The sequence below is a fragment of the Microcaecilia unicolor genome, chromosome 9 (assembly GCF_901765095.1).
Source record: "Microcaecilia unicolor chromosome 9, aMicUni1.1, whole genome shotgun sequence".
Lineage (NCBI taxonomy): Eukaryota > Metazoa > Chordata > Amphibia > Gymnophiona > Siphonopidae > Microcaecilia > Microcaecilia unicolor.
The window spans coordinates 71,661,296-71,733,384 of record NC_044039.1 but is presented as its reverse complement, the minus strand read 5'-3'; the positions used below and the strand labels follow the sequence as shown (position 1 = coordinate 71,733,384).

At 43.9% G+C, this 72,089-nt stretch overlaps 1 protein-coding gene across 1 annotated transcript; it reads left to right on the top strand.

Annotated features, from left to right (window-relative positions):
- Positions 1-40,990: 40,990 nt before the first annotated feature.
- UPK3A (uroplakin 3A) lies at positions 40,991-68,206 on the top strand. The gene is made up of 7 exons (XM_030214597.1): positions 40,991-41,163; positions 42,326-42,469; positions 46,436-46,712; positions 49,808-49,887; positions 62,371-62,503; positions 66,742-66,888; positions 67,685-68,206. The coding sequence occupies exons 1-6, from the start codon at positions 41,109-41,111 to the stop codon at positions 66,878-66,880; spliced, it is 828 nt and encodes a 275-aa protein (XP_030070457.1). The 5' UTR covers positions 40,991-41,108; the 3' UTR covers positions 66,881-66,888; positions 67,685-68,206.
- The last annotated feature ends 3,883 nt before the right edge of the window (positions 68,207-72,089 follow it).

Here is a 72,089-nt window from a genome sequence, read left to right as displayed (position 1 = left end):
GGGAGAATGGTCTAGGTCAGGAGGTTGCCATTAATGACCTGTGCCATTATGGGTCTCTGACGTTTAATGTGAGTAAGTGCAAGGTGATGCATGTGGGAAAAAAGAACCCGAATTATAGCTACGTCATGCAAGGTTCCATGTTAGGAGTTACGGACCAAGAAAGGGATCGATAATACGCTGAAACCTTCTGCTCAGTGTGCTGCTGCGACTAGGAAAGCGAATAGAATGTTGGGTATTATTAGGAAAGGTATGGAAAACAGGTGTGAGGATGTTATAATGCCGTTGTATCGCTCCATGGTGCGACCGCACCTTGAGTATTGTGTTCAATTCTGGTCGCCGCATCTCAAGAAAGATATAGTAGAATTGGAAAAGGTGCAGCGAAGGGCGACTAAAATGATAGCGGGATTGGGACGACTTCCCTATGAAGAAAGATTAAGGAGGTTAGGGCTATTCAGCTTGGAGAAGAGACGGCTAAGGGGAGACATGATAGAGGTATATAAAATAATGAGTGGAGTGGAACAGGTGGATGTGAAGCGTCTGTTCACGCTTTCCAAAAATACTAGGACTAGGGGGCATGCGATGAAACTACAGTGTAGTAAATTTAAAACAAATCGGAGAAAATTTTTCTTCACCCAACGTATAAACTCTGGAATTCGTTGCCGGAGAAAGTGGTGAAGGTGGTTAGCTTAGCAGAGTTTAAAAAGGGGTTGGACGGTTTCCTAAAGGACAAGTCCATAAACCGCTACTAAATGGACTGGGGAAAAATCCACAATTCCAGGAATAACATGTATAGAATGTTTGTACGTTTGGGAAGCTTGCCAGGAGCCTTTGGCCTGGATTGGCCGCTGTTGTGGACAGGATGCTGGGCTCGATGGACCCTTGGTCTTTTCCCAGTGTGGCATTACTTATGTACTTATGTACTGACCCACATGCAGTGAAGAAACAGTGAGAGTGTGACCATAAACTCAAGAGTAATCTTGAATATGAAACCAATTTATTGCTCAAAGACTCAACACAGTAACTGTGTTTTGGCCACAGGCCTGCTTCAGAAGTTTTTTTATTGGCTGTATTATATGTCTTCAGTTCGGCCATCTGATCATGTACTCCCCTATGGCTATCTATTGCACTCTACAACGGTCTTTTTCAAGGCCATTTTTTGTGCCATCTATTATGTTACTCACAATATTGAAGACACACTGAGTAGATATGCCAGAGCAGTACTACTTGTTTATAAATCTTCACCATTCAACTTACCTGCTGCCAACTGAAAAAACAGCAACGCACGTCCAGTAAGCTGACAGCGACACAATATGGTTTTCCAATAAACTTTGTTTGTGGCTGAACTTGAGCTCTTCTCTGCTCTGGACTCTCTCTGCTTTGTTTTGTTTGCTTATGGTGTTTGTACAGAGAGTTCTGCTTCTGTTTTGGTTGATCCTATAATGTTAGACGTAAGCCATCTACAATAGTGTGTAGCAGCCTGCAGCATTTTCTAAGCTTGAAAGTTGACCAGTACACAGACTTTGGCCACAGACTCACTTTGAACTCAACAGGCTAAGGAAATGAGGTGGTTGGAAAGAAGACATGCTTTGAGATAGTACTAATGAAGTGTGGATGTATATCACCCAAAATATTGGCTCCTATACTGGATCAGACAGCAGTGATTCTGCATATGTCAGTCATGCTTTACCATAGCTATTTGTACATTTCCTAGCTTATCAAAATGTGGACATCCAACATTCAAAGACACACTACTATTGAGGATGCTCACACTAATCTAGAGGAGACCTTTGGACATAGTGTATTGCTGTGACAGGTGATTTGCTGTGTGAACATTATAGCCTGGTAGTTGCTATCTGGAGGGGAACTTCCAGATAACATTAATTTAACCCTTTAGTGTCCAATGTTCCCGTAATATGCCATATGGGAACAGATTGATGGGAAAATTGGACACTAAAGAGGAGTAATTGGAGCTGTAAATGAGTGGATTTCTGGAACACTAATGATTTCTACTACCACAGAAAGATCACCATCTTAATTTAGACCCTTGAAATCAGGGTTAAGTGAATATACTTTCACAGGAACACTGAAATCCACAGTGGGATTTGAACCTAAAACCCTAGGATGTTAAACCTAGTGAGATAGAATTTGACAGGTAGCTAAAACGTATAAAGAAGGAGAAGGGTGAGAGAGATGGTGAAATTCTAGTGAACAGAGAGGTAGAAAGAAAAAAGAGAGGAAAGAGCTAAAAAGGAAAGACCAATACTTTAAAGGCAGGTTTACTTAGGGAATGGAACAAGACAGGAGAGAGGAGAAAAGACAAATGGACAGCTACCGCTTGAAGAAGAATTAGCAGAGGACAGACAAGAAAGCAGAAAAGAGAAACTGGAACCAAGATGATGGAAAAATAAAATGTCCAGACAACAAAGGTAGACAAAAGGATTTTATTGTTAATTTATTAACTGAATTATGCTAGCTTTGGTAAATGCACTAGAAAAGGAAATGTATTTCCCTTTTTATTTCTCCAGTATTACAGTAGATGCTGTTTAACTTCTTGGGGCTCCCAGTTCAATTTTTGTCTGTGTGTTTTTATTTCTAATTTGTGATCCCTTCTTCTGTATTTGGTGAGGGTATGTCAATGGGATAGTACGGGCATGTGGGGAGGTCAGAAAGGAGGCAAGGAGAGGATCCTGGGGGCCCCCTCCTTTATTTTCTGACCTGGGCTTGTTTTTGAAAATGGCTCTAGTTGGTTCTTCCGTGCCTGCATTTTCAAAAACAGCCCTACCATTTAGACCCTGAAGCAGTGGCACGAAACGCTGGCCATCGTCGGCTAGTGGCGAGGGGGAGAAGGAACTAGCTCCAGCAAAAGAAGTTATAAGTGCTGGTAGCAAGTGCGACTGAAAGATAAGTTTTCTTTCAGTTTTGAATTACCAATTTTTTTGTAGTCATAGTTGTTGAAATATCTGATGCAGCAGCATTGAAATTAGAATTGTGTAGCAATAGAGGCTATAGCAGCAACTAGCGACTAGACATCAAGATCAAAGGTTTTTGGGGGGGCTGATGATGAACAGAGGATTATTTAACATCCGTTTTAGCTCTATTAGATTGTGTTGATCTAGGAGCTCTGTGAGGCCTTTTTTCCTTTGTTAGATGCACTAACTTATATTAGAGTGGATTTAGTTGCATTTTCGTAACATGGAATCAATTTTTAGTTTAGATCCACAAGCATCACCAGCTGAGGACCTCCTCCAAAGATGGCCAGAACTATTTTCTACCAAGCTCTGCAGTTGGCAGCAGCATCTTTAGGCCATTATCAACTAAGCATGTGTGAGGTGCTGCCATCAATGGCGCATGGATATTTCTGCTGTCTGCCAAGCTTGATAAAAGGAAGTTCTGGCCACCTTCAGAGGAAGTCTTCAGCTGACAGACATTGGGGATCCTCATTAGTTCAAGTATATCTTGAGTTGGGAGGTGCCAGAGAAGGGGGTGGAGAGTGGGGGGGAGGTGGAGGCTGACAGAAAATTTTGCACCCACCCAGTTGAGCTCAGCCCCACCCAAAATTGACTGTCTAGCTATGACATGCCACCAGATGGATAACAATATAAAAGTACCATCACATATGACAGATATGTTTTCTGAAGAAAGTGGGAGGACCAGTGGTGTAGCTACGTGGGGCCTGAGGGGGCCTGGGCCCCCTCAGATTTGGCCCTGGACCCCTCCCCCAGTGTTGCCAACCCTCCGCCGTCGCCATCGCCGTTGCCATCGCCGTCAAGTACCTGTGCTGGCGGGGGTCCCCAATCCCCACCAGCCGAAGTTCTGTGTCTTCAGCCCATCTCTGGGCCAGCGCGTTGCTGCAGCCAACGCGCTGGTCCAGAGATGGGCTGAAGACACAGAACTTCGGCTGGCAAGGATTGGGGACCCCCGCCAGCACAGGTACTCGACAGCGATGGTGATGGCGACGGGGGAGGGTTGGCGACGCAGGGGGAGGAGTCAAAGATGGCGTCGGCAGGGGGGTCAAAAATGGTGGCGCGTGCGGGGGGGGGTCGGCGGGGGGGCATGTGCCCCCTCACCTTGGGCTCTGGCCCCCCTCCCGCCGAAGTCTGGGTACACCCCTGGGGAGGACAACCAAGGATGCCAAAGACTGAGAAGATGTATAATATAGAAAAGTTTATTAAAGTGAAGAGACTCGACACAACGCTGTGTTTCGGCCATTAGGCCTGCATCAGGAGTCTTATCTGTAGACTTCTGAACAAGTTGCTAGTTCACAGAAAAAGTTATTCCACATTATGAAACGCTTGACAACTACGACTAGTGAAAATAGAGAATCTCCTGCTCTTGATTCCGAAACTCTGGCAAAGTTTTTCAGCACTAAAATTGAGAATCTAAGAGCTCAATTCTCAAAGGTATCAGGGATCAGTCATATTGACAACTCCTCAAATTCACAACTAACTGTACCCTGGCAAGACTTTGAACTCCCATCTGTGGAATCACTGCACACTTTAGTTGCAGGTCTTTCACCCACTTACAGTTCCTTGGATCCCATACCATCAGCATGGTTGAAAAACCACACGCTAGAAATCCAACAGTTTATGTATTTAATCATCGTACGGAGTCTTTCTGAAGGGGTAGTCCCTGCTACTCTAAAAGAGGCGCTAGTAAAGCCTATTCTGAAGAAGCCCTCATTAGATCCTATAACACCCAACAATTATAGACCAGTTTCTAATCTTCCGTTCCTATCCAAAGTGATAGAGACAATAGTGTTTAGACAATTGCAAACTTATGTGGATTCCAAAAATTTGCTACATCCTAGACAATCGGGCTTTAGGAAAGGCCATAGCACAGAGACTATCCTGACTTCGATGTTAAGTGAGATTCATGCAAAACTAGAGCATGGCTATATTGCCTTGGTTGTTTCACTTGATCTATCTGCAGCTTTTGATTTAATTAATCATAAACTACTTCTTGATAGATTAGGTGAGATTGGTCTTTCAGGGACAATTATGAAATGGTTTATATCTTTTCTTACCGAACGTTCATTTAAAGTAGTTCAGCAGCAATCGTCTTCTACAGAATACAATCTACCATGTGGGGTTCCACAGGGATCGGTCCTGTCCCCATTACTGTTTAATCTATATGTCAGTCCCTTGGCACTTCTCATTCAAACAATGGGTATTAGTTTTTATTCTTATGCGGACGATTTTCTTCTTATTCATTATGTTAAACCATCTAATATGGATCTTACACCACTACAAATTTGTCTGGATAAAGTGGCAGATTGGCTCACAACATATCAATTAGTATTAAATCCAGATAAGACTATAACATCTTGGATAGTAGGACAGGGCACATGTCAAGCAGTGGTACCTATGCTATTTGGCAAGAACATCCCTACAGTTAAATCTTTTAGATACCTTGGGGTTATAATTGATTCTGCTCTGACTTTCGAGGAACAAATATCTGACGTAGTGAAAAAATCTTTTTTCCATCTTAGGAGACTTCGGTCAGTTAGGAATTCAATTAGTAAGGATTCCCTTAAAACGCTGACATCTGCTTATATTACCTCACGCTTAGACTATTGTAATATCATATATTCAGGGATCACTCAAGCTAGCTTGAAGCGACTACAAAGAATACAGAATACTGCAGCACGTATGATTTGTAGGGCCCGGAGGGATGACAGAGTAACACCTTTGCTACATCAACTGCACTGGCTTCCGGTTGAAGCAAGAGTTAAGTTTAAAGCTTTAGTTTTGACCCATAAGGCTTTTTATACACTAAATCCTGACTATCTGTCAAATCTAACTATTCCTTACACTGCCACACGAACCCTTAGATCCCTGACAGACAACAGGTTAGTGATTCCTCCTCTCACTAGGGCTAGATGGGAATCTACACGGAATTCGGCTTTTTTCTATTTGTCTCCCTCTCTTTGGAATGGCCTTCCAAAAGAGATCAGACTTGAGAAATCTTACTTTCATTTTCGGAAACTTTTGAAAACCTTCTACTTTATCGAGTATGTAGATCAGAATTTAGAATAATGGAAGAAAGGTTATAAATTGGGCATCTGTAATATATACTAAGTCAAAACTGTATTATCTGTCTGTGTAGATTATATTATGTATTTAATTTTGTATTTGCGGTGTTCTCCTGTGTACTAATCATGAGTTATATTGTTCTCATCTTATGTAGCTAGTTTGTGGGTTTGCTGTGCTTTCCTGTAATGATTGGAGTTCTAATGTTTGTCCAATTTGTACTTATTGTATTGCTTCTTTTTATAAATTGTAAACCGTTCTGTCTTGCAGTAGCAATAAGATACGGTATATAAATTGACGTAAATAAATAAATAAATAAATAAGTAATGATAGCAAAATATTTTGCTTTGAGTGTGCAGTACGAGATACACGAGCAAGCCTACTCCTACAACGGTCTTTTTAAAGACCATTTTTTCCTGAAGATTTTGCCATCATTAGTCATTCAGAAGTCTGCAGAAGACTCCTGATGCAGGCCTAATGGCCGAAACACAACATTGTGTCGAGTCTCTTCACTTTAATAAACTTTTCTATATTATACATCTTCTCAGTCTTTGGCATCCTTGGTCGTCCTCCCACTTTTATTTTATATTGTTGTTTTCCGTGGGGTGTCTTGAGTTCTCCGTGTTTTGGCGGATTTTTTCTTGTTCTGAAGAAAGTGGCAACATTCTCATCCATGCAGCTTTGTACATTCCATAATCCACCCCTAACCCCAAAGATGAGGGTGTTTGCTAATGTATATCATAGCCCCCTATGTAAGCAAGATTCCACATGACTATCTGAGCTGTGTTCACCTTCTATTCTCTGGCTGAAGTGATCCCAGCTCCTCCCCATTAAACAGAATGTGTACTACGCTGAGTTCATGTACTTCTCATTTTCCCTAGAGGGATAAAATGCATATGTGCTATGCCATGCCACCAGATGGATAACAATATAAAAGTACCATCACATATGACAGATATGTTTTCTGAAGAAAGTGGGAGGACCAGTGGCGTAGCTACATGGGGCCAGGCCCCCTCAGATTTGGCCCTGGACCCCTCCCCCAGTGTCGCCAACCCTCCCCCATCGCCATCGCCGTCAAGTACCTGTGCTGGCGGGGGTCCCCAATCCCCGCCAGCCGAAGTTAAGATGTGATCAGTGATATTTCCCTGCCTTACCACTGGTGAATTCCTGCTGTGCAATTTTGACACACCTTTGGACTATCACCTAAGCTGAACCGATATCTCCCCCAGTTAGTAGAAGAGGAATGTTGAACCAATCCATAACTGTTGCTACACTGGTATCCACCCTAGCCTATTCTTCCAAAGATAATTCCTACCTCAATAAACAGAAGTCACCTCACCAACCCAACTAAAACATAGGACAATCAACTACCACAGGTATGGCAATAAACAGATGCTGGGAAATATGCAGCCTATATCTTCTGTAGAGATATTTCATTCATCACTTCTCTGTGGCATGTCCAAACAGTTTACAACCTACAAACAAGACATTTCTTTATCCCTAGCTGACTCACAATCTAACAGCAGGTATGTAGGTCAAAGAAAAGTTCACAGTTATGGTAAGTCAACAGAAATTGCAATGGAACATGAGCCTGAGTGCTCAAGTGAAGGGAAATCTTACATAAGTACATAAGTATTACCATACTGGGACAGACCGAAGGTCCATCAAGCCCAGCATCTTGTTTCCAACAGTGGCCAATCCAGGTCACAAGTACCTGGCAAGATCCCAAAACAGTCAGTGCTTTTTTTGTGCCGGTACGCAGCGGTACGACGTACCGGCACCTTTTTTTGCCCGCCCCGCCCCCCGCGACACTCCGGGCGAGTCCTGCACTTAGGTTTTTTTTTTTAAGACTCAGAACGCGCGAACGATGCAGCCGGCAGCGATTGAAAGAGGCTGTTTGGGCTGGCGTCTGCGTCGGAGCTTCCCTCACCCTCTGCGAGTCCCGCGAAACAGGAAGTTGTAACAACGAAGGCGGGACTCGCAGAGGGTGAGGGAAGCTCTGACGCAGATGCCAGCCCAGACAGCCTCTTTCAATCGCTGCCGGCTGCATCGTTCGCACGTTCTGAGTCTTAAAAAAAAAAACTAAGTGCAGGACTCGCCTGGAGTGTCGCGGGGGGGGGGGGGGGGAAGGATTGGGGAGAGAAAGAGGGAAACCAACAGAGGGAAGGATTGGGGAGAGAGGGAAACCAACAGAGGGAAGGATTGGGGAGAGAGGGAAAGAGGGAAACCAACAGAGGGAAGGATTGGGGAGAGAGAGAAAGAGGGAAACCAACAGAGGGAAGGATTGGGGAGAGAGGGAAAGAGGGAAACCAACAAAGGGAAGGATTGGGGAGAGAGGGAAACCAACAGAGGGAAGGATTGGGGAGAGAGGGAAAGAGGGAAACCAACAGAGGGAAGGATTGGGGAGAGAGGGAAACCAACAGAGGGAAGGATTGGGGAGAGAGGGAAAGAGGGAAAACAACAGAGGGAAGGATTGGGGAGAGAGGGAAAGAGGGAAACCAACAGAGGGAAGGATTGGGGAGAGAGAGAAAGAGGGAAACCAACAGAGGGAAGGATTGGGGAGAGAGGGAAACCAACAGAGTGAAGGATTGGGGAGAGAGGGAAACCAACAGAGGGAAGGATTGGGGAGAGAGAGGGAAACCAACAGAGGGAAGGATTGGGGAGAGAGAGGGAAGAACAGATGGAAGGATTGGGGAGAGAGGGGAAAAACAGATGGAAGGATTGGGGAGAGGGGAAAACAGATGGAAGGATGGGGAGAGAGGGGAAAAACAGATGGAAGGATGGGGAGAGAGAGGGAAAACACAGATGGAAGGATTGGGGAGAGAGGGAAAAACAGATGGAAGGATGGGGAGAGAGAGGGAAAACAGATGGAAGGATGGGGAGAGAGAGGAGAAAACAGATGGAAGGATGGGGAGAGAGAGGGGGAAACAGATGGAAGGATGGGGAGAGAGAGAGGGAAAACGGAAGGATGGGGAGAGGAAGAGGGAAGACGCTGGATGGAAGAATGCAGAAAGAAATAGGGGAGACACTGGAAGGATGGGGAGAGAAAGCAGAGCTGCCGGATGGAAAAGGGGAATAGAGAAAGACTGGAGAATAAGAGGAAGGGGCATGGGGAGAACAAGGGTGAGGAAAAGATGAAAAGCCACAGGTAGATGAAGGAAATTAAAGAATGGATAGTAAGAATGAATTAAATCTGGACAGAGGGAGAGCCTGAAAAATATTGAAGAAAGCAAAGAAAAAGGAGACAAAAATGACAAATGGCACAGAAGAGTTAAGCGAAAACAAAGGAAAGCAGAATCACAGACTGGGACCAATATGGAAAGAAAAACAGTCACCAGACAACAAAGGTAGAAAAAAATCATTTTAGTTTCATTTTAGTGTTTGTAATATGTCCAATTTGAGAATTTACATTGGCTGTCTTATTTTGCACTGGGTATACTGGAGCTGTAAGAGCTTACAGAGATTATTTATCATGAAAAAAAATCACGTTATTTTTTTCTCCTATAGTACTATAATATTTTCAATGATGTCTGTTTATATGCGCCATGGCTGGTATAGGGTGTGTGGTTAATGTGGGTGTGGCTATCATAGGGGTGGAGCCATATGTGGTGACCCCGCCCATAATGAGTACCGGCACCTTTTTTTGTACAAAAAAAGCACTGAAAACAGTACAATACATTTTATGCTGCTTATCCTAGAAATAAGCAGTGGATTTTTTCCTCCAAGTCCATTTTAATAATGGTCTATGGACTTTTCCTTTAGGAAGCCATCCAAACCTTTTATAAACTCTGCTAAGCTAACTGCTTTTACTACATTCTCTGGCAACAAATTCCAGAGCTTCATTTCAAATTGAGTGAAGAAACATTTTCTCTGATTAATTTTAAATTTACTAATTTGTAGCTTCATTTCATGCCCCCTAGTCCTAGTATTTTTGGAAAGAGTAAACAAGCAATTGACATCTACCCGTTCCACTCCATTTGTTATTTTATAGACCTCTATCATATCTCCCCTCAGTCATCTTTTCTTCAAGCTGAAGAGCCCTAGCCGCTTTAGCCTTTCTTCATAGGGAAGTTGTCTCATCCCTTTTATCATTTTCATCTTCCTTCTCTGTACCTTTTTTAATTCCACTATATCTTTTTTTAAGATGAGGTGACCAGAATTTATTTTTTATTTTATTTTTATTGCATTTGTATCCCACATTTTCCCACCTATTTGCGGACTCAGTGTGGCTTACAATACATTGTGAATGACGGAAATACGTGTTACAGTACGATTATGGGTTACATTGTGAGGAGTTATGGGAAGACAAAGTCAAGTCAAAACATCGTTAGGGGCGTAGAAACAATGGAATGTTACAATGGGGAAAAGATAGGGCGATAGAACAATAGCAAGAGAACATTAGGGTATATCAATTTTATATGTGGGTGGAGTTTTAAGTGTGGTGAAAATACGGGGTAAGAGAATTCAGAAGAGAGTGTATTGATGCATTTTTATTGGTGTGTATGGACTTCATGTGTTGTGATCCTTGCAATAAATTTTCTCAAAGAGATAAGTCTTCAATCGTTTGCGGAAGTCAGTTAATTCGTAGATTGTTTTCAGGTTGCGTGGTAGTGTATTCCAGAGTTGCGTGCTCATATAAGAGAAGGTTGATACATGTAGTACTTTGTATTTTATGCCTTTGCAGTTAGGGAAGTGGAGATTGAGGAAAGTTCGGGATGATCTTTTAGCGTTTCTGGGTGGCAGGTCTATTAAATCAGACATGTATGCAGGGGCTTCACCGTGAATGATTTTGTGAACTAAGGTGCATACTTTAAAGGTGATACGTTCCTTGAGTGGGAGCCAGTGTAGTTTCTCACGTAAGGGTTTTGCACTTTCGTATTTTGGTTTTCCGAAGATGAGTCTGGCTGCTGTATTCTGGGCAGTTTGAAGTTTCCTCAGTATTTGTTCTTTGCAGCCTGCGTATAGTGAGTTACAGTAGTCCAGATGACTGAGTACGAGTGATTGTACTAGGCTTCGGAAGACAGATCTTGGAAAGAATGGTCTTATTCTTTTCAGTTTCCACATGGAGTATAACATCTTTTTGGTTGTGTTGTTCGCGTGAGTCTCAAGTGTTAGGTGGCGGTCGATAGTGACTCCAAGGATTTTTAAGGTTTCAGAGATTGGCAGATTTAGTTTAGGTGTGTTAATAGCGGTAAATTTATTTGTGTTGTATTGGGAGGTAAGTATGAGGCATTGAGTTTTTTCTGCATTAAGTTTCAATCGGAATGCATCTGCCCAGGTATTCATAATGTGTAGACTTTGGTTGATTTCGTTGGAGATTTCGTTAATGTCTTGTTTGAAAGGAATATATATCGTTACATCATCTGCATATATGTAAGGGTTAAGGTTACGATTTGATAAAAGTTTTGCCAAGGGGATCATCATTAGGTTGAAAATAGTTGGCAAGAGGGGGGATCCCTGCGGTACTCCACTTTCAGGTGTCCATGCAGCAGACATAGTTGAATTTGATGTGACTTGATATGAGCGCAAGGTTAGGAACCCCTTGAACCAGTTTAGGACATTGCCTCCGATGCCAAAATATTCAAGTATGTGTAATAGGATTCCGTGGTCAACCATGTCAAAGGCACTTGACATGTCAAATTGTAAGAGGAGTATGTTGGTGCCAGTAGCAATCATTTGTTTGAATTTGGTCATTAGGGTACTGTTTCTGTGCTGTGTTTTGACCGGAATCCTGATTGGGCATCATGCAGTATTGAGAACTTGTTGAGATAATTTGTGAGTTGTTTGGTTACTATCCCTTCGGTTATTTTGGTTATTAGTGGAATAGATGCTACTGGTCTGTAGTTAGTTATTTCGCTTGCGTTTTTCTTTGTGTCTTTGGGTATTGGGGTGAGTAAAATTTTTCCTTTTTCCTTTGGGAAAAGTCCGTTTTGTAGCATGAAATTCACGTGGTTCGTTAGGTCTATTATGAATTGTTGAGGAGCTGATTTCATGAGGTTGTTTGGGCAGATATCTAGTTTGCAATGGGATTTGGCGAATCTTTTGAGCGTTTTAGAGATGAGGTCCTCTGACAGTAATTCGAATTTGGTCCAGATCCTGTCTGCTGGGTATATTCCGTCTTCTGGGTCTAGACAGTTTAGGAGTGTGGCGTATTCAATAGGGCTGGTGGGTATTTTAAGTCGTAATTGTATAATTTTTTCCTTGAAGAATTTCGCGAGGTCGTCGACCCCTGGTGTATCATTGCTATTGTTTGTAACTGGTGTGGTGTCTAGCAATTTATTTACAAGGTAGAAGAGTTTGTGTGTGTCTTTGTAGTTTGGTCCAATCATTGTTTTGTAGTGTAGTCTTTTAGTCTGTTTTATGGTATATTTGTATTTCCTCCGAAGTGATTTCCAGGCATTCAGTGTGTGTTCATCTTTCTTTTTTGTTCCATGCGCGTTCTAGCTTTCTGACTTGTGTTTTGAGTTTTTTCAGCTCTTCGGTGAACCATGGAGTTGATTTTTTCCTACGTGATGTTCTGGTTTGGATTGGGGCAATTGTGTCTAATGTTGTTTTGCATATGTCATCCCATTCTTGGAGGAATTGAATGGAGTCTGTATTTGTTGACCATTCATTTTGGTAGACCTGTTGCCAGAATGTTATGGGGTTTATTTTTCCTCTCGTAGTGTATGTTGTTCGTTCATGTATGTTGACTGCGTTTTTGTGTGTTTTTCGCCAGTGGAGGGAGACATATGCTTTATGGTGATCTGTCCATGGTGTGGGTGTCCATCTTGTGTCTGTAAGTAGGAGAGTTGAGTCTGAGTTGAATTTGTGTGTAATGATGTCTAGTGTGTGTCCCTTTATGTGTGTTGGTTGAGTATTAGGTACGTGTAAATCCCAGAGTTTTAAGAATTCTTTGCATTCTTGTGTGCCTGTTGAGGTGTCGTCTTCGAGGTGTAGGTTGATATCTCCTATTATGAGGATGTTTGAGGCAGAGACACATGTGTTCGAGATGAAGTCCATGAGTTGCGTTTGGGAGTCTTTCCATTTTCCTGGTGGTCTGTAGAATAGGATTGCGCTGAGGTGTCCTTGTAGGTTCGGATGAGTGATTCTTGTCGAGGCGATCTCGAGTTGTGGTGAGGTGGATTCGCCAGTTGTTGTGATGGTGAACTCGGATTTGTAAATTATGGCTATTCCGCCACCTCTTTTTCCATTTCTTGTCCAGTGGGTGATTTTGTATTCTGGAGGGCATGTCTCTATGATGGCGGGGTCTGTAGGGCTGTGGAACCATGTTTCCGTGATGAATAAAAGGTCTAGATTCTCTGTGGTGATCCAGTCTAGTATGTCTACTGAGTTGCTTACTGCTGATCTAGCGTTGATGTATGGTTCTGTAGGGAGGTTAGATGTGTTTATTTTTTTTAATTGTCTGTTTCCTCAGCGGTTGAATTTGTCGTTGTTGTTTTTCTTTTTCTCTTTCTGTTGGTGGTGTTCATATGTGGGGGGGTTTTCTTTAGGTTGGTTATTGTATTTTTGGTCTGGTGCGTTGTTAGTAGGTTGTACATAGAGTTGGTGAATTGTGGTTGGGTTGGGTTGTTGTTGATGTTGGGGGTGGTCCATGCATGATAGATTATGGGAATGAGGTATATTATTATCAGTAGCTTATTAGTGTTCATGTTTATAATGCAATGCACTTAGAAACAGTTGTAATCAGGCATTGAAAGCAAATGTCCTCAAGCAGAGCAAGCTAGTTCTGTTTTGCTGCAGCACTAATTAGAACAGCATGAGCGTGCATTAGGCATATAGTAATAATTAGGTCAGTTAGAATATGAGCTGGTCAATAGTTAGATCAATAATATGAACTTTACCTATCATTTAGACCTTACATGGCATTCAGGCAGAGCAAGGATGCAAAACGGCATATAGACGAGAACAAATAAATTGCCTATCATTGTGACCTTACATGGCATTCAGGAAGAGCAAGGATGCAAAACGGCATATAGACGAGAACAAATAAATTGCAAGTGTGCTCTGGGTCGTTGAAGCAGTGCCCTACAAATAAAGCAGTGCCTTACAAATAGAGAGTAGAGCAGCGATATTTAGGTCAATGATTAGATCAATAAAAATATGAACTTTACTTATCATTGTGATCTTACATGGCATTCAGGCAGAGCAAGCATTCAGACAGGCAAATAGACAAGAACAGATAAATTGCAAGTGTGCTCTGGGTCGCTGAAGCAGTGTCCGAGCAGGGTTCCAGCAGTAGTAATCTTCATCGGTAGCCTAGCAGCAATAGTTTCCTTCGGGTCTCCGTGTGACCCTCATCCCAGAGCACCCAGAGTGAGGGATCAGAATGGCATGCATCTTGGCAGCACGCAAGCAGCAAGTTCGCAAGCAGCTCAACAGCAACAAAATTCCCTGGGTACTTGGCTCGAGTTCTCCCGCACTGGAACACTGTGTTCGGGTGGTCCCCTGGTAGTTCCCGTTTGCCTAGGGCTTGCGATCCTGTGCGTGGCCGATCATGCAGCACTCCTTCCACTTCGGATTGATTTGGTGTCTCCTCACGTCGTGCACCTCCCGGGCGCGTGCGAATCTCTGAGGGCTTTCCTCAGCACTCCGACACGGACCCGGGTGGTCGGACTCGCAATGGTCTCCCGCGAAGGTCGTCAGCTGGCAAGGTCGGCCAATCCCGGCACGGCTAGGCCTCGTCCAGTCAGGGCCTGCCGTATCCACAAGGTAGGCCGACGGCCGCGGCTCTCCCTAGATCGCTCGGGCTGGAGCTTCAGCAAGATCTTCCCGGTCCGCCGGTCCGCTGGTACTTCACCAGTCGGATTCAGCACTTCGACTCGGACCAGGGTGGTCAGACTTGCACCGGTCTCCCGCGAAGGTCGTCGGATGGCGAGGTTGGCCGATCCCTGCACGGCCTGGCCTCGTCCAGTCGGGACCCGCCGTGACCACGAGATAGGCCGACGGCCGCGGTTCGCCCTAGATCGTGTGCTCGGGCTGGAGCTCAGCAATCTTCCCGGTCTGGCGGTGTTTCACCAGTCGGCTCCCCCTCAACTTCGGTCCACTCCGGTTCAGTCATGGGAGGTCTTGGATGGCTCAGACAGGTCTTCTTCCTCAGGGTCTCGGAGCTCGCTCCGGAGCTCCTTACCTGTCGGCCATCTTTTTCAATCTTTTCAATCTTTTTCAATTGAACACAATATTCAAGGTGCGCCATGGAGCAATACAAAGGCATTATAACATCCTCATTTTTGTTTTCCATTACTTTGTCCTAATAATACCTAACATTCTATTTGCTTTCTTAGCCGCCACCGTACATTGAGCAGAGGGTTTCAATGTATCATCAATGATGACGCCTAGTTCCCTTTCCTGGTCGGTGATCCTTAATGTGGAACCTTGCATTATGTAGCTATAATTCAGGTTCCTCATTCCCACATGCATCACTTTGCACTCGACTGAATAGCAGCACTTTCGCTTATTTCCATCCATCTCAAATTTAAAATATGCAGAAGTAGGTAGAAATACATCTCACCTCCGTCACAGTTGGACCATGGAAGTTCATTCTTGCAACTGCCAGGCTGTTTCCGTTACAGCCTACTTCGTATTATCAAGTACTTTTCATTAATGTATCAGTTTTTGGAGGCAGGTTATTACCGTGTAAAAAGCAATCATGCACATTAGTGGTGCACATATAATCAATGTTCTACTGTAGTAAATTTTAAAACTTTACTACCAATATCCAAAGGGGTATTCTGGCCTCAAATAATAGTCCTCCTGGGTAGGCACCTCAATCTCTGGTGGCCTAGTGAGCTCCAAAGCCTGTCCCCATGGTGGCTGCCCAGATCTTCCCCTTTCCCCATCCCTTCTCCTTTCAGCCCCTGAACCATTCCCCTCTTTCTTGTGCTCTGGACCACCACATCTGGAAATGGCAGTGTCCAACCTCTAGTGGTACAAATGTAACATGACACTAGGGCAGTGCTTCTCAACCCTCTCCTGGGAGGCACAACTAGTCAAGACAGGGTTTCAAGATTACCATGAGGAATATGTAAGACATACATTTGCATATAGCAAGGATTCATTATGTAGAAATCTGTCTCATGTATATTCATTGTGGTGATCCTGAAAACCTGGCTGGCTAGATGCGTCTCCAGGAGAAAGTTGAAAAGTACTGCACTAGGGGTCAGCCTGCCAACTAAGGGACAACACCCATTATATAAGGGAGCATTCTCACCGAATCAGGAGATTTTGATGATGTACTTGTGTAAACAGTGTATTTACTTTGCTTCACATTAGAATTTCACAGATATATGCCAGTTCTCAAATACTTCTTAAATTTTCAAGTTACATTTTCAGTATATTTTAAAGTTTATAATAGCAGTGAAGTTTTAAATAATCAGGCACATGTAAGAACGGACCTTTGGAAGGAAGTGCATGAAATATAGGGAAAGACATCAAATAAAGATTGTATAGTCCCATTTAATTATTGCAGACCCCACTTTATTGCTAGCTTTATCTTCACTTTCCCACCACTAAATATCCCATGTGCTTGCACCATGCCTCCTTTTATTATCTAAAATGAAAACACACTTTGTTGGTCTTTTACTAAAGATTAGCATGTTATCTGCTAAGGATCCATTTTATTGCTACGGACCCTGCTAAAGATAACACGCTCTAATATTTAGTATAATGACAGTCAGTGTTACACAGGGACCCTTTTACTAAAGTGTGGTAAGCTTTTGCACTGACCATGTGTTAAGAAAAATTAATGCACAATAAGTGCAAAGCCTGTGTGGTAAATGTAGGGGTTATGCCCAGCATCTGCCCTGCATTTACTGCACAGGGCACAGTCATAATGCACAGCACCATGTTACATGCAGTGTCAGACAGCCTGAGATACCTGGCACCGCAGATATCACGGTGCGGCCCATGCTAAAATACGTAATTAATACCACAGCCAAATACTGCAGTGGTGCTCCTCACACATTCCCCCCATCAGATACCTTTTGTTGCCCCCACCATCCAATCCCATTCTCCCCACCACACACACACACACACACACACATCCAAATCCCCACCCGGCACTCCCCTGATCCAAGTCCCCATACACCTAATCCCCCCCCCCCCCCCCCCGATTACTTTCTATCCCTACCACCCAATTGCATACCCCCTCCGATACCCCTAACCTCCCAAACAGCAAACTCAATAGGCCGCTCCCCTGACCCAAAGCCCCACCCACATATGTCCTTCAAAACTCTCCCTAGCCCTCCTGCCCCCCCCCCCCCCCCATCAGCTCTGGGCCTTACCTATAGGTGATCAATGGTGGTAAAGAGGACGGGGCAAGAGTGGTCTCCCTCTGCTCCTGGCCGTCCTGGGCTCTCAAAACTGCTGCATTGAACCCTATTGGTAGTCTTCCATTACTACCACTATGTGTCAGCCAAGGGTTGTTAAACCTACACTAGTTGCTTAATACAGCTTAGTAAAAGGGCCTCAATGTTTATAGTTATGGCCTCTGATTTTAGGTGTTTGTAAAATATTAATTTTGTTTATTTTTTAGCTCATGGATTTTTCTAATGCTCAAATATTTTCAGAGTTTTCTTGGATTTTTTTGTATTGCTCTAACGTTCATTGGATTGCTTTTTCATTTATTTTGCAAACACTTATTTATTATAAGTCCTTCTTTGGGACTTCCGGTTATGCAGTGAGCGAAGCGGCAGCAGCTGTCTGAAGCTCCGGGAACCCCCGCTCTAAATCGGATAAATAAAAAGTCACATCGCGTACAAAACGCCCTCCATCGTGAACCTAAGTGACTGGCTGCATGGACAAGTTCGTCCATAAATCCCCCACTGAAATGGCGCAGAAAACCGGCACGAAAACGAGGGGAAAGGTTGGAGGTGGAGAAAACAAAATGGCGGACGGCTCCGCGGTCGTGGCGCCGGCATTCACAGAGATGCAACTGGAACAACTAACAGCAGCGGTGGTTCGCGCGATGGATCCGTGCTGGGATGCACTGTCTAAACGCCTGGAGGCCATTCAAACTGGGCTCGATGGACTGGAGACTAGAGCGGGAGACCTTGAGGTGAGAGTGGCGGCGCTCGAAGATGATACACGTGCACAGGGCCCCGATATTGCTCAACTACAACAGCAGCTGGCGGAACATGCCGCTAAGCTGGAAGACCTAGAAAACAGGTCCAGGAGGAACAACATAAGGATAGTGGGGATCCCGGAGCGGATACAGGATAGAAACTTGTCGGACTGGCTGGAGAACTGGCTTTCAAAAGAACTAGCCCTGACTGATTCCACAGGCCACTTGGTTATCGAGAGGGCCCACAGAGTAGGGTGCCGAATGGAAAATTCCCAGCGCCCCAGAGTAGTAGTGGCAAAACTCATGAATTTTCGGCACAAAGTGGAAATACTACAAGGATTCCGCCAGAAAAGAGAGTCTTTACGCTTTGAAGGGCAGAAGATAATGATTTTTCAAGACTTCTCTCAGAAAGTACAAGAACAGAGGCGGGCGTTCCACCCGCTATGTGCGGAATTGGCACAAAAGAATGTAAAATTCGCGTTGATGTATCCCGTGCATTTGAAGATACGACATCAGGACACGTGGAAGCACTTTCAGAACGTGGCAGAGGCTCAGGCCTTTACAACTGACCAAAAACTTGGTAAAAAGTCATGAGCGACATCAATGGAGGGCTGAAGAAAAAGAAGCAGCACCATATGATTGGACAAAAGGTGACTGGTAATAATTTAATTGTTTGGAGGAGAGTGGGGAATCCCTCTGCAAAATCCGGAATACCAGATCCGTAAGTAGCTTGCGGAACAGAAAGGGGTAGAAGAGAGAAGGGAGACCGAAGGAAGGGGTAGGGGATGGGGGAAAGGGGGGGGAATTCGTCCATGTATTGGTATAGTAGAGAGGGGACCTGGTTGTGGGTAAGAAGAAGTAGATGTAAAAGGGGGGCAATACAAAGCGAAAGACTGAGGTGGCATGGTGGGCTTAGGAGAACAGTAAAGACCATGATACTACATAGAATAGCCCAAGTGATAAAAACCCTGGGCAGGGCTGAGAGCAAATTAAAAAGAAAATCCAGAGAAGGTGACAACCCATTTTATATTAAACAAGCAGCATTATGCCGGTCAGATTAGTGTCCTGGAATGTGGGGGGCATTAGTTCCCCCATAAAAAGATCTAAAATATTGACGGAATTAAAGCGACACAAAGCAGACATAGTGTGCCTACAAGAAACCCGACTCACAGAGGTAGAGCATGCTAAATTAAAGAGATCCTGGGTGGGGGAGAGCTTTGCGGCGACTCCACAAGGTAGGAGAGGGGGAGTAGCAGTATTGTTCAGGAAGGGGCTAAATTATAAAGCTCAAATGTTGGCTAAAGGGGTGCAAGGGAACTACATAATGCTGCAAGTGTGGTTACAAGGCATTGAATTCATCTTGGTGGGAATATATGGACCAACGACACATGACCCACAGTTTTATAAAACAATTATAGGTCACTGTTTGGGGAATCACAATAAGCAAATGGTCATAATGGGAGACCTTAACATGGTAGCAGATCCCGAGATTGACTGCACGAACCCCACATCCCAGCATTATGCGGGAAGTAGAGTACAGGAGTTTCGGGCCCTCTCTCAGGCTCTTGACCTCATAGATGTTTGGAGAACATTGCATCCTGGGGAAAAGGATTTTACACATAGGTCCAGAGCTCACGACACATTAGCCCGACTAGACTACATTTTAGTAGAACGCACAATGTTCCCTCAGGTAAGAACTGCAACTATTGGTCCTGAGGTGATTTCTGACCATGCGTTAATATGGATAGACTTGGAAGTATCGGCCAACGGGACGGGAGGGAGGGGATGGCGCTTCCCAGCTCACCTGGCCACGGACTCCCAATTTCAAAAGCATTTAAAAGAAAAATGGGAGGACTATGCAGAGAATAATAAAGTACATGCACATAGCCAACCCACACTGTTTTGGTCTGCCTCGAAGGCAGTACTAAGGGGGGAAATTATCGCCTTTTGTAGCCGTAAGCGGAAGATAAGGGCACAAGCCATACTAAATTTGGAGGAGCAAATGAAAAGAGCCAAACAAAAACATATACAACACCCAACCCGAGTAACGCTAGAAAACTTGAAAGCTGCGCAAGTGGCACTTAATACACTTTTACATGAGAGAGAGAACAAATCTGCACTGTATTACAAATATAAGTTGCAGAGATTCGGGAACCGACCAGGGAGACTATTGGCATGGCTAGTTAAAAACTGGGGGGGACCTAGGTCAGTAGCGGCACTAAAGGACACACGTGGGAACATAATTACAGATAGGAAAGGAATCGGGAAAATGTTCACTGAGTACTTTGCTAAGCTATACTCGGTAGAGCAGGGGCCGGCGAATAAACACCTCTCTGAGTACCTCAAGAATGCAGGACTAGATCAGATACCCCAAGAAGGATTAGATGGGTTAAACAGTCCAATAACATTGTTAGAGATACAGAAGGCAGTGAAATCCCTAAAACGACATTCAGCACCGGGCCCAGATGGGTATTCTGGGGAATACTACAAAATGTTACCCCCAGACGCGCTGGCATCCCTTTTGGAATACCATGAAGAGATAGTAAACACCGGGGAATTTCCCCTACATACAAATACGGCGCTTATCACAATGATCCCCAAACCCGGTAAACCGGCTGATGAAGTGGGCTCTTACAGGCCAATTTCACTGCTAAATTTAGACGTGAAGTTGCTAGCTAAGATTCTGGCTGAGAGATTAGCCCAGTGGCTACCCATGCTTATAGGCCCAGAACAGGTGGGGTTTGTGCGGAGGCGACAGGCAACACATAATGTTAGGAAGTTACTACTTGCAATAGCCTCCTGTCACAACATGGGAGAATCTGCTATGGTGATTAGTTTGGACGCAGAAAAGGCATTTGACCTTGTGAGGTGGGACTTCCTATTCTCAAAAGTATGGGCATACAGGGCTGGTTTGTACAAGCTGTAAAGGCTCTATATTGTAACCCAGGGGCAGTGGCGTAGCTACGTGGGGCCTGAGGGGGCCGGGGCCCCCGCAGATTCACCCCAGGACCCCCCTCCCGGCGAACCCGCCCCCGCCGCCGCCTACCTTTACTTTTGCTGGCGGGGGATCCCACTCCCCGCCAGCCGACGTCTTCTCAGTCCTTCCTGCTCTTCAATTTGTTTGCTGACGTCCTGCACGTAATTGTACGTGCAGGACGTCAGACTCAGAGAACAGTTCTGGCGGGGAGTCGGGATCCCCCGCCAGCAAAAGTAAAGGTAGGCTGCAGCGGCGGCGGGGTCGCGGTGGGAGGGGGGGCGGCAATTTCGGCGGTGGGGGGGGGGCGGCGCCGGGGGGGAGGGCTAAAATGTGCCCCCTCCCCCCGGGCTCTGGACCCCTCACCCACGGAAGGCTGGCTACGCCCCTGCCCAGGGGCGAAGGTGATAGTGAATGGGATCAGTGAAGAGGAGTTTACAATCGAGAAAGGAACACGGCAAGGTTGCCCGTTGTCGCCCTTGCTCTTTATATTGGCGCTGGAACCGCTGTTAAGAGTGGTGAAAGCTGTAAAGAAAATTGAGGGTGTAAAGGTAGCAAATCAGGAGGTGAAGATATTAGCCTATGCAGATGATCTGATGATAACTCTAGCAAATCCAGATCAATCATTGGAAGTGCTGTTGGAAAGCATAGATCAGTATGGCCAGTTATCAGGGTTCAAATTAAACAAAGCTAAGTCCTATGTTCTCACATTAGGCCCAGAAACGCCATCAGTTGTGGGTGGGACCATGCCATTGCAGAGGGCAACAGAAACAATTAAATACTGAGGAGTGCACATTCCCTCAGGCCTCACAAAACTATATGACCAAAACATACGTCGAATGGTCAAAGATACTGAGTTAAGTCTTGCAACTTGGGCTTCATTGCCACTCTCTCTGAGGGGAAGAATCGCATTATATAATATGGTGATTATTCCTAGATGGCTGTATGTATTGCAGACAGTACCAGTATACTTAAGAAGGTCAGATGAGAAAAAATTAAATGCACTGATACAGCGATTCCTGTGGCAGGGAAAGAGGGTGCGCTTTTCAATAGAGTCATTGCAGATCCCGGTGGAACATGGGGGGCTGGGACTGCTTAGTATAAGATATTTCAATGTGGCATGTGGCATGAGACACATAAATGATTGGTTCAGATCTACCCAAGAATATTCCAACACAGAATTGCAATTAATGCCGGGGGTACATTTTAGTAATTACTTGCACGGGACGGGAGCCCGTATTCCAGCCATATTGAGAGAAACTGGTATTGTGCAGACGGCCCGAGCAGCATGGAGATGGGTCTGTCATATGCACAAATTTGCCCCAAAAGCAACCCCATTCCTCCCTATATGTGATAACATGGCATTTATCCCAGGACAGCTGTACTCAGTCTTTCGCAGGTGGGAGAGAAGGGGAATAAAGTATGTATTGCAAGTGGTTACAGAGGAGGGACGCATGAAACCCTTCTCAGTTTTGAAGGAGGAATTTAGATTGCCAGATACAGAGATTTTTTACTATGCTCAGTTAAAACACTATGTGACATCATTACGTTGGAAACATTTGGCAGAGGATGTTCAGGAAGAACTCTCGGCAGCCCTTTCACTGGAGTCACAACAGAAAGTGCCTCTATCCTTTTATCATAAACACATCAGAGATACAATGCCAGAACTAAACTATAAAAAATTGGAGGCTGACTGGCAACAAGACTTGAAAGTTAACATAACGACAGAAACAATTAAGACATTTGTCTTGTCCATTCCCAAACGCTCGGTCTGGGTGGGACACTGGGAACAACAGTATAAATTTGCTTTCCGTCTTTATATACCACCCCGAAGAGCTTTTTATATGGGACTCTTGCCATGGGGAGAATGCCCCAAATGTAGATCAGATGGCGCAACATTGGGCCACATGTTTTGGTCCTGTGAAGGAATCCAAAAATTCTGGAAAAATTTGGTACAGAATATATCCACTTTATGGCGAAAGCAGTGGGAATGTGAACCAATGTTATTATTTGGTCAATTTAAAATTAGACACCCGATTCCAAAAGGATATAAAAACTTCATCAATAAAGCTGTTGTGGTCGCCAGACAAGTCATACTGAAAGAATGGCCGACGCACAAATATCCCACAGTGACACAATGGCGCACGCAGATGATACACTTGATGCGTATGGAACGAATAGGAATCAAGGACATGAACTCGAGTGCAGGCGAAGAATTACAACAGATATGGTCCCCCTTCTGGAACACTTTGTCAGCTCCGGCCAGGAGTTACCTCTTGAACTTATAGAGTCTCAAAACAGAGGACGAGAGGGAGGGAGGGTTAGGGAGGGGGGAAGGGGATGGGGAGGGTTGATATTTGGGGGAGGGAGGGGCTAAAGGGGTAGGTAAGAGAGAAGGTGGGAGGGGGGGTTGGGGAAAGGGGGGAGAGGTTTTTGATAAAGTAAATAGGTAGGCACAAGTCATGTTGTAAAGTTACATTATCTTTATAAGAATAACAACACTGATATGTGGCATAGGGAGGGAGGAAGGGAGGAAATGAAAAAGACAAGAATATCTGCAACTGTGTTTATTTACTGGTATAGTCGTTCGACTGTGTTTGGGTTTTATGCAATGTATTGACAATTGTTCAATTTAAGTCGATGTACATTAATAAAAAAGATTTAAACATAAAACACAATAAAAATATTGGAACTAAAAAAAATAAAAATAATAATAATAAGTCCTTCTTTATTTATTTAGATTTTGCTCATGCCTTTTTCAGTAGTAGCTCAAGGTGAATTACATTCAGGTACTCTGGATATTTCTCTGTCCCAGGAGGAAAATGGAGGGTTAAGTAACTTGCCCTCACCCCCAGCTGTGCTCGAACTCGCAGACATGTTTTTTTTTTCTCACTATCAGTAATACAGGTTGCATGGGCTTCTTTCTCCTTTCAAAAGAAACCAAAAATTGTCAATTTAATTTGATAATGCAAAAGAAATCCTCTCCTCAAAACCCGAATGCCATCCCCGACCTGGCAGTCTGTTTTTGGCGTTAAGGCCAGCGTTAGTTTCTGCACTGTCTGTATATGGAGTGAATAGATAATCACCTGATTTGAATCCATTTCAATGTATTTAAATATAATTTTCACCAGTGGCGTAGCCAGAAGGCAATTTTTGGGTAGGCCAACAACTTGGATGGATGGGCACTAGAGAAACACCTGCCACCTGATATGCCCTGCCCACACCCCTAATCCTACCGCACACCTACCCCACTCCCAATAACTTCAATGGGAGTAGCAGTGCTGGCCTCAGTGGCTGCAGGCCACATTGAGAGCTAGGGGAAATATAAGAGGGTGCACTCTTCATCCTCCACTGAGCTGCGGTCCTCCAACACACATATGCTTTTCCCAAATATGCCCTAAATATTACAGTGGGGCCCTAAAATATCAATACATCTATCAAGAAAACTGAACAAGCCAAAGTACTATAGAATACTACATAGAAAATTGATGCTGACAAAATACTTTGGTCACACACACAGAACACAAATGCCAAATACAGAATAAGTGACCACAAACCATAAACAAATTAAATCAAAATCCCAAGAGGCCAGGCCTTGCATTTAGCATAGCACAGAGAAATACAAAGAGATGTATTTTCTCCTATACTGTGCAAAATGTGATTGTACATGCAAGAGACAGTGTACTGTTAGGGAAGGTACAACTAGGGCAACTGCGTTTGGCCCCCTAGCCAGAAAGAACCCCAGTCCAGCTGGAAGCTGGTGCAGCCTGTTAGTAAGCTTTTGTGTCCCCTCCCAAATTTCTGCCTTGGGCCCCAGCCATATCTAGCAGGATGTACATTTCAAATCTGACATATTCTAGTCACAAAATAGAAAAATAAAATTCTTTTTTCTATCTTTTGTTGTTTGCTCATTTTATTTTTCAAGTCATGTTGGTCCCAGGCTCTGGTTTCTACATGCTTCTGTCTTCTCTTAACTCACTCAACAAGGTCTCATGTCCATTTGATATTTCTACTCTCTCTCCATGTCCACTATCCATCTTCTTCCATCTCTGTACCTCTATCTTCCTCCATGTTTAGTATCTCCCTTTCTCTGTGTCCCTATATTTCATGGTCCAGCTTCTCCCCTCTCTTCGTCCCCATGGCTAATATATCTCTGCCCTTGCATATATCCTTGCATTCACGTGAATGCAAGGATTTCCTCCAACTATGGGACCTACCTGGCCCAATATGCAAGCAACCCACGTCAAAGGCCACACACTTGACCTCATCACACACAAACTGTCCTCAGAATCAAACCTAATACTAACAGACACAAAATGGACAGACATACCATGGTCAGACCACCACAAACTAAACCTAGCACTACAATGGCGAAAAAAAAAGCTTACACCACAAGCAAGAACGCACAACCTACACCACGAGAGGCCAAATTGACCCCGAAACATTCTGGCAACAGATCTACAAGAATGAATGGATAGCACAAACAGACTCCAAACACTATCTCCTAAATTGGGACAACAGATGCAGGAGCATAGTAGACAAAATAGCACCACTAGAAACAAGAACCTCCTAAAGACACAACTCGATACCTTGGTTTAACGAAGAACTGAAAAAATTAAAAACACAAGTCAGATGACTCAAACGAGCATGGAAAAAAATGAAAGATGAATACACACTTAACGCATGGAAACAAATGCAAAGAAAATACAAATATACAATAAGACAAACCAAGAGGTCATTCTACAAAACTAAAATAGGGCCAGACTACAAAGACATGCACAAACGTTTCCAACTTGTGAACAAACTACTAGACACCACATCGGTCACTACAACCAACACAGACACCCCATCAGCAGATAACCTTGCTAACTACTTCAATGAAAAAATCATAAAACTACGAATCACATTACCACCTAATACCACCGATCACGAAATATTCATGGACTGTCTGGACCCATCCTCCGATGAATACCCAGCAGACCGAATTTGGACAAACTTCGATTTACTGACCGACGAAACCATCACCCAATCAACAGATTTGCTAAATCCCACTGCAAACTGGACATCTGTCCCAACAACCTAATAAAATCCGCCCCTCAACGCTTCATAACAGACCTCAAGTCACACCTAGACTACATGTTACAACAGGGATCCTTCCCTAAGGATAAAGGAAATATACTACTCACCCCAATACCTAAAGACCCAAAGAAAAAAGCAAATGACATAACTAACTACCGCCCAGTAGCATCCATCCCACTGGCAGTCAAACTAATGGAAAGTATGGTAATCAAACAACTTACCAACTACTTAAATAAATTCTCAATATTACATGAATCACAATCAGGATTTCGATCCAACCACAGCACCGAAACAGTATTAATCACTCTCCTTACCAAATTCAAACAAACAATTGCAACTGGCAATAGTGTACTTCTCCTACAATTTGACATGTCCAGCGCATTTGACATGGTCAGCCACAAAATACTATTGAGCATCCTAGAATACTTCGGTATTGGAGGAAATGTACTTAGATGGATCAACGGCTTCCTAACCGCAAGAACATACCAAGTAATATCAAATTCGAACAAATCATCACCATGGAAGCCTGAATGCTCTCACCAACCCTTTTTAACCTAATGATGACACCCCTAGCCAAATCATTATCCAATCAAGGCCTCAATCCTTACATCTACACAGACGATGCCATGATCTACATCCAGTTCAAACTTGATCTAACAGAAATCACAACTGAAATCAAACACAGCCTCCAAATAATGAATTCATGGGCAGATGCATTCCAACTAAAGCTCAACGCAGAAAAAACACGATGTCTCATCCTCTCTTCACAATATAACATGAACAAACCTACCACTATAAACACCCCAGAATACACCCTTCCTGTTTTGGACAGCCTGAAAATTCTCTGAGTTACAATCAACTGAAATCTCACACTAGACACTCATGCGAAAAATACAACAAAGAAAATGTTCCACTCAATCTGGAAACTTAAAAGAGTAAAACCTTTCTTCCCAAGGGAAATATTCAGCAGCCTAGTACAATCAATAGTGCTAAGCCACCTAGATTATTGCAATTCCATCTTCACCGGATGCAAAGAACAAATCATTAAGAAACTCCAAACGGCCCAAAACACAGCAGCCAGACTCATATTTGGAAAATAGAAATATGAAAGCACCAAACACCTAAGAGAAAAAGTACACTGGCTCCCACTAAAAGAACGTATTGCGTTCAAAGTCTGCACCTTGGTCCACAAAATTGTTCACGGTGAAGCCCCGATCTACATGTCAGACCTTGTAGATTTGCCAACCAGGAACACAAAAAGGTCAGCACGCACATTTATGAACCTCCATTACCCTAGTAGCAAAGGACTCAAATATAAATCAATCTATGCATCCAGTTTCTCCTACATAAGCGCACAACTATGAAACGCACTGCCTAATGTAATAAAAACAATGCACGACCTAACGATCTTCCGAAAACTACTGAAAACTAACCTGTTCAAAAAGGCATACCACAATGATTTATCCTAAATACCAAACAACGAAATATCAACAAAACTAAACAAAGCCGAACTCCCTACACCAGACTACCTCACTTATTCGGACACGCGTAACGGAAATGAACTTTCTATATTTGACTGTCTAACTACCCTTTAATTTACTCTATCATCTATGAACTTTAATGCAATACCACCTTGTAATTAATTCTATCATCTATGAATAACAATGCTATACCACTTTGTATTTCTCAGATCCGGAAATGGTGACCGCCATTACATCATAATGTAAATTACTCTATCATCAATGAACATTAATGCAATACCACTTTGTAATATACCCTATAATGACAGAAACAAAAAAAAGGCAAAGATCTGCCACAGAAATGGCAAATCAAAAGAAAAAAAGCAGATCAAAAAAGACAAAAAAATAGAACAGGAGGGTAACAGAAGAAGTGGTTTATTACAAGTTACCCGATGGCCACGTCGGGTAACTTGTAATAAACCACTTCTTCTGTTATCCTCCTGTTCTATTTTTTTGTCTTTTTTGATCTGCTTTTTTTCTTTTGATATACCCTATAATGTACATGCTATACCACTTTGTATTTCTCAGATCCGGAAGTGGCGACTGTCACTACGGCATTATGTAAGCCAAATTAAGCCTGCAAATAGGTGGGAAAAAGTGGGATACAAATGCAACAAATAAATAAATACTCTTTCTGACCCTACCCTATCCAGCTTCTCTCCCTCTCACTCCCTCCCCTTTCCAGCATCTGGTTTGGTTGCTTGATTCCCTGCCTGCCCACCGACCCCGCCCTCCCTCCCTCACGCTGTAGGTTTAGTATTTGTTCCCTTTTCCTTCAGCTCCTTGATCTGTTCTCTGTTTCCCTTCCCTCCCTCCTTGTGCTGTACCAGCAGTTTTCTCCCTTCCCTCCACTTCTCCTCCCCCTCTTCCTCCCACATCCAGCAGCTCTCTCCCTTCCATCCAGATCCCTTCCTCCTCTTCCTCCCATGTCCATCAGCTCTCTCCCTTCCATCCAGATCCCCTCCTCCTTTTCCTCCCACCTCTTATAACTCTCTCTCTTCCATTCAGATCCCCTCCTCCTCTTCCTCCCACATCCAGCAGCTCTCTCCCTTCCCTCCAATCCCCTTCCTCCCACAAGTCCAGCAGCACTATCCCTTCCCTCCAGCCCCTATCCCCCCACGTCCAGCATAGTTCTGCCTTCCTGATCCTGCCCCAACCCAACATCCCTCGCTGTCGCTGCCTTTTCTCCCGTGGCTCCAGGTATGGCCATCCGGGAGAGTTCAGTGTTGCCTGCGTGCCTGAAACTCTTCTCCCCTCTGCCACTCTTTCTATCCAGTGTCTCCCCTTTCCCCTTCCATCCAGCATCTCCCCCCTCTCCCCCTTTGCAGCATCTCCCATCTCCCTCATTCATCACCTTCCATCCAGTGTCTCCCCTTCCCTCTAGCATCTTCCCCTTCTATTGTGTTCCCTTTTCCTTTCAGTGTCTCCCCTCCCCCTTTCATCCAGCATCTTGTCTTCTCTCCCTCTTTACGGCATCTCCCATCACTCTTGTTCATCCCCTTCCATCCAATGTCTCCCCTTTCCTCCAGCATCTTCCCCTCTATCTCCCTGCCATTGCCTCCCTTCTCTCTATCTTCTTCCATTTAATGTCTCTCCCTTCCATCTAGAATCTCCTCTCTCACTCCTCCTTCCTTGCTACAGCCATCCAGGATTTCTTGTCCCCCGCCTCGCCTCTCGCTCACTCTATCCAGCCCATTCCCCACCTCTCACTCATTCTCTCCACTCCATCCCCCCTCATGGGCAGGGGCAAGGACATTGATGCCCAACCCAACCACCACTAGCTTCTCCTCCTGGCCACTGCTGTGGCGGCCTTGAGGAATCGCGAGCTTCCATGCTCTGCTCTGCCCTGCCCTTCCCTGCCTCTCTCTCTCCACCACCCCTGCATCCCACTTCAGCTGCAAAAAAAAAAGCAAAATGAAAAATGTGCGCGGGGCTGTAACCCTGCATGCTACCCTTGGTCCCTGCAGCATTCTTTTCTTCACCCGTCGCCGGCAGCGCTGCCATTCATTCACACAGGCAGCTCTGCTCCCCTTTGCCGCATCCATCCGGCCCTCTCTGATGCACTTCCTGTTTACCTAGGGCCAGATGGACGCGGCAGAGGGGAGCAGAGCTGCCTGTGTGAATGAATGGCAGCGCTGCTGGCGACGGGCAAAGAAAAGAATGATGCAGGGACCGATGCCGAGACCAAGGCAGCGCCGGCTGGGAGGACATGCGAGCCTGCGAGGGAATGTTGGGTGGGTGGGCCTGAAGGGAAAGTGGCTGGGCCTGGGCCCATCCAGGCCCGCCCGTGGCTATGTCCCTGACGGGCTGGAGGATTTTGTGCAAGCTGTGCACATTAACATGCACTCTAAGGTAGCAACAGGGTTATGTTTTGATAATTTGTGCCTAAACTCTTAACAGTTGAATGAGGGGCATTATATTGAATTGTTGAAGTGTCTCCTAAAGAGGTGTTAAAAGTATTTGCATTAGAAACTGATCAGACTGCCCATTCTAGAATATAGCCTAAGGAAAACACTGAAGAAAAGGCCCAAAACAACTGTGTCTATTAACATTTGAGATCCTCTATGTGAGACAGAAGCATAGCATTTAGATTACAATGAAGAGAGACACAACCTTTCACAGTCCTTCCTCCCCCTCCCCCCTCTCCCTGCAGACTGGCTAATTGGCTAATTCCCTTTTCTTGTCCTAGCCCTACCAATCTTGTCCCTCCTTACCATGAGGTTGGTGCAGTAAAGTGTGCAGGGCTAGTGCAATTTTGGCTCACAATTATGTGGGTGCACAGATGCAAAAAAGGGTTTTGGTCCATCCAGGTCTTTATCTGCTGTCATTTAATATGTAAATATATGCAGATAACCTAACCTTGCACAAAGCCTTGCATTAGACATGGTAATGAGGCTATCAGCTATTCTGAGCAGATGCAGAGAACTACCCAGAAAACTGAAGGACTAAGCACAATGGTGAAGCTCAAGTCTGGGGACACTAAAAAAGTTAGCTTGTTTTTCTGTTAGTGAGGATTTCATGCCTGTTTCTTCTCTTTACTGTCAGCATATAAGACCAGCAACCTTTTTTTTTGGGATGTGCAAAGAGCATAGTAAAATAAACAAACCAGAACTGAAGGGGTGTGTCCCAGTTCTTCTGTGGTCATGCAGTTCTGCTTTAACAGCAGCTTAAGCTGTGCACAAGTCTGAGTACAAAAAATATTGTAGCAGCCCCTGGAGTTGTGCATATATCTGTGCATTTGCTGCAATGGGATATTGGTACTGCAAAATTTTATGCACAGAATAACATTCCAGCACAAGCACAGATGTGGACGCATGCAAAAGGTGCAGAGAAGGGCGACGAAAATGATAAAGGGAATGAAACGACTTCCCTATGAGGAAAGGCTGAGAAGGTTAGGGCTCTTCAGCTTGGAGAAAAGGCGGCTGAGGGGTGATATGATAAAAGTCTACAAGATAATGAGCGGAGTAGAGCGGACAGATGTTTACACTTTCAAAGAACAACAAAACCAGGGGACACAAAATGAAGCTAGCATATGGTAGATTTAAAACAAATAGGAGAAAGTTTTTCTTTACTCAGCGTCTAGTTAGACTCTGGAACTCTTTGCTGGAGAATGTAGTGACAGCAGTTAGCCTTATGGAATTTAAAGGGGGTTTGGACAGATTCCTGAGGGAAAAGTCCATTTGGGGGGGGGGGGGGGGGGTTGCCGGGTTCTTGAAGCCTGGATTGGCCGCTGTTGGAGACAGGATGCTGGGCTTGATGGACCCTTGGTCTTTTCCCAGTATGGCGGTGCTTATGTGCTTAACTCCAGGTGCTAATACAATTTTTGTTGTGCTCAGACCTATGTGCAAACTCTAGCTGCAGTTAAGCATACAACCATGAGCGCACACATCCAGTGTACTTTCCCAGGTTAGTGCACAAGTTCTGCACATGTACTATTTGCATACAGTTTGGTGCACAAAAATTTGGCATTCCACTTGCATTAGGAAGCCATCTGCTAAGCTGTCAGTGCACAGTTCTAAAACAAACTTGGAGACGATGCTCAAAACTACCGTGAGCGTAAATGTACAGTTAATGCTGGGTTTGAACACGTGATTGTGTGCCGAATGCTCAAGATGGCCACAAATTGTATTGAAATGTATTTAAATAGATATTAATGAGGCCAGTAAGTAGTCCTTCGCAATGCACAGAAGGAAATGATGGCTTATAATGCTGAAAAGTTTTCACCAGGTCAGGGACAGTGTTGAAGGTTTTGAGGAGAAGATTTCTTGTCAGTTTTTCAGACTGAATTGTTGGTTTTGGCTTCTTCCACAAGTGGAAAGAGGTTCCTATAAGTTTTAAAGGCAGATGGAAAGTAATAAACATGTATGCATGTCCAAACAAAATGAAAATAAAAGCACACGTCCACGCCTGCTCTACTGCACCTAAATATGAGCCTCACAAAAATTCCATGTGCTAATAATATTTGTGAGGCTCATATATAGGTGCCGAAGACAAGCTAAGCAAAGGATAGTGAATTTCCTGGAAGCCAATAAGTTGCAAGATCAGAGACAACATGGTTTTACCAAAGGTAAATCGTGCCAAACGAATCTCACTGAATTCTTTGACTGGGTGACCAGAGAATTGAATCAAGGACGTACTATAGGTGTAATCTATTTAGATTTCAGCAAAGCTTTTGACACGGTTCTGTAGGGTGAAAATAAGTAATTAGGGGAAATATTATAAAGAAACCTTGTGCTGGCACCCTGCCAGTGTTTTGTTCTTCGCCAAAAAAAAAAACCCAAAGCCACGTCACAGATGAGAATTGTTATTATTTATTACAGGTAGAAAAATAGACACTCTGCAATAGCTTATATGCCAAAATATCTCTTACTGATATGCACTAACAAAATATATTGTCTAACTACACTCTGATAATCCTGAGACTACGTACAGTAATGATTAGAACAGTACAAATGATATCCTAATGATCCTTATGAAACTTATCACATCTTATGCAAAATACACATTAGCAGCTGTCCCTGACCAAGAGCTGACATAAACCAGTCGTACTTAGATAAAACCACTGCCTATCCCCAGACCAGGAAATATATCACTGTGATCTTACCACGCTGTCCTGATGACGGCTTCGGATAAGACCAGAGCAGAATCTCCCCAGACGCTATCTTAGCTGTCTGTGTCTTATGTAGTGCAGGTATGTCTCAGAAAACACACAGGTTCCAGTCTCTCCTTTGGTTCTCAGAGCCAATATCTCTGCCACAGGTATTTGCACCAGTTATGCAGGTCACAAGGTTGGTATCATACAGTCTCTAGCTCACCCCGAGCCTTGCTGGATTTCTCAGGTCCTTCCCAGGTACTCCTCCTCTGAGGGTCTCCGACAATTTTCTTCTCTCACTCGCTCCGCGTCTTCAGACCTCTCTCGGTGATAGCCTGGACCAATTCTCTAAATAGAGTACAGTGCATGGGTAAGAAGAGTTCTTTGTTTTGTGACCTTGGAGATGGTAACTTCTGGTGCCATGAGTATGACTCCCTTCCCAGCGTCTCAGAGATGGAAGGGGGATGGTTGGAACACAGAACGTTCTTGGCTTCAGCAAGCCTGTCAGTGATTTTCCACAAGCTGAAGCTGGATCTTGCTGAAACAGAGATGTGCAGCAGCCATCTTATTATACCAAGATGTCATAGGCTTGTATAGGCCAAGACCAGCTTAGGATAGATCACAGGGAAATACCCCTACAGATCCCCACAGGAGGCTCTTAAATAAACTGGACAGGCTGAAGATAGGACCCGAAGTGGTGAACTGGATTAGGAACTGGTTGACGGACAGACGCCAGAGGGTGGTGGTTAATGAAATTCACTCGGCTAAGGGAAAGATGAGTAGTGGAGTGCCTCAGGGATCAGTGCTGGGGACGATTCTGTTCAATATATTTGTGAGTCACATTGCCGAAGGGTTAGAAGGTAAAGTTTGCCTTTTTGCAGATTATACTAAGATTTGTAACAGAGTGGACACCCGGGAGGGAGTGGAAAACATGAAAAAGGATCTGCAGAAGCTAGAAGAATGGTCTAAGGTTTGACAATTAAAATTCAATGCGAAGAAATGCAAAGTGATGCACTTAGGGAATAGAAATCCACGGGAGACGTATGTGTTAGGCGGTGAGAGTCTGATATGTACAGACGGGGAGAGGGATCTTGGAGTGATAGTATCTGAGGATCTGAAGGCAATGAAACAGTGTGACAAGGCGGTGGCCATAGCTAGAAGGTTGATAGGCTGTATAGAGAGAGGTGTGACCAGCAGAAGAAAAGAGGTTTTAAAGTTGTTGGTGAGGCCCCACCTGGAGTATTGTGTTCAGTTTTGGAGGCCATATCTTGCTAAGGATGTAAAAAGAATTCAAGCAGTGCAAAGAAAAGCTACAAGAATGGTATGGGATTTGCATTACAAGACGTACGAGGAGAGACTTGCTGACCTGAACATGTATACCCTGGAGGAAGGAAGAAACAGGGGTGATATGATACAGATGTTCAAATATTTGAAAGGTATTAATCCGCAAACGAACCTTTTCCGTAGATGGGAAGGCGGTAGAACTAGAGGACATTAAATTTTTTTTTTGTTACATTTGTACCCCGCGCTTTCCCACTCATGGCAGGCTCAATGCAGCTTACATGGGGCAATGGAGGGTTAAGTGACTTGCCCAGAGTCACAAGGAGCTGCCTGTACCTGAAGTGGGAATCAAACTCAGTTCTTCAGTTCCCCAGGACCAAAGGCAGACTCAAGAAAAATGTCAGGAAGTATTTTTTCATGGAGTGGTGGTTACTTGGAATGCCCTGCCTTGGGAGGTGGTGGAGATGAAAATGGTAATGGAATTCAAAAATTTGTGGGATAAACATAAAGGAATCCTGTTCAGAAGGAATGGATCCTCAGAAGCTTAGTGGAGATTGGGTGGCAGAGCCGGTGGTGGGAGGCGGGGTGGGGCTAGTAGTTGGGAGGCGGGGCTAGTGCTGGGCAGACTTCTACGGTCTGTGGCCTGAAAATGGCAGATACAAATCAAGGTCAGGTATACACAAAAAGTAGCACATATGAGTTTATCTTGTTGGGCAGACTGGATGGACCGTGCAGGTCTTTCTCTGCCGTCATCTACTATGTTACTATGATACTTCTGTTTTTTGACTGGGCATGTGCACAAGAGGTGCACTTGCCAAAAACTCTTTGTGCACCTGTGCCAGGCACATTCTTCCCTCTGCTTTCTGTTTAATAGCATGATTTAACCACGCATAAAATTTCCATACTATTTGCTTCAGGCATTGATTTGCTATTTTTTTGTGTTACTGTTTTGTTGCTGGCCCATCTACACGTGGCTTTGAGCATTGGACCTTTATTGCATTGATCCCCCATTGTCCTATATCTATTTCTATCTTAGTTGATGGTATCTGTCTGCAAACCACATTTCTGTAGCAACAGACAGTATGGAAAATTTTGCACTGTAAAATATCTATTAATTTAATGTTTTCCAACTAGAGAGTTCAAAGCATAATAAATTAACAGAGCTGCCAAGTTACCCAGTTCCAGAAGGGAGACTTTTGGGCCAGTCCTGGTTTTAAATATATTCCAAAGTTATGTGGTGTTTGTAGTCCCTGATTCTACACATTGAAATCAGAGCTGCAGGTTCAATAATACAACAGGATGATGCTGTCAGAAATCCAGGACTGGAACTGGGTAATTTGGAAGTTCTGAATAAATGGCAAGATCTGCAGGTGCATAGATCATATCTCCGCCCATCAAATTTCCCCTTCTCTCATTTTTCCAGCTGTGCTTTAAGTCATGAGATAACTTGTACATACAATCTATTCTTTCTGCAACATATACTCTGTACTCTGCATTCCTCACAATAACATCAACAATGTTTATTAGTACCTTCATTCCTTCAGGTCATGGCATAGCTACATGGGGCCTGAGGGGGCCTGGGCCTCCATAGATTTGGCCCTGGCCCCCCTGCTGACGATCCCCTTGAACCCCCCTCCTGCCACTAACCCTCCCCCGCCGTTGCCGCCCGCCCCGCCGCCACTACATCTGATACTTTGTTTGCTGACGGGGGTCCCTGAACCCCGCCAGCTGAAGAGAGTCTTCTTCAGCGCCGGAGTAGCGCCTTTGTTCAACGAAGTTCCTGGTGTGATCAGCTGTTTCTGATGCCTTACATCCTGCACGGGGCTACATGCAGGGTGCAGGACATAAGGCGTCAGAAACAGCTGATCACACTTGGAACTTCGTTGAACGAAGGTGCTACTCCGGCGCTGAAGAAAACTCTGTTCAGTTGGCGGGGTTCGGGGACTCCCGCCAGCAAACAAGGTATCTGATGCGGCGGCGGTGGGCGGCAATGGCGAGGGAGGGTTGGTGGCGGGAGGGGGGTTCAAGGGGGTCGTCGGCAGGGGGGTCCAATGTGGCAGCGGCGGCGGCTTGGGGGGGGCGGCTAAACAGTGCCCCCCACCTCGGGCTCTGGCCCCCCCTCCCGGCGAGGTCTGGCTACACCCCTGCTTCAGGTGGTCTCACACCTTGTAAGAACCACCTCCTTCTCACGGCTGGATGCACTAAACTCTAGGGAAGAGCCCTTCCCTTACCAATCCCTTAGCAAATCGGTAAGGGAAGGGCATGCATGAAGGAAATCGCATGCAAATGAGCTGCTCACTGTTAGCTCATTTGCAAGCGATTTCCTTAGAAGCCAGTTGGCCAGCTGGACATGCGCAGAGCAGCCAATCGTTATGCTGGCTGCTCTGCACATGCCAAAGACGGCTTCATGTAACAAAAAAAGGTCGTCTCTGACGAGCACTGGACTTTTTTTTTTCTACAGATTTTTTGATGGGCGTCCTTCTTGGACACATTTTTCTTACGACCACCGCCGGAGAGAATCGGGATGTGTGAGGACGTCCAAATCAAACTATTTGGACGTCCCTTTCGATTATGCCCCTCCTCCATGTCTCTCTCAGCCAATCACAGCACGTTTAGCTGTCACTGGTGTCGGCTAAACGCGCTGTGATTGGCTGAGAGAGACCTGGAGGAGGGGCATAATCGAAAGGGACGTCCAAATAGTTTGATTTGGACGTTCTCGCATGACCCGATCCCCGATTCATTAAAAAGCATTGACAGGCTGATTACTGCTGCTGAGCCCGACCTCCTCCAGCCCTCATTACCGGTTCAGCAAACCCCTCTTCTTTCAACAGCATCAATTTGCTTTTGCAATAAATAGCTTGTCCACACCTGATTGGTCATCTGCCCTGGCACCCATCCCACCAGAATACTAATCAGAGGGAGAGCAGGGGCATCTCCACTGGGCTCTGGCTACTGCACTGTTTGTCAGCAGGCAAAGCGCGTGGAGTAGCCTTGGGGGGGGGGGGCTCACAATGGTCCATTAGCCCTCTCAAGGAGCTTCAGCTGGTGATGACGAAGGGGGACAAATCTAAGCTCCTTCGTTCAACTTTTAAAGCAATGATTATAGCTTGTGCGTAACCATTTTGCATGCCAACAAGCGATCTCTGGGTTTTTCTTTCCCTTCCCACCCCAAAAGAAAATAAGTAGTAGCCCTTCACAAAGCTGCAAATGCGGGCCCGCCTTTTTTGTTAAGTGAAGGACGTCCATGTTAGGCACTTTAGAAGGACGTCCCTGACGAGCACTTGGACGTTTTTTTTTCCAGATTGTCGTCCTTCTCAGAAGTGTTTTGGAGCTCGCTAGGTGTTGTTCAGCCCTGCAAGAATTTTCCGGGGAGGTTTGAGCAGGAAAATAACCAAAAAAAAAAAAAAGAGACAGCTGTAAGGTTTGTACGTTTTCTTTTTTCTTCCGATTCCATCACAGCAGCCCCAACGAGAGGTGTAGACCTCCCATTAGGTTTTCCACGGTAAGGGGATCAGAAAACGGTAGTGCATCGCTTCGCATACACATCCTATATAATAAAAAGCACCTCCAACGTTCTGAAGCTGACTCCGTGGCACTGTGGCAGTGTAGGGTTCGTAAGTCTGTAACTCAGCGTTTCATTGGCTCTCACTGTCCTGCAACGTCACAAGAACGAGGAACCAATTAACGGTCTGTAAAAAAACGCCCAACCCGCCTGCCCGGTCCGTCATTGCCACCCAGTGATTCTCCTCTCTCCCCTGCCCCCCCCCCCCTCCAGGCACCCACTGAGTTTCCGTCGCTCCTTTGAAAGCCCTGCCCGTCTGTAGCCTTCCCTTCCAGTTTGTTCCCTCAGAGTCCTGCCCTCGCAGAGAGAAAATGACGTCAGAAGGCGGGACTCAGAGGGAACGAACTGGAAAGGAAGGCTAAAGACAGCCAGGGCTTTCAAAGGAGCGACGGAGACTCAGTGGGTGCCTGGAGAGGGAGGCAGGGGAGAGAAGAGAATCGTTGGGTGGCTGGAGGGGGGGCAGGGGAGACAGGAGAATCGCTGGGTGGCTGGAGAGGGGGGCAGGGGAGAGGAGAATCGCTGGGTGGCTGGAGGGGGGTAGGGGAGAGAGGATAATCACTGGGTGGCTGGAGGGGGGCAGGGGAGAGAGGAGAATCGCTGGGTGGCTGGATGGGGGGGCAGGGGAGAGAAGAGAATCGCTGGGTGGCTACAGGGGGGGCAGGGGACAGAGGAGAATCGCTGGGTGCCTGGATGGGGAGCAGGGGAGAGAGAAGAATCGCTGAGTGGTTGGAGGGGGCAGGGGACAGAAGAGACAGTCTCACTGTCTCTTTGTCACACACACACACACACACACACACACTCTTGCACATTCACTCTCTCGCTCTCACACAGAGTCACTCTGTCAAACATACACACTCCGAGGAAAACCTTGCTAGTGCCCGTTTCATTTCTGTAAGAAACGGGCCTTTTTTACTAGTTATAATACTAATTTGCTCATTTGCATTCCATTTTCGTTAGCTGCTACCGTGACAGGAAAATGGCTCGGAGAACCCTTTTGTGCATGTCCCGGTTTACTACTTGCGTATTAAACTGGCTAGAACCAGTTTAAAAACCACATTGCTGGCTCATTAAGTTTAGTGCATCTGGCCCTCAGTTGTTTCATTCACCCCATGGAATGATATCCCTTTCCACTTGCAAACTGAACTCTCGCTTCTCAGATTTAAAGCTATTCTCAAAGCTCATCTTTTCATTTACCCCTCCCATAACTCTCTCTCTATCACCCCTCCCAGCGAGATCACCTCCTGCACATTTATGTCTCTTGTTTCTTCTTTTTACTCACTCCTCCCCCAAATCATGTTCTTCCCCATGGACCCCATTCACAAAGCCTACCTGGCCAGCAATGTGATTTTTAGACCATTTCCAGCCAGTTTAGCAAGCACGTTATTCAGCTGGAGATGCACAACGGGGCTCTGCAGGATTTTACCATGTGGGGCAGAGACAACGGGAATCCTATGCTAATCTATTTAAATAAGATGTTAAGCATTCAAATGTTCTGTTTTCCGAGTGATGCACAGAAGCAGCCGCTACCTTTTACAGTGACATTTTTAAGGAAGGTCAGGAGCAGTCATTGCATGACTGGCGAAGCCGTCTGCTGTGTATTTCCAGATGAGGAAGATGTGACTGGTTACAGCCATAATGGAAGTACCAATGTTTTGCAAGTCCCATTCAGATTTTCCCTTCTCACCACAGTGAAAAAATCAATAATTTAAAAAATCCTTAGCACCCTGCCCCCTTCTCCCAAAAGAGTCAGGGGGCATCGCACTCCTCTTACCCAGGCAAGCACAATCTAGAATGTGTGGACAGTGGAAGGTCCTTGTTAGAGCCTGGGATACTCCTCCTCTACCACCCGACAGGACTTATTGCAAGCAGCGCGTCACACTGATGCTGTTGCGCAAGGGGGTGGCAGTAGACAGCAGGGGAGACAGCTTGTGGTGGCGAAAGTGATAAAAAAGTTTGAAGACAAAGAAAAGCTACACCCGACTTTCATATATGCAGCTTGTATGTGTGCATGAAAGCCATGTGTAGCACACGCTGAATGAGCATGCACAGAGCAGCCACGCTTAGTGATTGACTGTCCTGACTACACTGCACTGACTACACTGACTACATAGTTTGTTACCTTTAGATTGTAAGCTCTCTTGAGCAGGGACTGTCCTTCCCCATGTTTTAACTTGTACAGCGCTGCGTAACCCTAGTAGCGCTATAGAAATGCTAAGTAGTAGTAGTAGTAGTAGTAGTCCTGTACATGCACAGCTTAGCGATCTCTTTGCCCCTGACTGCTGCTCACTGTTTTTGCGAGCAGCTCATCTGCATTCATTTTATTTTTGAGCATCGCCCACTATTTCCTCCTCTGTAATTTTTATTGAGGTGGAAATAGCATGCAGTGCTTTACAAGGACTTCTGTGCATTGCCCCCTCAGTGACTTGATTAGATTTTAAATGTAATTGAACTCTACTTTTCCTTTATATTTTATCTAATTCCCCCATTATTTATTTATATTTTGCTCACACCTTTTTTACCATGTAACCTAATCTCACCTTTTGTCTTTACTCACTATTCTAATCTTATAATTTTTAATTTGTAAACCACTTTGACTTAGATACTTTTTATTATTTGTGGTATGTTAAATAAAGCTGGACTATGACCTGTGAACTCTGTGTGATATCTTAGTGTGTGGTTTGATTGCATTCGATTAGAAACATGATGAATCAGTTTGAGTGATGGTTTGGAGATTTTAATATTATGTACTATGGATTCTTGTAATCATTGTGATAATTCCAGATATGTGATTTATTGTCTGTAATATGTAGTGATCCACCTTGATTAGCCTGGTGTTATAAAGCAGAACACAAGCCTTAAATTAATTTTGTGTCATGGACTTGTTTCAATAAATCAATTTAAAAGATGTCACCAGCCTGTTTGTCTTGTTTTATTTTCCTTAGATTTCTTTTCCCTTTTAATATTATTTCGATTGTCCTGTTTCCTTAATGGGCTTTACAATATTTTTCAGTGGCATACGTTTTGCCCAATCAGATCTGGGAGCGGATCTTCCCGTGAGTACTTTCTGAAACCATCATTTGAAAACCCCCTAATTTGAAATTGAACTAGTTTTACTTCTTACCCTGCCGTGTTTTCTATTGTATAATTGGCCAGTTTCTCCCTCATATTTCCTAACAGCCTTTCACGATGCATGTTAATTTAAATCTTAATTTTCATAGAGTTCTTCTATATTTATATCCTCAAGCTATCTAGCTGATTATAAGGCACAAATGATCAGAATGGGGCTATATGCTAGGCGGAGAAGGCTGACGTCTGGTGCTGTTGAATAGTTGATTGGCTGTCGTAGCAAGGTGTGGGCGTGGTATTTACAGGTGAAGTGGAGAGCAAACGAATCCTGCTGTTGCTGCTATTGTGTTGTTCCGGTACAGAAAGGCTTCCTTTGAAGCATTTTTCTCTTTTAGGTGTGATCTGTATGATTTTTAGGGGTTTGTGTTTTATTTACTAAGTAAAATGTCTTTGCTATTAAGTTTATTCTTCTTTGGCTTAATGGATCAGTTGTGTACAAGTAAGTAAAGCTGTTAAAGCCCCGTGATCTTCAACGTTCCTGTATGAAAAATAACATAGACTTAAGGGAACGTCTCCCTTTTTCCAAGTGGAATCTGTGGGTATGACCTCAAACTTCAGGTTTTGTCTTTGGGGGTTGTTATTTATTTTTTTTTTTAATATGCTCTTTGGAGGCGGTGGCTTAGATTTAATAGGGTTTGTACTGGAACTGGTTTAATATTGTTTATGTATTTTTCTGTTATGGTAGAGCTATGATCTTTGTAGGGGCTGTTTTTCGCTAATTTGTGTCTAGTCAACTCCTAAAAGCTGCTAATATAGCTAAGGTGAAGGTTATGTATGTATAGGGAAATAGTGAACTACAGTAGTGTGCATGATTGTACTTTGAATGTCTCATTGTATACTTGTATGTCTCATCAGCAGTTCTGAGCTTCTATGCTTCTTTAACTTGATTTGAAGTGGTGAATACTTGGTAATATCAACTCAAACTGGAAGTCCTAAAAATACAAATTCATAGTGGTATAAATGTTGACTAACAAACCTTCCAGAAGTAAGTTTAGCTATCTTCTTCTAGCAGTATGTTGTTTGTGGAATTGTTGGTGCCCCTCTTTCATTAAAATAATGTTAAATCTTATTAGTGGCTCGTACTGTTTTAACATTGTAGGTTTTCCTTAATTTAAAATGTTGTTGTTAGTCTGAAAGCAATGCTAGCTTCTTAAGTGGGCTCTCTAGAAGTTGTTCTAGATAACTGCAAGGAACAGCTTATATAACATAGTAAATAGGTGGGGAGAGAACCTCCAAGCTTCAGATAGAGTAAAAGCTGTCAAAAGTCTTTTTTTAATGTGAGAAGGGAAAGTTAGAATGGGGTAATTAGTAGAAGACTGAACAACCTTGTTCATCCTCTTTTCTGTTTTAAGAAGGATTATGAAAAATGAGGGCTTTATCATAGGAGCTAACTTTTCAAAATTATTGGGGATGCTAATCCCAGTGGAAACCCCTCCCTGGACACATACAAGGGATTTTCTCAATACTGGGGGTGCTCAAGCACCCACAGAGTCGGCTCCTATGGGCTTTATTACCCATGAATGTTGTATGGGAATTCTGCTTGAGGCTTTTTAAGGTGGTATATGCAGTGACTGACTAATGCATTTGCTTCTTTCTTTAAGCACAAATAAAGCCACAGATTGCAAACCGATTGTTTATCACCAATAACCCCACTCTTACTACCATTGCCTTGGAAAAGCCTTTCTGTGTGTTTGGCTCTGATTCATGCAGCGGCTGTAATGTTTATCTGTATGGTGTTGATGTTGGTAAGTACTGTGCCTGTTTTTAATATTGTGCCTCAGTTCCTGGTCCCTCTCATTGTTGGAGGGTGATCTTATTCTTTTGCCTCCATTCTGCCCACATTGGTTGCCAGTGCTCTCGTATAAGGAAAATTCTTCCACAGCTGGAAATGTTTGTCTTTTGCTGAACATTTAATTCTCATATTTCATACCAGTGGCATAGTAGAGCTGACAGTCACAAGTCAGATCATTTTAGCATCAAGTCCCAGAAATGTCTCTCTTCTAGCTTGCTTTGAGGTTTTTAAATAGCTTCTAACCTTTTTATTCTCAAATTCCTGAGACTGCATTATTATCCAAATACCTTTAATAGTCTTGCCATGGTTCTTGTAAGACTATAGGAAGAAAACCAGTGAGGTGAGTCCTTTGTGTCTCAAGATACCTATAAATTCTGAGGCAATGTGAAGTGGGTTTCAAATGTCTGGTAAAAGAATGAGCCTTGCAATACTGAATTTTTTTTACATTGTAGGTGATGATTGTTTTTTTTTTTTAATTGAGTTACCTTAAAGCTAAACTTAGCTTTTAACTTAATCCAATGAAGTTTATAGCTAATCGCATCCATTATCACTTGCAATTGTGTAATGATATGTCCACATAGAAGTGGAAAAACTGCTACAACTATGCTGCTTCTTTATAGGTAAATGTAATACCCATTAGAGTAGCCTAGTGGTTAGTGCAGCAGACTTTGATCCTGGGGAACTGGGTTTGATTCCCACAGCAAGTCACTTAACCATCCATTGCCCCAGGTACAAATAAGTACCTGTATATACTATGTAAACCGCTTTGAATGTAGTTGCAAAAAACACAGACGCAGTATATCAAGTCCATTTCCCTTTCCCTTATCAAGCTTTGTCTTAATGGGAATTAACAGTTAATTATACCTCCCCCCCCCCACCCACTGAATGCTATAGTGCTGCTGAATAGCACTAAATTAAACCTGGATTCAGTTTTTTCTACTTTCATACAACTGGAAAGAAAATGAGCCAATCCTTAGAGAAGATAGATATCTACTTGCTGTCTGTTTAATCATTGTAAAAGTGCCCTGCATTGACTACTTAAATGAACATCTAATATTTGAAACTTAAGCTCTGCCCTAGTAAATAGTAGATTTGAAGGTTTAATAAAACTGTTCCCTCACTGACCAACATTTCTTTGTAAATTTATTTGGATTTTGCTCACACCTTTTTCAGTAGTAGCTCAAGGTGACTTACATTCAGGTACACTGGGTATTTCCCTGTCCCAGAAGGGCTCACAATCTAAGGGTCTTGTTTACTAAACCGACCAATATTTCTCTGCAAATTTATTTATTTGGATTTTGCTCAGACTTTTTTTTAGTAGTAGTACACTGGGTATTTCCCTGTCCTAGGAGGGTTCACAATCTAAGGGCACTGTTTACTAAGCCGTTCTGTAGGCATGCTTTTTAGTGTGTGCTAAAACTTGTTGCACACTAATGATACACATATTCCTATGGGTGTCTCTAGCGTTAAAATAAGCTTGCGCACCTACAGTGCAACTTAGCAAACAGGGGCCCAGATGCATCAACCATACGTAAAAAAATCTAAAACGTTAAAGTCCTTAACGAATTTGAAAAAACGAAGCATGCAGCAAAAAAACAAGTCGCACATGCTCTGTGTGGTATTGAAAAGTACAGTGTGTCAAAGATTTGTAATCCCCGTCGTTAATTGGCCCCTAAAGCATGCGCAGAGCAGCCAAGCGTTATGCTGGCTGCTCTGCGCATGCCACAAACATCCAAAACAGCAACAACAACAAAAAAACCCAAACAGTGGCTCCCCGCTTCCCTCTGCATAAAATAAAAAATGAACACAAAATCAAAAAAGGATTGGGAGGGGGCAAAGGCGCTTGTCAGAAGCATCCTGTATGGCCAGCCTTGCCCCCCCCCCCCCCCGAGGTTGTCAGAGGAGGGCGGGCCCAGGAAGAACAGAGAGAGGAGACGGAGGAGGCAGCAGTGATCGCCGATCAGCTGTTCCATCCCGTGCAGCGCCTTCAAACGGAGGTGAGAGGCGCTGCGCGGGCCGGTAAAGCAGAGAGGGGGAAGCGGCGGCGATGAGCTCAGGGGGCGGGGCACGGGGGCGGAGGATGCCAGGAGTCGGAGCTATGGGAGAAGGAGTACAGAGAGAGACAGGAAGGGAGGGGGACCGCGGCTGCTAAACTTTTTAGTTTTGTTTTAACTTTTTATTTTATACGAGCGGAAGCGGGGAGCAGCGGCAACCTCGGGGGGGGGGGAGGGCAAGGCCGTCCATACTGGACGCTTCTGACGAGCGCCTTTGCCCCCTCCCGATCCTTTTTTAGGTTGTATTCATTTTTTATTTTATGCAGAGGGAAGCAGGGAGCCAAGTGTTTTTTTTTTTTTTTTAATCTCACTTTTGTTTTTAAACATACCAGCTTGGATTTTCATGGTGCAGGGGGGAGCGGGGAGATGACAGCTCAGGCCTTAACGACAGGTCTGAGCTGACGTTAAATTTCTCACGGAAAATGACTCTTTGCAATCGTCTGTGTGGTTAGTGCAATCCAAATTGTCCACATTTCAATGGTAGTTTCTCGTTTGCATTCCGTTTTCGTTAGCTGCTAGCGTCATCGGAAAATGGCCTTTAATGCATGCTATGTTTCAAATTTTCCTCGTTAAAGGGTCGTTAAAGTTTTGTGCATCTGGGCCAGGGTCCTAAGTTTGTACCTGAGGCAATGGAAGGTTAAGTGACTTGCTCAAGAATACAAAGAGCAGCAGTTTGAATCAAACTAGGCATCTCTGGATGTCAAGACCAGTGCTCTAACCACTAGGCCTCCACTCCACACATTTAGAGTTCTTATTGTAGAAAGGGTTGAACTTTTGCATACAAAAGTGGTTTAATGCATACTATTACTTTGTTGTAGTAAGCTAGCAGTGTACTATATTTAATTGAAATGAAACTGTTCCTGGGGGCATGTGGCTATCTATTGAAGGAATTTTTTTTTTTTTTTAGATCTTCATGTTTTTAAAGCAAGTTCTGAAGCTAAATAAGAGTTCACACCACTTTGATTTTTCTTGAAAACATCAAGAACTACTTGAACTATGTATGTGTCTGAGATTTAATTCTGGTGCTTGTAATAGTAGTTTAATCCTGGGCCCAGTCTTCAGGACACACTTTAGCCAATCAAGTTTTCACAATGCCCATGAATAAAAAAATATGCATACAAATTTCTCATACATCAGCCATTCTCAACTTTTTGGATCTGCTACTTTAGTCACCTTTTTCCAGAGACTCGCATTCATTGTGGATGTCCTGAAAACCTGACTGTTTTAGATGTTTTCATGGCCTGTGCTGGGCTTTGAAGTACTTGTATAATTTATAGCAGGGTAAATCCAGCCAGTCAAGTTTTCAGGATATCTGCAATGAATATGCATGAGAGATTTGCATGCACTGCTGCCTTATGAAAATTTATCATGCATTTTCATTCAGGATGTCCTAAAAATCTGGACTGGGTTGAGAACCACTGGCTTATAGCAAGAACCTTGTGTGTCTTTTCGTCTTCTTCTTCTTCAAAACCCCATTTAATTGCCACAGTTCTAGACTGAACTAGCAGAATATTGTGCTGGTCATACCCATACATAGAGAGCTGAGATTGCAGCAGATGCATACTGTTCTTAAATATAAAATCCTCTTAATCAGGTTTCTTCCCTCCCTGTAGATTTCCAGAACATCATGAAATGATGGTCCTGCTAATCTAGAAATCTGACTTTTTTTTTTTTTTTTCTTATGACTAAACTAGCTGGGAACTGATAGTAAAATTTTAAACTTGAATATGGTGGTAGAATATTTTAAAATTGCTCAGCTTCAGTTGTTTTGATACAGTTTACTCTTTTTCAGACAGGTTAGCCCATGGGAAGAAGTAAACTTGTTCTATGTAGTTATGTAGTTTTATTTATTTTAATTTTAACAGCCAGTTCAGGTTTGGCGGTGGTTGATGACAACGGTGTACCTCTGAACTCTAATTTCCAAAGAACAAATGGAGGGAGACTGGCACCTTACAAAGTTGCATCATTTGGGCTACCCAACTGTAAATCTCCTCCTCAATTTGACAATGCTCAGGATCTCACTCAAATTGCAAATATTCTGGATAAGTACCTTGTTCGAATTGGAGACAATGTAACTTGTTTAACTGACCCAAATTATCTAGGAATCTGCAATCCACCACTTTCAGAAGGAACAACTTACAGGTATGTTAAAGCTCTCTCCTAAATGCATATCTCTGTCTCTTAATATTTAAGGAGATGCAAATTAATCTACTGCCCACATGACTTGTCCAGCTTCATTGCACTGAGGACTTTTTGTTATGAACAGATCTGAGGAAAATCTTGTAAGTCTTCAAAAATGGGACAAGTCATTGGGAGCAGGAAACCTATAGTTTTGAGTACCTGCCTTTATAAAACTGATGTTTTTATGGCAGTAATCTGTTTGGTAAATCTTGGTCTTGTTGGGTACTAGAATGAGTAATCTGTTTTTAAAATTTAAAAAAAAAAAATTGTATCTGATGCTACATAGGGTTGGCCCTGAATATTAGTCCTAACATTGTGGGCCCTGTTTACTAACCCGCACTAGAGGCACATTAGTATGTGCTAACTGTGGACGCCTACACAGTGCATGCTAATTTTGTGCATGCGCTAGCGCACCTTAGTAAACAGGGCCCTGAGTGACTTGCACATGGTTTGCTTTTCCATTGACTTTGTGCAGGGGGCCTCATTTGCTTTAGCCATGGGCTGTCCCTGCAAATGTGTGAGCCAAGTATGGGCGTGCAAGTGGCAGATGAAGTTCAATGTTGACAAGTGCAAAGTGATGCATGTGGGTAAGAGGAACCCGAATTATAGCTACGTCTTGCAAGGTTCCACGTTAGGAGTTACGGATCAAGAAAGGGATCTGGGTGTCGTCGTCGATGATACGCTGAAACCTTCTGCTCAGTGTGCTGCTGCGGCTAGGAAAGCGAATAGAATGTTGGGTGTTATTAGGAAGGGTATGGAGTCCAGGTGTGCGGATGTTATAATGCCGTTGTATCGCTCCATGGTGCGATCGCACCTGGAGTATTGTGTTCAGTACTGGTCTCCGTATCTCAAAAAAGATATAGTAGAATTGGAAAAGGTACAGCGAAGGGCGACGAAAATGATAGTGGGGATGGGACGACTTTCCTATGAAGAGAGGCTGAGAAGGCTAGGGCTTTTCAGCTTGGAGAAGAGACGGCTGAGGGGAGATATGATAGAAGTGTATAAAATAATGAGTGGAATGGATCGGGTGGATGTGAAGCGACTGTTCACGCTATCCAAAAATACTAGGACTAGAGGGCATGAGTTGAAGCTACAGTGTGGTAAATTTAAAACGAATCGGAGAAAATTTTTCTTCACCCAACGTGTAATTAGACTCTGGAATTCGTTGCCGGAGAACGTGGTACGGGCAGTTAGCTTGACGGAGTTTAAAAAGGGGTTAGATAGATTCCTAAAGGACAAGTCCATAGACCGCTATTAAATGGACTTGGAAAAATTCCGCATTTTTAGGTATAACTTGTCTGGAATGTTTTTACGTTTGGGGAGCGTGCCAGGTGCCCTTGACCTGGATTGGCCACTGTCGGTGACAGGATGCTGGGCTAGATGGACCTTTGGTCTTTCCCAGTATGGCACTACTTATGTACTTATGTAAGTAGTCAAACTTTCAATGCATATGATGGGGGTTTGATGGATTACTATTACTCCAGTTTAAAAACAGTTCTGCTCTGAATGCTGAACTGAAAGGCAAGGTTTTGGCATCCATGAAACGTTAACTCTATCTAGTACTGTTTTACCATCTGTTTTCTAGGTTGTCAAAACATTTTTGTTCAGAAAGGGCACATCAGACTTGGCACAAGACGAGTAAATTCTGTGGTGGGAATATGGAGTTGGTCTGATCCACTGAATGTTTAACAGTGTTAGGGAAGAAATCCTGTAACCTGATTTCAGATTTTATTTTAACACTGGCACATACCAACAGAATATCTGGAATCCAACACCATTGGTTGGGAAGACCAAACCTTTAGCTTCAGTTCAGCAAATATTGCTACATGCTGAAATCTCGGGGGGGGGGGGGGGAGAGGGGAGCCCTTGTGACTTCTCTAAAATTCCAAGACCCCATTCTAATGACAGTATGCTTGCTTATCTGTCAATACCACTAAGGCTTTTTCATGATGGTGGATAGGGTATAGCAAAAAGAAATAGTAATCCACTGAAGATGAAACCAGTAATGTAACCAAAAGAGAGAAACAAAATTCTTACAAAAAAGGGAAGGAAAATCTTCAAAGTAGCTCCAAACACGCAGATTTTGAAGAGCTAAGGCAGTCTAAAGACTTCATTGACAACCTTCCCACAAAAACTGTCTTCATTCAAAATACACAAAATAGTGACTTAGAACAAATGTGTAGTGCTCAGAACGCATCTGGTGGAAGTCTTAGGACATGTCCGCATCCTAAGACTTCCGCCAGATGCGTTTTGAGTGCTACGTATTCGTTCTGAGAAGTCATTTTGTGTATTTTGAATGAAGACACTTTTTTGGGAAGGTTTTTTGTCAATGATGAAGTAAGTCTTTAGACTGCCTTAGCTCTTCAAAGTCTGTGTGTTTGGAGCTACTTTTTCCGTTTTGTATGAATTTTGTTTCTCTTTTGGTTACATTACTGGTTTCATCTTCAGTAGATTACTATTTGTTTTTGCTATATTGCATATGTAATACCACACCCATTTCTTACTAGTTGGTGGATAGGGTATGCCACAAAATTGCATAAGAATTGTTAACTGGCTATCTGTGATTATTATTTTAAAACACTAAAAGCAGTGATCAAACAGTTAAGACAGAACCTTCCTGTGCTCAAAATATACCTAGTAACATGAATATAGAATTTCAGCACCTCAAAGTAGTTTGTAATGCATACTTTTTGTAAAGTAATTTCTTGGTAATTTGGGAATGTCTTCTAAATATTAACTGTTAACTGTTCATAACAATGGTCTTGGATGGGAAACAAAGTACTGTAGTTAAACTTAAGCTGCTTTGGGTTTTTTTTTTTTTAATATAAACTGTTTTATCCATTTAGAGCTAACAAGCAGGAACTTACTATTCAGTCACTCCACTGTTGATTGCATTACTTTCAGAAGCACACTTGATATTTTAAAGATTTCACTTGGTTTTGGTACATGCATTTCAGGATAGTGCTGTATATCATCTGAGATGGTTATCTAGTCTTGAACTATGTTGCGTGTATACTAGATGTTGTAAGATAACTACTTTATTGTTCCCTTGCCAGATTTAGGTACATCTTGGTAAACAGCACTGGAAAAATGGCAGACCAAACTCTTTGGTCTGATTCAATTACAACAAGAACAGGTAAATAAAAATGTAGATGTGTTAAACCCTCTCAAGTTGTTTGTACACAGTGGTTATAACATAGCTCCAGATCAGTAGTGGTTCTGGAGGTTTATTTATTTTTTTTTTTTTTGGGGGGGGGGTTAATATCCTACATTAAGTGAAATGGCATTTTGACAAAGAATCAAATCTCCAATACAGTATGTCACTAATGCCTTAGAGATACAGCAGGTGGTAATGGTCAGTTAGTTCAGAGACCTGTTGTATTATTCATATGAGCTGACACATAAAATTGCTTGCTTTGCCCAGCCTCTTGCATATAGGTTGCAAACATCACAAAGTAGGTAGTGGTTTTAAATTGCCCATATCAGTGGAGCTGATTTCCACAGACCCACTGCATGCATTCAGGGGTATAGTACATTATGCAAGTCCCTTATGCTGCTTTGGTTTGTTTAATTTTTCAGGAAGGTATTTGGTGCTTACTAGTTGACATCATCTTCAGGATGGCTGCATTTCTTAACTCTAAAACCTCCAAAGAGGCTTGTCATAAGTTAAAACATACCTGCTTCAGTATGCTTGTTTGCAAAGGGTCTCCAAATCTGAAGAAACTCTGGCATCCAGTTTTCCTTAGGATAGTATGATGTGGTGTTGGTGCACTACTAAATCCAAACACTGGGGGACACTATAAATAACCTGGGGGGTGGGGGATAATGTTCTTGCACAAGCCTTAAATCGTATATATACTAACCTACCAAATTGTGTTTTCTGCTAAGCTCAATCCTCAGTTGTGTGTGTCAGAGAATGACTGTGGGGATGGGGCCAGAGCTTGCACGGCGGGGATGGGGGACAGTGCCCACGAGGACAGGGACAAACTTTGTCCCTGTCATTTTCTACTTTGAAGGCTGTTAATGGAATGGGACTGTTGTTTGTTTGAGTGATGCAGAAAATGATATTTTGATTTTTGTGCAAAAACAAGCAAACATGCTGGCCACAACTAGTAAAACTTGCATGGGAGATTCCTGTACATCCTGCTAACAAGACATCTTCTATTGCAGGAAAGGATTGTGGGAGACAGGAGAGCTAGACCGAAACCTGAGATTGTTGATGACTTCTTAGTCATCCACAGATTTAAAAAAATCATAAGTGCTTCATAGGGCATATTTCTCCCCTCTAGAGCACGCAGAACGCGTTGTATTTTGTACCCCTGGACATTTTAACAGGGTAGATTAGGATTCCTTGGGGTAGTAGAAATCGGCTATTGTTGGGGCTGGAAGGGTAGAGGGCGGAGTTGAGGAGGGTTATTATAGCTGTTCGCTGCTGTTATTGTTTTATATTTGTAACTTATACACAATAGTTACAAGGCATATTCCTTTTTATACTTTAATAAAAAGATTTAAATATAAAAGAGTAGCAACATTCCATGCTACCAATCCCAGGGCAAGCAGCGACTTTCCCCATGTCTTTCTGTCTTTCTTTGTTACATTTGTACCCCACATTTTCCCACCTATTTGCAGGCTCAATGTGGCTTATATCAGTGGCGTAGCCAGACCTGAGATTTTGGGTGGCCCAGAGCTAATATGGGTGGGCACGCATTGTCTATATAAGTTTGAGTAGCGTCTCTTGGGATCCTACAAAATAATGCCTTAGAATTCACTTGATGCCCAACAGCTGCCCTGCATCAGTATAACCACATACATACTTAATGGAAAAATTGATATTTTTAAATATAATTACATTATCCCACAATCTCTCCATTGCAAAATGCTATACACAAACTTGTGCAAAAACACACTCATATCCTTACTAAACCATAACAGCACTAATTCCAAGGACAGGACGAGCTACAACCTTATGCTTGAAAAGGCAGAACTGTAATTACACTAGGCTCTAAAACACCAATACACTACTTCGTGAAAAAAAAAAAAGCAAAACAAAAAGGGCTGCAAATACTACATGCTAGCAGAATACTGCACCTTGATCACACATGAAAAACACATGACACAACAGACATGACACAAGGAACTAGAAATCAAAAAATATGAAGGCAAAATACTGAACTGGAAAGTTAACTCAAGAAGTCAGACTCAGCATGCAGCAATACCAGAAAAATTGAAACTTGCATGCAAAATATCACAGATTCACATTTCCAAAAGCTGACATATTCCAATTAATAAATTCTGAATAAAATACTTTTTTCTACCTTTGTTGTCTGATCCTTTAGTTTTTCTATTCGCTTTGGTCCCAGTGTCTTCTGTTTTATGCAGTGTCTTCTTTCCATCTGATATTTTTTCTCTCACCATGTCCACCATCCTCCTGTGTCCTATGTGTCCTGTCTACCATCTGTAGCCCTGTCCCTATCCTTCCTCGAGTTTCAGTATCTGCCCTCAACGTGTTCCAAACCAGCCCTTAAACTCAGCAGTTTTCCCTCCATCCATATCCAGCATTTCTCCTTACTCCCCTCCATCCATGTGCTTCTACTTCCTTTGTCTTCCCTCCCCTCCATCCTTGTCCAACATTTTTCCTTCTCTTCCCTGCCCTCCACTCCATCCATGTCCAGCATTTCTCCTCTCTTCCCTCCCCTCCATCCATGCGCATCTCCTCCCTGACTTCTCTCCCTTCCCTCCATCCATCAACTCTCCATTCTCCCCTGCCCTCTCCTTCATCCAACCATACCCAGCAAATTTCCTGTCTCCCCTTTTCCCTCCATCCATCCATGTCCAGGAATTCTCCTCCTTCCCCTGCCCTCCGCTCCGTCCAGCAACTCTCCATTCTCCCCTGCCCTCTCCTCCATCCATCCATCTCCAGCCAATTTCCTCTCTCCCCTTTTCCCTCCATCTAGCCATGTCCAGCAATTCTCCTCCTTCCCCTTCCCCTGCCCTCCGCTCCGTCCAGCAACTCTCCATTCTCCCCTTCCATCTCCAGCAAATTTCCTATCTCCCTTGCCCCCTCCATCAATCCCTGTTGTCCGGCAATTCTCCTCTCTCCCCTGCCCCCCCCCCCCCTCAAAAGAATGACAATGTGGATGCAGCAGCTCACAGGTTTGCTTGCCCTGTGTTTTGAGCGAACGGCGATGGCTGCGCGGAGGAGTGGAAACCAAATCGCTTCTTTCTGGCTGGCTCACTTCCACTCCTGAAGTTGCAGCGTGCAAGCAGCGAGCCAGTCTCGACTCCCTCCTTCGCTTCCTGCCCTCTCACTGTGCCGTCCCACCTTCCTCTGATGTCATTTCCTTTCAGGCGGGCGGGACGTTGAGAGGGCAGGAAGCGAAGGACGCGGAGTCGAGACTGGCTCGCTGCTTTTACGCCCGCTGGCCGCTGCGGGCAAAAAAACGAAGTCATCGTCGTGGTAGGTGAGGGTCCCAAAAGACTGGACGGGCCCAGGCCGAGATTGGGTGGGCCTGGGCCCACCCAGGCCCACCCGTAGCTACGCCCCTGGCTTATATAGTACAGTGAGGCGTTAGCCAACTCCGGTGATGAAACAAATACAAGGTGATGTTATTGTCGAAAGAGGTTCATGTGTTACAGACACATTAGGAAATCGTAGAGAAGGGAGTTCTTTACGGGCTTTGGATTCGTTGTGTTGCTGGGTTCAGGCACTTAAGTTGGGTCAGTAGGGTCTGCCTTTTCGAACAGGTTGGTCGAGTGATTTTCAGAAGTTTAAGGTCCGTAGTCTTAATAACAGGCTATGGACTTTTTCTCCAGGAACTTGTCCAACCTTTTTTAAACCCAGATAATAACCGCTATTATCCCATCCTCTGGCAACAAGTTCCAGAGCTTAGCTATTCAGTGAGTGAAAAATATTTATTTCCTCCTATGTTTAAAAAAAAAAAAAATCACTTGTGTCCCCTGGTCTTTTCACTGTTTGAAAGAGTGAAAAGTCTATTTGATTATACCCATACTATACCACTCAAGATTCTGTAGACCATCATTTCTTCTCCACCCCCCCCCCCCCCCCCCCAAGAGCTTTGAATACCTTTTCCCACTTGGCTGACTTGGTACCAATGGTGGGAAGTTCTTTCAAGCATACAGCCAGCTCTGTGGGTGCTTGAGCACACAACAAATTCCTTGTTCCTTGTCATCAGCAGCAGATGAATCCATTAATTGATGGGTTGTATCCGCCTACCAGCAGGTGGAGATAGAGAACACTGAAAAACCATAATGCTTCTTGGCCAGCTAGCCCCCAACTGCCTAAAGTATTTTTCTATCTCCCAGCAGGTGTGGACGTAGCTTGATCAGCTCCTGGATTTCAGATTGCCTGGGGTGGCTCCTGTGCTTGCCAGTTGAGCAGGGGTGTTGTGGCTGGTGGTGCCCACTTTAAAGGCATATAGGTTCACCCTTTCCCTGCCTTACCCCCGCCTCCCAGAATCCCTCTGTTGCTGCCTGCCTCCAACTTTCCTCACAGCTTTAAAAAAAAAAAAAGACTTTTTCCAGAGATTGACTGGAGCTCATTGACTCGGTCCTCTAAGGTGAGAGTGGTGCCCAGCTCCTCCGGGGAGGTCCCGTGTACACCGTTCCAATCGGGGTAAGTTTGGGCGGGGACGATGGCTGCTGAAGCAGTTAAGCGCTGCTCCCGTTGTGGTAAACTCAGATCAGCAGCGGGGCTATGTAAAATGTGCTCCTTGGGCACTCACGATAGTATGAGCATGGCGAGCAATGTTTCTTCCCGCTCGATGGAGCTGGCAGCGGGTGCCATTTTGGAAGCGCCACATGTCTCGACCCTCGCAGTTGCGGAGGAGTCTGAGTGCAGGGGGACGCCTCGATTTGAGGCTGCCAGAGGAGTTCCTACATCCGTTTCTCCTAATTCCGAGGCGGAGGGTCAGGGTGAGTTTTTCTCCCCTGAGTTTGTGCTTTTAATGCATAAGGCTTTCATGCTGAAAAGAGCTCTGCTGCAGGTGTCTGACACTGCATTGCCTCCTGGCTTCCCTCCTGGTGTTGATGCCCCAAGGATGACTTCAAAGGTTATTTCCTCCCCCGAGCGTTGGAAACACGCTAAACATCGACGGATGAATTTCCCATCTGAAAGTGGCGCATATCCTTCCCCCCCCCGTGGTCGGGCTGTGGAGAGTGGAGGGATCTGGCAGGCCTTCAGGGACGGATGATCCAGAGGAGGGTGCCTGTTTACCACTGGATTTGGATGATCCCAAAGTGGTACGGATTTTCCACTGTGACGAGCTGCCAGCTCTCATTACTGACGCCTTGCAGGCCCTCTCGATTGATGATCCTGCTGAAGGCGATGCCTCCTCTGTTAATCTTAGGATGGCGAGTACTAAGAAGCCTACTCGGGCCTTTCCTGTGCATGACTCCATCCAAGAGCTTATTACAGCTCAATGGTCTGACCCCGATGGGCCTTTGAAAGTGGCCAGGGCTATGGGGCAGCTTTACCCCTCTGCGTGAGGAGTACTTGGCCCCTTTTGGGGATGTCCAAAGTGGATGCATTGGTCACGGTGGTGACAAAGAAGACCACTCTCCCAGTAGAGGGAGGGGTCGCTTTGAAAGACATGCAGGATCGGCGACTGGAGGTCGTGCTGAAGCAGTCCTTTGAAATTGCGGGCCTTGCCTTGAGGGGTCTATTTGCAGTTCCTGTGCAGCCCGGGCATGTCTTTCCTGTCTACAGCAGGCGGTGGAACAGCCCGCCGATTGTGCAGGCCCCCTTTCTGAGGTTGCCCCGCGGATGGAGTCGGCCCTGTCATTTTTGGCTGACGCCCTTTATGATCTGGTTAGAGCTTCGGCTAAACAGATGTCTGTGGCGGTGTCCGCCCACCGCCGCCTTTGGCTACGGCATTGGGCGGCTGACATGGCTTCTAAGCAAAGGCTGGTGAGGCTACCCTTTCGGGGCCTCCTGGGTTATTTGGAGAGGAATTGGAGAAGATTGTGAAAGACCTGGGAGAATCTAAACCCCAGCGGTTACCTGAGGATAGGCCGAGGCCTTCTTCCAAGGGTTCTGTGTTTCCCTCCTCTTCCAGACCTCGCTTCCGTGAAGCTCGAAGGTATCGCCCGGGGCGCTCTGCTGGGTTTTCTCAACGTGCCCGTTTTCAGCAGAGGAACTCCATTCTCTCTGACAACCATTCTGCAGGGGCCAGTTCAAGGCCAGGAGTTCAGGGGTGCCCTCCACAATGATGGGACGCCGGTCCACTTCTTGCCTGCCATAGGAGGATGTCTTCCCCTCTTTCTAGAGGAGTGGACCAAGATTATCTCAGATCAGTGGGACCTGATCAGAGAAGGTTACCGACTGGAATTCGGTGCCCCGGTGAGAGATGTTTGTGGAGTCCTGGTGCGGCACTGCCGTAAAACGGGCGTAGAGGAGACCTTACAAGTCTTGCTGCATCTCGGAGCGGTGATCCCTGTGCCTCCTGCCGAACGCGGCCGCTACACCATTAATTTTGTCATGCCTCGAAAAGGCGGGTCATTCAGACCGATCCTCGACTTACGAAGAGTCAACGAGGCTCTGAGTACAACATTTCCGCATGGAAACCCTGCGCTTCGTCATTGCAGCGGTACAACCAGGAGAGTTTCTCACATCTCTGGACCTAAAAGAAACTTATTTGCACATTCCTATCTGGTCTCCACACCAGCGGTTCCTCCGCTTTGCGGTGTTGGGGGAAAGCATTTCCAGTTTCAGGCCTTGCCTTTCAGCCTAGCCACAGCTCCCCATACCTTTTTCCAAGGTAATGGTGGGTGTAGCTGCCTGTCTCAGGCAAGAGGGTATCAGAGTTCACCCTTATCTCGACAACTGGCTCATCAGAGCGGATTCAGCAACTGAAAGTCATCTTGCCACGGCCAGAGTGGTGACAGTCCTGCAGATGCTAGGCTGGGTGGTCAATATACTCAAAAGTCACCTGACCCCCCTCTCAATCTCTCGAGTATTTGGGGGGTCCAGTTTGACACGGCCTCGGGGTTTGTCTTTCTCCCCGACCAAAGGCGGTGCAAGCTTCAGAATCGGGTCCGTCTGCTCCTGCGGATGCCTCGCCCGCGAACTTGGGACTTGGTCCAGCTGCTGGGGTCGATGACGGCCACCTTGGAGGTGGTTCCTTGGGTAAGAGCGCATATGAGGCCTCTGCAGATTGTCCTGCTTCAACAATGGTCTCCAATGTCCCAGGAATATCAACACAGACTAACGTTGCTCCCTGCGGCCTGGCTCAGTCTGGAGTGGTGGCTCTCCGACAGGATGCTGCGCTAAGGAATGCCTGTGCTTCCTTCTTGGTGCCTGGTGATAACAGATGCCAGCCTTGTCGGTTGGGGAGCGCATTGCCAGGGAAGCTATGCTCAGGGTCTGTGGACATCCGTGGAAGTGGGGTGGTCCATCAATCGCTTGGAACTGAGAGTGATATTTCAGGCTCTAATGGCCTTTCAAAGGACTCTGAAGGGGCTTGCTGTCCGGGTTCTGTCAGACAACACGACAGCGGTGGCATACATCAGGGCGGCACACGGTGCAAGGGCCCTGGCCGCGGAGGCAGCTCAGATTTGCCCCTGGGACGAGCTACACCTGCAGCTTCTGTCGGCTACTCACATAGCAGGTCAGAGCAATGTGCAAGCCAATTTTCTCAGCAGCCATCAAATCGACCCGGTGGAATGGGAACTGGCAGAAGTTTTTCTTCAGATCTGTGCCAAATGGGGGACTCCCGGAATGGATCTAATGGCATCAAGTGCAAAACGCCAAAGTACCTTGCTTTTTCAGCAGAAAGAGAGATCCTCACTCGGCGGGGTTGGATGCTTTTGCTCAACCCTGGCCCTCAGGCCTCCTGTATGTGTTCCCTCCTTGGCCCTTGATAGGGCGAGTCCTTCTGCGGATTTGTCAGCACCGAGGTCTGGTGATTCTCATTGCTCCAGATTGGCCAAGGCGTCCGTGGTATGCGGATCTCCGCCGGATGTTGGTGGATGCTCCGGTGCATTTGCCCCTGGTGCCGAACCTGTTGGTGCAGGGTCTGGTGTCTATGGAGGATCCCTGCCAATTTGGTCTTACGGCCTGGCTATTGAGAGGGCGCAATTGAGAAGGGCTACTCTAACAAGGTCATCTCCACTCGCAGGCCTTCAAGCGGTCCACCTCCGCAGCTTATGCTCGGATCTGGTGCGCATTTGAGGTGTGGGGTGTTTCAAAGGCGATCACACCCACGCGGGCTACAGTCTCGACAGTGCTGGACTTTTTGCAGGAGGGCTTACGGAAAGGCCTGGCTTACAATTCCCTGCGCGTACAAGCGGCGGCAGCATCATGCTATTGAGGGAAAGTCGCTGGATTGTCCCTGGCTGCTCATCCGGACATTGCCCGATTTCTCAAGAGGGGTGCTTCGGCTCGGTCGTCCTGTCCAGCCTGGAACCTGGGGCTGGTGTTGAAGGCAGTGTTCGCCCTGCGAGCTTCGGAGAAGGATGTGACTCTCAAGACAGTCTTTCTGGTGGCCATGACATCGGCTAGACGTGTGTCTGAGCTGCAGGCGCTGTCCTGTCGGGACCCTTTTCTGCAATTCTCGGAGTCCAGAGTGACGGTACGTACAGTTCCTTCCTTCCTGCCTAAAGTGGTTTCAGCGTTTCACCTGAACCAGCCTATTTTTCTTACTTCCTTTTCTAGGGAAGAGTTCCCGGACTCCTTTGGGCAGTTACATCTTTTGGATGTCCGCAGAGCGCTGTTGCAGTATCTTCAGATGTCAAATGACTTCAGGACTTCTGATTACCTTTTTTTTTTCTTGTTGTCAGGGCCTCGGCATGGAGGTCCAGCGTCTAAGGTCACTATAACCCGTTGGCTCAAGGAAGTAATTTTTTCTGCATATCTGCTTTCAGGTCGGTCTCCGCCTGAAGCGTTTAAGGCGCATTCCACGAGAGCCATTTCCTCCTCGTGGGCTGAAACGGGTGCACTCTGTCTTCAAGAGAGATGTAGTGCGGCTGCTTGGGCTTCTCAGCTCTCTTTTGCCCGGCATTACAGGCTGGATGTTGCAGTGAAGCAGGACACTATTTTTGGAGCTCAAGTTTTGGCTCGTGGTGTGGCCTGTTCTCACCCTAAGTAGGGATTGCTTTTGTACATCCCATGAATTAATGGATTCATCTGCTGCTGATGACAAGGAAGGGAAAATTAGGTTCTTAGCTTGGTAATTTTCTTTCCTTTAGTCACAGCAGATGAATCCATGATCCCTCCCTGTCTGACTTTGTTTATTGTTCGGATCTTTCATGCAGATATAAATCACATTGGGAGAAGTTGGAAAACAGTTCTCAGAATTTCTACATGCTGTTCTACTACAGGAGGTTGAGATCGTCCCTCCTTTGTTGCTCCTGTTCTGGGGCAGTTGTTCGCTGTGAGGAAAGTTTGTTATACCTTTATGGTTCACTCTGCATTGGAAATCTCAAATACTGAAGGCAGTTGGGGGCTAGCCATCCAAGAGGCACTATGGTTTTTCAGTGTTCTCTAGCTCCACCTGCTGGTAGGCGGATACAACCCATCAGTTAATGGATTCATCTGCTGTGACTAAAGGAAAGAAAATTACCAAGGTAAGAACCTAATTTTCCCACTTTCCAGGGAGAGGCAACTTCTGTTGGGTTTAGCACACCAAATAATTTTGAAAAGTTGGCTCCCCCACTTGCAGGGCTCTGATCGCCATCAAAGATCTGGCTGCAGCCAGCCTGATGTTGAGGGAGGTAAAGGATTGATGTCGGTTTCTGGGTACAAATATGCATAGTGGCAAGCGCTTTTTTTTTTTTTTTTTTAAACGTTCTTTGATCCTGGCTCCTCTAAATCCTAAGTTATTCAGAGTCAAATGTTGTAAGGCCTGCTTCTATTGGTCCTGAAGATAGGCAGCCATGAATTAGATGACCCCTGTCAGATAATGCAGTGCCACAACTGACTTCTCTGATCAGGTCACACAATAGGTATGAACTGAACTTGTCTTGAGGTAGAACTGAGCCAAATCCTAATTAAACAACTCTTAGGTGCTGGAATGCAGTCTTCTGCAGGAGGAACACATTAAAAACAGTTTCTCTTGGCGCTGGTTATCCACACAGCTACCTAATGGCAATTAATCTGATTCCACTAACCACTTGTAGTAAGTACACATAGGGGGGAATTGTATATATGGTGCCAAACATTAGGCACTGCTTGTGCAGCAAAGCTTTTTTTTTCATGCCAAGAATTTCTAATGGATGCAAAGTGGCAAAACAGGACAGTTCTGCGTGAAACCATGTTATTCTATAAACAGGCATGTAAGCATTCCATGTGGATCTATAGAGTAGGCTTGACCATAGGAGGAGCATAGGTGGGCCAGGGCTGTTCCCTTAAAGCACACAGTGCTAGAATCATAGGATCTGTGCCCTATGTTTAGTAGTAGTACTTGGTTTTTAATTGGTAACGCCTCACGTCCAATGCTGAGCATGAAATGGTGCATGGTGCTACACATGCTATTCTATAAAGGACACCAATCCTGGAATGCTTGTTTAACATTTAGCACCCCCTCCCCCCCCAGCACCATTTCATAGAATTTCCCCCATAGTATTATGCTTTTATAAGTCACTTAACCTCTAATTTATTGACATTTTGGATTGTCCCTACACATGCTAAATTAACTCTAAATATTTTGGTTAAGCTTGCTTCTGGTGATATTATATACTTTGAATGCCACTATGGCATTTTAAAATTGTACATATAAACTTCTATCCCATCTTATTTTTTTCTTCCAGTCACTTAATTGGCCAAAGTTGGTTAATATGACAACTTGTGTGAATTGTGTATACTGGGGGGGGGGGGGGGGTTATTTTATTTACTTATTTCCAACTTGCCATACCGCTGTTAACTAACAAAGCAGGACACTGTGGTTTACAATCTAAATAACATAAATTAAAAACTACAAAATCATGATAAAGGATCTATTCGTGCCAACAAAAGAAGTTTACATGGGACACAGTAGGCTGCAATCCTTAAAGACCACCTATCCATTTGAGTGAGCCTGATTAAAGAGCCAGTCTTAAACTTTTTTGATGGACAGTTTGCCCCAGAATGTCAAAGGCAACATGTTCCAGAGCAGGAGCAGTGAAAAAAAGCCTGATGACATGTAGTTTTGTAATGAGCCTTAAATGTAAGAAGTGAAATCTTGAACTTAACCATGAACTTAAGTGGCAGCTGATGATTTTTAAGCAATGGCGTTATGTTATCAAACCGACTTTTGTGATAGGAGTCTTTTTATAGCACAGTTTTGACGTCTGCAGTTTCTTCAGAAGTGAGTGGGGAAATACCTATTTGTCTGCTTCCTATGTTTCTAAAGCAAATGGATGCTTGTGTTATGTACTTGGTAAATTTGGTATTTCCCAATCTCTACAAACTGCGCAAGGAGAAGGGAATGAAAGGATCAGATTCCAGCACTGTCTGTAAGACCAAGAACAAAAAAACCCAGACTACAAGGCTGAAACCTTAGTGCAAAAGAGCTGATAATCAAAAAAATTACCAAGGTACTGAAAGAAAAGAATCAACCGGAGTAATTGAGGTACCCAAAGACACAAATCTGAAGAGTGGGACAGAGATCTTGTAAGCCAACAAGCAATGGTCTTAGGGTTTAAAACAAGATTGTTGTCAACAACCAATGGGGTGATTTTTATCTAGGCAAATCTGTAATGATAGTGTTGGAGTTGGTCAGGTTTGTGATATATGTGAACAATATTCACCTGTATGTGAAAGGAAACAAGAAGATTCCTGAAAAGTTGCTAACAACTTCTGGCAGTTGGGGTAGGAGAGAGTAAAGGTCCAGTTGCAAAGGAAAGATTGGAACCAAGATAGAGCAGTGCCTGACACACCAAGATCAGAAAGTTGGGTGAGCAAAAGCAAATGATCAACTAACTCAAAAGTGGCTGATTAAGTCTAATGAGATGGCAAGAGTTATGTGATTGTAAATGTTCATGAAACTTATTAAGAACTGTGAGGATATTTAACGACAGTCTTAATATCTACAACTGTCAAACCAACCCCCACCAGCACCTTGGTGGTCTAGGTGGCCAACTCCACTGCACTGGGCAGGGTGCAGCCATTTTGAAGGCAGCACTGGGAGGAAGTCATACTCCTGCCTCCAACACAGAGGTACCAGTGGGGAGGGGGGGGGAGAGAGAGGAGTTGGCTGCTAGACACAGCAGGAGCTTCTTTGGAAAGGACTTAGATCCTGGGGAACTGGGTTCAATTTCCACCGCAGCCCCTTGTGACTCTGGGCAAGTCACTTAACACTCCATTGCCCCGGGTACAAACAAGTACCTGTATATACTGCTTTGAATGTAGTTGCAAAAACAACTGAAAGGCACTATATAAGTCCAATTCCCTTTTCCTTGCTTCACTAGGCAGCATAAAGCAACTACTGTAGTCAGCATCTTGTGGTACTGAACTCTTTGACAACATTGGATATGCCAGAGAGCACAGCTCAGAGTGCTAATTTTGAAATAGATGTCTCTTAATCTCTTGCTTGCCCCTTCATTAAGGTGCAAAACATCCCTTAACTTTTAACATTTTAGTATTTTAGATGAATGATGAAGTAAATAGGCAAAATTTATTTTCTAGTGAAGGATATGTCAAGGATCGATACTTGGCCAGGCAGGAGAAGTGGAGGAATGATAGTCATCACATCCATTCTAAGTGTTCTTGTCTTTCTCCTATTGGCTGCGTTTGCTGCTGCAGTGCTAACATCTATGATGTAAGTATTTTCACTATTTGTAAACTGCAGGTTCGGTTAGGTGATTGATCCTTTAAAATAGGAAGGCAAGAACTGGCTCTCCTGTCATCATACATGCTATACGTACAAGTTATGGATGTAGGATATGGTTACTATATCTCTTTCAAGCTGTTTCTGGAGTACCCCATCTGCTTTTCATGATATCCATTATGAATATGCATTATTATTTTGATTTATTTAGATTTTGCTCACACCTTTTTTCAGTAGTAGCTCAAGGTGAGTTACATTCAGGTACACTGGATATTTCTGTGTCCCAGGAGAGCTCACAATCTAAGTTTGTACATGAGGCAATGGAGGAGCAGCTGGATTTGATATGAAAACTGAATTGCATATCTAGGATCAGTCTTGATTGTTTTTTAGAAAACAACTTGCCATGAAACATTAAATTAGAAATCAAACTGAAAAATGTGCATACACTCCTAAGGTTAATTCTGCTCTTCCCCTGTTCAGCCCATACTGTCATTTGTATTGTGGCCCTTAAATGGGTGGTATCCAAATGGAAGCACTTAAAAGAATTGCCCTTGTTATGTGGAGTCGCATAAATGGACCCAACATTCCTATTAATGAGGTCTACAGTTTCTAAATTTTACTGAATTTAATCTTATTGTACAGTTGCTTCCACAAAATGTCACAGTTCATACTACAGTATAGTGTGAGGTTTCTTTTAAAAGCATAACCAGTGTTTAGGGAACTTTCTAGGTGATTCTCCCCTTCCTGAGCCCAGTATTGACTGTTCTAATGGTAATGTAACCTTGGTCCTATGACGCGGGGTGTTCGCACACTAAGGGTTGCTATAGGAGCCCTGGTGGGAGGGGGTAAGACAGAACCAGGATCCTGATATATTTATTCCCTTTTTTTCTGTGTGCCTTAAACTAGTTATTAACTACTCCTTGAAACAATGCGCAACCCATGGTTTCAACCTATCCAAAGCTTTTCTGTTTTCTTCCACGAGGGAGCTCAGTTTTTATAGTTCTCCCCAAAATAACTGAGCACCCATTTGGACATCTTAGCCTTGGTCAATTACTTGCCCTAAAATAATAGGTCCAGAAGGTTTTCTCATTCTTAAAATTGGGGAAGGTTGGGGGGGGGGGGGGGCTCTGAATGTGTGTTAGGACACAGTCAGTGAGCCCAGCATATTCCGAATTCCAAGGCATTGCTATCTATTTAAACTTTGTGGCTTGGGTATGAGATCTGTTGGCCTTTTTGAGTGCTGTGCTTTAAAAATAAGCATTTAACTTGCAGGATCACAACTCTGGTGAGTGAGTAGAAACAAGTGATTATTGTAACTTTTTTATGTTGCTTTTTCTAACAAAAAATTTAAGATTTAGCTAATACAAAACTCACCACAGTATTTTGTCACAAATTCCAGATTTGACAGCATACCTCTGCTGAAACTTCTGCATTGGCTTCCTGTAGCTGCTAAAAATGGAGTTCAAAATCTTATGTCTAGCTGTTTAAAATTTTATAGGGCTGGCTTCTTTGCAGATAGGCTCCTGTTCTAGGAGGTTGATTCACAAACAAGCTTTCTTTGCCTCCATCTTCTTTGAGACTTACTTCCAGTTGAAACTACTACAAAATTAAATGGCTTCATACATATGGAATTCAATGCCATCGCATCTAAGGGCCCAATGCACGAAGCTTACCATGCTTGCAACACTTACTTTAGACCAGTTGTAGCCGGTCTAAAGCAAATGTTTAGCATCTAATGCAGAAAGGGGTTCTACTACTATTTCTTTCTATAGCGCTACTGTGGCCCTTTTTACCATTGGCCATAGCAGTAGCTGATAACCCTATGTAAATGTATTATAACAAGCTCACCGGTATTAAAATGAGCATTCCAACCAATGTATAGACATTCTGTGTGCACTGAACGTCTACCTTATAACCTGCAAAACTTAACAGTAGGTCTGGAGCTGTCGTTATGGGGAGCAGTCTGCTTGCACTGTAATACAAGCAAACTGGACCCCCAACCTTTAAAACTCCCTTGTACTCCAGTGGACCCCCTCATGAGACCCCAGCTCAAAAATCTCTGTGGTGGCCTATTGACCTCCACATACCTTGTGAGAGTTGGAGACAGGAGGACAGGATCAATGCCTATTCCTGCTTCTGGGCCTGCCCTTAAAGTGGCAGTGCCCAGCCCCTACCCAGGGCATCTTGGGATGCACTGGCAGGGGCTAAGCACCATATAGTGTATCCCAGGATGCACCAGTCAGGGGTTGGGCCAAGAAGGTTTAATAACAGATGGCATGTCAGTCTCCACCAAGGAGTTTTTTTAATTCTTCCCAGTGCAGCTATCGCTATCTTGGTACACCCAAAACAACAAAATTGATAACGTGACAAGGTCTGCCTGCTGGTTTCAGCCCACATGATGGACCAGATAGGAGCCTGTTATCAAACCTCCTTGGGATAGGCACTGCCTTTTGAGAAATGCAGGCCCAGAATCAGGAGCGAGTAGGCATTGCTCCTGCCCTCCTGCCTCATCTCTCAGAAGATATGTGGAGGGGGGGGTCACTAGACCACCATGGAGGTTTTTTGAGTTGCTCTAGGGGGAAGTCTGGCCCACCAGGTATTTTTTTTTTGGTTGGGGGGTTCTACTGGACCACCAGGGAGACTTAAAGATTAGGGGGATGTTGAAAGGGGTCCCTATCATCTCTGGACATGCCCCCATGAGATGTGCCTACCACACAACTTTTGTGGGCATGTGCCAAGAATGCTCAGACTCTTCATTATAAAATTTAATATACTGCCTAGCTAATCCATGTCAAGGTGGTTAACAATACAATAAAATCACAAAGCGTAAATAGAAAGGAATGCCAGTTAATTCAGAGAAAAGACCTAACATTTTCTCAAGATAAAAACATGCAAAGTGTTACTGTTCTCTCTCAGAATACAGAAATGTTAATAGATTTTTAATCCTTCCTGTCCTGTAAGACTAAATACTTATCTAAATTTTTAACATGATCTTAAATTTAGCTAAATTCATCGCTGCATGAATTTCTTTGGGAATGATATTCCATAAAGGTGCCATACCATCTAAAAATCTTTGATCTAAGCATCCCCTTCCCTGGGATGTATGGAATACCATGTGATTGGTTGGGAGCGGTTGTGGTATTTCCTTGTATTCTCTGAGAGACCAGCAGGTGTTGTAGTACATGGATTAGCTTTCTTCTACAAGACTCCTGATACAGGCCTAGCGGCCGAAACACAATGTTTGTGTCAAGTCCTTCTTTTTTAATAAACGTTTTTTTAATGGTTTTTTGTTTTTTTAAGTCCATTTTTTTCCAGTCTTTGGTATCCGTGGTCAACCTCCCACCCTTTTCTTTTACATTTTGTGGTTCTCTGTGGGACGTTCGAGTTCTCCATCTTGGCGGATTCTCTTGAACAAATAAAGGACTAACATGATTGAATTTACAAATTCAAACACTTTTAATAGCTATGTCTTGCAGGGTTTGACATGTTTAACTTGCTACTTAATAAATCCACAAATCACATTAGCATAATGTAAGTTTGAAATTATAAGGCATGAATTAAGGTAGTTAAGGTTTCATTATTAAACATTTTGACTAATCTTTTCAACACAATAAAACCTGGTTATCATATAATTTGTATTCTGTTAGCGTCAAGCATTAGTTGATAATTCTGACTCTGTGTTGAGTTGGACACACACCCACACACCCATGCTGGTCTCTGACAAAAGGAAAGTAGCAGTTTTGCCCCTTTCCCCTGTCCTCCATGCTACCTACAGAAGAAAAGTTGGAAAGCAGTTATGTTCTGCCCTGTGGTTCAGATAAGGGTAGCAGTCCCAATGCCCAGTGACACAACTGCCCTGTACATCTCTCATACCTTTACTCACAGAAAGATATATACCATATGTCCTCATGCCTTTTTATCGCCCTCCAAGCTCCCAGTGTTTCCTTCCAAAGTTTCAATGTTTATGTTCCATTGTTACATTCCCTAACGACACCTCAATTGTTTCGCATAACTCTGCACAATGTAATCCATAACCAATCTGTAACAAATTGTATTTCTAACATTTAACTCGTATTGTAAGCCACACTGAACCCGCAAAAAGGTGGGAAAATGTGGGATACAAATGCAATAAATAAATACTAATATTTACAACTTGTAATTTGACTGCTAAAATTTTTAGTATATAATTTTATCTAATTATATCTTTATGCCATCACGTTTCTATGTAGGGGAGGATCACCAACTGGTGCCAATGCTACCATGCATGAGAGTCGGACCACTCAGCAAGCCAGTTCTGAAGCATATTCAGGTGTACTGAGAGGATCTTCTTTAGAAAGAGAACGCTATGTTCCTAAGCCCCAAGCTTGAGTTCACACGTATGTATCCTTAAAAACATGGAAATTTTGCTTCATAAATTAAGAGTAGTGTAAAGTCTGTTCTAAAGGACTTCAGTCTAATCACATGTGAAACTTTAGGATTTAAGCTCACAAGTGTGTACTAGCCTACGTTATCACCCTGTAAATTCAAATATAAATGTCAGCCTAATAGCTGAATATCTTTTGTAAACAGCTGAAGCGTCTGGTGATCTGCGATGTAGAAAGTGTGTAGCTCCTTGTGGTCTTGGGCAAGTCACTTTACCCTCCATTGCCTCAGGTACAAACTTAGATTGTGAGCCCTCCTGGGCCAGAGAATATCCAGTGTACCTGATTGTAACTCACCTTGAGCTACTGCTGAAAAAGGTGTGAGCAAATCCAAACAAAAAAAATATATATTTGTGTGTATATGTATATAGTAACAGTGCAGCAATATCTGCATTTTTAAATGGGTGAAATGTACCTTATGGCAGGACACATGCATAGTACAGATGTTAGAACAGTTCTTCATAGACTTTTCATTGTTATCCCTACTTGGACACATTGCAGTTAGGTGCCTGTCGGTTAACTAATTTAGATCCCCTCTTCAAATTAATAATCTCATTTGAATCAACCCTGAAAAATGTATCTACTAGGAAGCATACTAACTTTTAATATTTTTCAAATTGTAGTTTTGACATGGGCCTTGAGTAAGTAAATAGTAAATGCTACCTCCATAAAGAGAAGGCATTTATAATGTTTTGCTGAAAAATTAATTCGTTTTGTTTGAGACTAACTTTGTTTTGATTTTGTTTTTTAGGACTAAACTTTTGAAATGAAGCAAACATTATCACAGAAGACTTAATAGCCAATGGAAACGAGAGAGGGGAAACTCTCTCTAGAAGATGAGATCTGTATCCATATAGGCTTGTTCAATAGGAAATGGAATGTGAATTAACCAGTTTCACTATCTAGGTACCAAAGCTGGAACAACCTTATATTACTACTGCAAGCTTAGTGCTGTAGCTTCCGGAGAGATATAGGAAGTGTATTCAGAATGTAGTATTTTTTTTTTTTTTGCTAGTATGTCTAATGGCTAGAACTGAAATGAGCTCCACATCAGCTTGCTCAGCTTTTACAGCTGCAGTACAGTAGGCAGCACTGACATTTGGTTGTCTGTAGTGTTTGCTGTTTAATCCATAGTCATCTTAAGACCTGATGGTGCTTCTAGGAAAAAGGGTAATGTCACCACTTCGTGACTGACTAGTACCCAGTTGCATGGCATAAAATTTAGAATGGCCACTGGTTTTAACTTTTTCTGTATTAAACTGTCTTCCATTGAGCTGTTTGAGCAATGATTTATTTATGCTTCATGCTTTGTAAACTCATGTTCAACTTTATAAAGGTTACAGATTTGATATTGCAGTAATTTATTCAGACATACAAATAACAATGTAGAACAAGCAAACTCTCTCTGTTGCCTAGATAACCATTTGATAAGTAGAGGAAAAGACTTCAGAAACTTCAACAGCTGGTCCTAATTATGACAGGACCGCTGATTGCTCTGCTCTGCGTGGCCAATTATTCAGCTCATGCTGGCGGGGATCCTTATCAGTCCAAACCGTCTAACGTATTAGCACTAGCAGTAATCTTTTACATTTCTTTCAATTTTCTTATACACGCTGTGCAGTACACTATGAAAAGAATACTTAGCTGTGGCTGTGCTGGAATAGTAGTGAATAGCCACACCAACACAGAGCGCTGCCAGTTGCAGATAAGCAGCAGAAGAACAGACAAAGATGGAGCCGGAGGGCAGCAGCGTAGCGGTGCTGTGAAAAGATGTAAGGTCCGGCCCCTTAGAAGCGTAGAGCGAAACAGGGGCTCGCTGTTGGGTGCGGATATTCGCTACTATTGCAGCACAGCCACAGCTAAGTATTCTTTTCATATGTACTGCACAGCGTGTATAAGAAAAATTGAAAAAAATGTAAAAAGTTTACTGCTAGTGCTAATACGTTAGAGGGTTTGGACTGATGAGGATCCCCGCCAGCGTGAGCTGAATAATTGGCCACGCAGAGCAGAGCAATCAGCGGTCCTGTCATAATTAGGACCAGCTGTTGGGAGTTTCTGAAGTCTTTTCCTCTACTTATCAAATGGTTATCTAGGCAACAGTTTGCTTGTTCTACACTGTTATTTGTATGTTTAAACAAAGACAAGCACCAAGAATATAGTTTAGTAATTTATTCAGACAAGTTTATGTAGACTCTGTCATAGGTATAAACTGGGTCATTTGATTTGAAAATTAGCTGCTTCTTGGGATAGCTCAATCTTGTTTTCATCAAGTAGCACCTGAGCTGTACTAACCATTAGGAAGGAAGTCATCTAGGACAGGAGCTGCTAGGGGTGGGTGGGGTATCAAAAGAGCAACTTCAGCCAACAGCAAATAGTACTGACTACACATCACAAAGAAAGTAAGTCAAGCTTCCTGTTTTTATGCATATTATTCTGGGAGGGGTGGTTTTGGGTAGTTATGATTGGGGAGGTGGGGGAACCTAAGGGTTCTGGTGCTATCTTTGTCCTGGCTTGCCCAAGATCACAAGGAGCACAGTGAGCTTTAAATTGGGGCACCTCTGGATGTCAAGACCAGTGTTCTAATGACATGGCCACTACTCAGACTAGCCAAATAAGCACTTGTGAAAATCAGCATGCTTCAAGCCGTTTTCCTAGAAACTGCATGTGTGTGTATGTCCAGTTTGCCTGGTTGCTGGACTGTAGAAGAATTGGATCCAAACAGCAATAGCTGTATCTACCAGAAGCGCTTTGACAACATAGCAGGGGTGTTCACTTAACTCTCCTTGCAGGGGTTTACATGTTTATACTGCCTTCCTTGATAAAAGTGGAAGCAGTTTGCATTTTTAAATCATTGATATAATTAACCAACATTCTGCAAAGTAGGGGGGGGGGGGGGGGGGGGGGGGGACAGGTCCTACAGTACCCAGAGCCTTACCCACAAGGTCCTAAAGAGATAATCCCACCCCACTACAGCAATACATACAGCATGCTTGGTTGGCCCTTCTAGAAAGGGTAACCCCCTTCAGAGACAATTAGCTATCTCACTGGTCATGAACTTTTGAGGCCCAGTACTGATAGTATTGTATAGCATAAATTAGCCAGTCCGGCTTTCCTGTTGCTAGGGCCATAGAATAAGAGATGAACAGAGCAGTTACGTCCCCACCAGAGTTCGCTATATAATGTCTGCTCCTGAACTTATTTAGGCCCAACTTGTCTAGACAAACTAAAGGAGGTTGCAGGCCTAGTGAAAGCCACAAGTGGGTGAATCTCTTTATAAAGGCAGTTTACAATTATACCTTCCTATATTTTTATTAAGTGTTGCTTAATACTAGACATGATAAAGGGATAACTTACCTTGTAGCCACCCTCTGCTCTAGTGACCCTCCTTGGACTGACCCAGAGATGGTGTATTGCTGCAGGATAAGACATGGTATCCAGGCTGTCTGGCTAACTTTCCAGGAATTAGCATGTATGTATAACATACTTTTATTCCCTGAATATGGAAGGGGTACTTTCCTAAAGGTCTTTCCATTTCACAAAAAAAAGTATGTGTTAACATTATAGATGTAATCTTGTGTACCTTTCACAATAAGTAGGTTAGGAATTAATAGGAAGAATCGCTTTGGTCCTTCCAGCCTTTTTTTTTTTCCTTCAAAAGATTGTTTTTTGGGGTTTTTTTTTGTATAATCCAACCAAAAGCACAACCAAAATAGAAATGATCCAAATTGAAGTGATCTACAATTTTACACTTTTTGCTTTCCCCTCCCTCAGGACCAACCTACCCTGCTCCATCCATCTGAAAGCAAATACTAGACCTTCCATTTCTTATCTTAGGCAAGTCCCTTTATTTTCCATTGCTTCACAATACAAATAGAGATGGCTAAATTAGATGATTAGGTCTGCCTGTGTAAAAGTAGGCCGATATTCTGTAAGAGTTGGCAAGTACTAAGCTTTTTATAAAATACATAGAGCAGTGCCACTGATGTACATTTAGCAATGCACACGAAATACAGCTATATATATTAAACACACATGCATGAAACCAAAACAAAGTACATGCCCATAATTTTATAAATAGCTACAGCATAACAAATTAGACTATGACCCCACTAGGGATGAGAGAAAGGATCTATATATAATATGTAAGCCGTTGCCCATAGAAAAGTGGCATATCAATGCATGACCCTTACTGTACACACACATATGGCACTGCTACTATGTGGCAGTTTTATAAACTTTTACATAGGTTTCTTTCTTATCTTGGAAAGGCACATTTTGCCCAGTAAAATGGATCTGGTCCTTGGGCAATATTTTGCACACATCCCCCATTAAGCTGTTCAAGACTTGGGTCCCACTGACAAGCTTAAATATCAATGGGCAAAAAATACACTGCTGTTATATAATATGGAACACATATGTGGATGGGACCACCCAGAACATACATCCTTTCTATATGGAGAAAATCCTGTGTTCCACTATCTATACATATAAGTAGCACTTTTGTATAAAACTGCTACTTACATGCCAATTCACACATACAACTATTTTCATAGATGTAAATTGGTGCTTAAGATTTCTAAAATTAACTCATAGACCTTCTGAGAAAGAATGGAGGGACTATGAAGATCTCTCAATTTTAGATTAGTTGTTCAGCGTGTGGTGATACCATGTTTTGGCTATTGCAATGGCTTATTAGAGATAGGAAAATGGGATTTGATATACCACCTTTCTGAGGTTTTTGCAACTACATTCAAAATGGTTTACTTATTTCAGGTACTTATTTTGTACCAGGGGCAATGGAGGGTTTAAGTGACTTGCCCAGAATAACAAGGAACTGCAGTGGGAGTCGAACTCAGTTCCCCAGGATCAAAGTCCACTGCACTAACCCCTAGGCTAGAGGATTAAGTAAGAGTTAGCTGAAAGCTTTACAGATAGCACAGATTACTGCGGCAATAATTGTTACTGGTTTTTCACAGTTCTGTCATATCACACCAGTATTGAATAACCTTTATTGGCTTCTGATAGAACAGAGAACTATATTTAAATTTTTATTATTTTAAATAATTTGGTTTCCCTGATTATTGCTTCATATATAGGACTTTATCACCTGTTAGGTCACTTAAATCTTCCAATTTAAATTTGCTGGCAATACTATA

What these genes read in the sequence shown, in the direction of transcription:
- UPK3A (XM_030214597.1), top strand. Translation starts at nt 41,109, where the DNA reads ATGTCTTTGCTATTAAGTTTATTCTTCTTTGGCTTAATGGATCAGTTG. An exon ending in TCAGAAGGAACAACTTACAG is followed by an intron (nt 46,713 to 49,807) that starts GTATGTTAAAGC and finishes TTCCCTTGCCAG; the next exon opens with ATTTAGGTACATCTTGGTAA. An exon ending in GCAGTGCTAACATCTATGAT is followed by an intron (nt 62,504 to 66,741) that starts GTAAGTATTTTC and finishes GTTTCTATGTAG; the next exon opens with GGGAGGATCACCAACTGGTG.